The sequence below is a fragment of the Panicum virgatum genome, chromosome 8K (genome assembly GCF_016808335.1).
Source record: "Panicum virgatum strain AP13 chromosome 8K, P.virgatum_v5, whole genome shotgun sequence".
In the NCBI taxonomy this organism is placed as follows: domain Eukaryota; kingdom Viridiplantae; phylum Streptophyta; class Magnoliopsida; order Poales; family Poaceae; genus Panicum; species Panicum virgatum.
This window is the reverse complement of record NC_053143.1, coordinates 40339509-40408037: the sequence shown is the minus strand read 5'-3', so window position 1 is coordinate 40408037 and position 68529 is coordinate 40339509. Positions and strand designations below refer to the sequence as shown.

At 44.7% G+C, this 68529-nt stretch overlaps 4 protein-coding genes, 1 long non-coding RNA gene and 2 pseudogenes across 14 annotated transcripts in view; 6 read left to right on the top strand and 1 right to left on the bottom strand.

Moving 5' to 3' along the window:
* The window catches only part of LOC120644661, a 4194-nt gene extending 2428 nt beyond the window's left edge, over positions 1-1766 (top strand). Inside the window, exons 5-8 of one of the 2 annotated variants that reach the window (XM_039921343.1) lie at positions 54-144; positions 239-300; positions 374-572; positions 1180-1766. In XM_039921343.1, the coding sequence (XP_039777277.1) occupies positions 54-144; positions 239-300; positions 374-572; positions 1180-1289 (462 nt within the window). In that variant the 3' untranslated portion in view covers positions 1290-1766. The remainder of the gene's footprint in view (positions 1-53; positions 145-238; positions 301-373; positions 573-1179) is intronic. The other variant, XM_039921344.1, reaches the window with a different exon arrangement.
* A 332-nt stretch (positions 1767-2098) lies between these two features.
* LOC120644660 (50S ribosomal protein 6, chloroplastic-like) lies at positions 2099-2710 on the top strand. The gene has a single exon (XM_039921342.1). It carries the CDS (start codon positions 2160-2162, stop codon positions 2517-2519), a length of 360 nt encoding a protein of 119 aa, XP_039777276.1. The 5' UTR covers positions 2099-2159; the 3' UTR covers positions 2520-2710.
* Positions 2711-8502: 5792 nt separating this feature from the next.
* On the top strand, positions 8503-14510 carry LOC120645724 (annotated as a pseudogene).
* A 6229-nt stretch (positions 14511-20739) lies between these two features.
* LOC120644659 lies at positions 20740-23120 on the bottom strand. Of its 8 annotated transcripts, XR_005663882.1 has the most exons (8): positions 22803-23120; positions 22514-22589; positions 22354-22416; positions 22206-22287; positions 21398-22123; positions 21257-21312; positions 21086-21187; positions 20740-21006 (listed from the first exon to the last, which is right to left on the bottom strand). It is a non-coding gene; the product is annotated as an uncharacterized LOC120644659 (long non-coding RNA). The 8 variants fall into 8 exon arrangements; XR_005663878.1 differs by having other exon boundaries at positions 22514-23118; XR_005663881.1 differs by lacking the exon at positions 22354-22416 and having other exon boundaries at positions 22803-23118.
* A 13665-nt stretch (positions 23121-36785) lies between these two features.
* Positions 36786-40908, top strand: LOC120645723 (annotated as a pseudogene).
* A 4636-nt stretch (positions 40909-45544) lies between these two features.
* LOC120644658 lies at positions 45545-53435 on the top strand. Of its 2 annotated transcripts, XM_039921339.1 has the most exons (8): positions 45545-45786; positions 45958-46079; positions 46725-46836; positions 46949-46998; positions 47488-47578; positions 47675-47736; positions 47810-48008; positions 52755-53435. In XM_039921339.1, the coding sequence occupies exons 1-8, from the start codon at positions 45726-45728 to the stop codon at positions 52862-52864; spliced, it is 807 nt and encodes a 268-aa protein (XP_039777273.1). In that variant the 5' UTR covers positions 45545-45725; the 3' UTR covers positions 52865-53435. The 2 variants fall into 2 exon arrangements, with proteins under 2 accessions (XP_039777273.1, XP_039777274.1); XM_039921340.1 differs by lacking the exons at positions 46949-46998; positions 47488-47578 and having other exon boundaries at positions 45576-45786.
* A 2776-nt stretch (positions 53436-56211) lies between these two features.
* On the top strand, positions 56212-56824 carry LOC120644657 (50S ribosomal protein 6, chloroplastic-like). The gene has a single exon (XM_039921338.1). It carries the CDS (start codon positions 56286-56288, stop codon positions 56646-56648), a length of 363 nt encoding a protein of 120 aa, XP_039777272.1. The 5' UTR covers positions 56212-56285; the 3' UTR covers positions 56649-56824.
* The last annotated feature ends 11705 nt before the right edge of the window (positions 56825-68529 follow it).

Here is a 68529-nt window from a genome sequence, read left to right as displayed (position 1 = left end):
GTTTTCTTCTGTGTTAAAAAATGTACTTAACATAATTTATAATGATCATGCAGCCAGAAGAATTTCGTCATGAAATTCGAAGTATAATTCGTGAAGAAATTGAAAGCTTCTGTAGAACACGACCTGATTCCACTCAAAACTTCGGTAAATATAATGTCTCTTTCTTTAATTAAATATAAATTATTTCTTTCTGACCGTTGCCAGTACTTGAATAATTGGATCTGCACAAATATTTCAGCAAGCACAACTGATGTTAGAAAAGTTGATGTGGCTGATGACCATATGTCACTTAAATCCAAGGTGTGATTATATCATCTCTTCATTTTCTATGCAAGTGCTGGTTTACCAATTCACCGCTTGTTTGCTCATGTAGGACATGAAAATTGCTGGTACAGGATTGACAAATCTACACAGCCAAGCAATGACGTATGCAAGGCTATCAGAGGCCCCAGGACTTACGGCGGACTCTTCCTTGAGTGGAAACTATCAAGAACAACTCCAGGAAAACAATGGATTGCTGAATGTACTGCCAATATCTGCTGAAAGTGCTGGATTACTTCCAAACCGCTCAGGTATATAGCCAATCATGCATGTCTTAAATCTGAACTCTTTAAGTCTTAACTCTGAAGAGTTCAGATTTTGCTAGAAATACTGGAATGTTGTGATGTGGAGAGGTGGGCAGGACTGTCCGGTGCCTGTGGTGGATACATAATAAAAAATATTGTTCATAACTTCTACATTCTAACCTTTTCCTTTTGGTAATGCTACTCACTGTATGTGTTAATCTTCTGCGAGTTGTTTCCATGAATGCTAAACTAGCTTGTTTAATTAACTCTACTTGGTGGAGTGTCCTGTTTTCTATCCAGTTATCTTTCATACACATTTCTATTAATATTTCTGCCGATGTATAATAAATGTAGTCTATAAAAATTGTATCAAAGATTGTTAACAGAAGTATGTATATCAGTGATAGTGCTCAGTAGGTTGATTGTAGTCTTCGAACACCAGGAGTGCAAAATTGAATATATAACTAAAGTTCTGCAGAAATACACCAGGGTTTCCTAGTTTATCTTTAATTTTTATATCACATCACATTATCTTATTGAAATTATTAAGACACTGCAAATACTTAATATCAGTACATACCCAATTCCATGTCCCTTTGTTTTATCTTGACAGGTGGACCAACAAGCTCAGACCTAGTCCTTGAAGCTGTGCTTGAAGCAGAGGTCGCTGAGAATGCCAAATTTTTCGTCTCGCACCCACATGATCAGTTGCCTAAGGAGTGATGGTGATGATGTGCTTGAATTGGAAGTTGCAAACAGCACTAAACTCTCTGGCACTTATGTACTATGTAACACTTAGGTGGAACACTGAGTTGTTGACCAGTATAGATGGTTCAACACTCTAATGGTAGGTCAAACCACATGGACCCGCTTCAGAAACAGGGCAAATATGACGCCTTGTTGTTCAGCTCAAAGCCTTACCTTGGACGGTGGAATTAAGTGTAGTTACTGCGCCGAAGTGGATGAACTGGAATGTTTTGGCTTCACCTGCAGCTCATTTCTTCTGTCATTGTAGATATTGTTGCTCAAGTTGACACTGTTTTGCTTTGTGTAGTGGTTCATTTTTGTTTGATCACTTCAGCAGCGCCAAATAGTACACCTGGCGACATATGACTACGGGATGTTAAATTTATTGTAATCTGCACAAATGGTTATAGTACAAGTAATGCTGCTCTTGGTTGGTTGCTTGTTTCATGATCATCATTTTGTTCATGAGCCGTGAACAGTAATCGTAATTGCAGCAGTGGCCGACTAGTTGAATCCCACTGTATTTTGATACTGGAACTGAATTGTTTGACACCATATTCTTGCAGAATTACAGTTGCCCATAACTTTGTAACTCTGACAAATTGTTCATGTCGACAGAAATCGTTAGTTTGGATTGTTTTTTGGAAATCAGCAAGACCTTTTCTCTTGAATTGCAAAAAACAGAAAAGGCTCACTCGATGAACGAACGGTCGGATCTCAGCTCTTTCGGACGAACGGGCCAGATTTGCTCAGCACAGCAAGCCCACAACACAAAACAAACCCAATCCAACCTCTCGTCTTATCCCAAACGAAACACTCCCCACTCTCCCCCGAGAAGCAGCGAGCATGTCGCCGGTCACCGCGCTCCTGGCGGGCACGGCCGCGCCGCCGGCCCCGGCGCCGGCGCGGCACGCCCGGCCGCGCGTAGGCTTCCCCACGCTCCCCGGCGGCGGGCGCGCGGCGCTGGCGGTGGAGTGCTCGTCGCGGCCGCAGAAGAAGGCGACCAAGCACCACATGAAGACGCGGCCCAAGAAGACGCAGCCGTGGGACATCAAGCGCCGCCCCGCGCAGTACCCGCCGCTGCCGCCGCTCCCACCGGACTGGACGCTCGTCGCCGCCAGCGCCACGGTTGACGCGGAGGAGGCGCCGGCGCCGGCCCCCGCCCTCGAGCTGGCCGCGGCCGCCGCACCCGCCGCGGCGGACTGAGTGGGCCGCGACGCCGGCCGCGGCTCCTGCGTTATGTTCCCTTGAACAACTCCATTTGTACGGTTTCTTTTGGGATTAACAACAATTGCTCCGCTTGCTCGTGATTATGAATTTAGAATCTGCAGTGCAAGTCCGACGAATGTCCAATACATGGCTGTTGCTGCTTCTCAGTTCAGTGCATTTCTTGATGATTTCTTGGTTGCTTGCTCTGCAATGAAATTCTGCATGCCTAGTCGATTACGGTTTAGCACGCGTTGCTACCAATGGTGGTATAGAAAGTTTGGCTGATCGATAGGTTGTTCATAGATGATAGATTGAACATCAGAAAGCATTGCTCAGCGAAGATTTTGATGGACAATGGATGGATTACTGGAGTACGGTTTTCAGGAACAAGCTGTCTGACAGGACATCTCTCAGGAGTTGCCCAAGCACTGGTTTTGTTTGACTTCAGTAGGTGGCCTTGTTTGTGTGCACAATTGCCAGACATCAGGGGAGATTCCGTGAATTCAGCTTCCATGGCACCAACATTGCCAGACGTCAGGGGAGATTCAGTGAATTCAGCCTCCATGGCATCAACAGCCAATGAACGCGAGGATTTCGTACAAGTTTTAGGAATCAGTTTTTGTAGTGTGAGATGAACATTCCTGCTCTGATAATGAATTTCATATGGCAGCTTATTACTTGCTACTAGGAGCTCCTTCCTGACCTGTACCATTCTGATCAAGAGGAGCATGGTTGTGTGTGTGAAGTGCAATAGCCACACAAGTGCATCTGGCTGCAGCTTCGTTCTCCATTTTAACCTCCTTAAGTGGGAGGAAGCAGAAGGTCGTAAATCTTCCCTATTGGTGCTCTTTGCAGAACCATGATGTTCTGTTGGTAGGTCTGCAGGTAGGTAACCTCAAGAAGTGGCAATGTCCATCAGCTGCAGTGCTGACAATTTCCGGTGAGCATGGTGTCTGACGCTCATCACCTGAACTTTGGCTGCTACGCTGGACGGAAGCAGGGTCACCCAACATTTGTTTGCCTACTTGAGTGGAGTGACCTGTTGAGTTATCTCTTGCTCCACTCCTGCACTACATCCATATTTGATTTGTTCACTAGAGAATGAAATTTGCTGACAGATCGACTAGGTAGGCTACAATTGTTATGTTTTCCAGTGGAAATGAAAATTTTGTTGATGGAATGCACTGATACAGAGAAACATAGCCATAGAAGACTACTTATTTGGCCTCCTGAGTTTAGCTGCTCCCTGCTTTGCTACATCACTGTGAAGCACAATCCTTGGTGTGTGAGTACTGTTGGTTTACTCTTTAGCTGGCTGATCATGAGCAAACTGTTTGCGGCCTCTGTCTCAAGTATAGACAAAGAAAACATGGGCACCCTTTAGCTATCCTGCAAAAATATGAACATACATATTTATTACTGTAAATAAACATTATTGTTCCTTTTGGTACTAATACAATCTATGGATTACAAAAATGACGGCTGAATAAGCAAAAAATGATTGCACTATATTAATCACATGTGGTATATTTTCAGAAGGGAGGCAATGGCATACCGGGCCATGGAGGAGGATGAACAATGAGGCGCTTTCACAAAAGAAAAAAAAAAGTTTGAGGCGCCTAAGCATTCTAAGGGGTCTCTATGGTCGGTGATGAAGGTGGGGAGCCAGAAATTTGCAATTGAGTATTCCCAATTCTCCAAAAAGAAAATGTCCTGCCCGAACTAAAAAATTCCATCATAGGAACAGAGATGACTTAGGCTCCTATTGTTAAAGATGTTAATTAACCAAACTTGCTGCATGCACCTTATGAACCAAACTTTAAAAAGCGAAATAAAATAAAGCAATTACAAATGCACTTTTTGTAGGACATGTTCGGGCACTTGTCTTGCGAGTGCAAACCCCTTGACAGCACATCTCTTATTTGTTAGGGAGGTTACTTCCTGTGGAGGCTGCAACTCAGAAAGCAGTCAGCATAAATACCAATAAGCCCACGTTGGAATTGCACTGATAAAGGTTACCGCACTGCTCCGTACTCCGGTAAGCACATGTTCAACTAATGACCTTAGGAGTCGTTGCTTGCTAGCCTTCACTTTCTTTACTTGCGTGCAGAGGACCAAAGAAGGGCACAACAAGGTCGTATGTCCCCGCCCAACTTCTGACTTTTAGTACATTATTTGGGCCTATTTTGCTGAGACTGCGGAGGCCCGGTCAAGAGGACCCTCGCTCAATTTGGGCCTTTTTCAATTAATTTAAGACTAGTCTATCAACCCATACTCCGCACGGACTAACTAGAATTAATATAAAATAAGACTTATAGCTAATTATTATAATTATCTATCTCACTTAATTTTTTATCTTTTAAATATTTGAACACATACTCCAAAATATATATTTGTTGTTACCTAGTTGCAGTAGATTTTATTGTGCATCACACCGCCATGTGTGTTTGATAAATATTTAATTGAAGCATTTATTTGTGAATTGAAATTTTTATCTCTTCCGTCATACATGAATATGTGACACATATCATGGGTAGTATTTTTATGTAAACAATAACATAAATAATATATTAATAATGATATAAATACTTATTTAGAATTTTATATTGGTGCATTTTAATATTTTGTTATAATTATATAATTTAGATTCAGATTTAGGGGTTACTTTAGCTTTTAATAGTGAAATAATTGGATAATTTCTATGCAAACTTAGTGGGTTAGTTGCGTCATTTTTATAATGGCATAGGTGAATAATTTACACGAAGATTAGGGGTTACTTTAGTTTTTTTAAATGACAGATGTGGATAATTTAGGTACATATTTAGAGGTTTACTTTAGTTTATTTTTTTAATGGTAGATGTGGGTAATTTAGTAGAAAAGATAACAGATCCAATTACTATTATGATTAGATCGAGTTATAAGATTAATGAGTAGATGTTTCGAATTTTTGTGAGAATTTCTAAGATTTTTCTATTTTTAGACTGTCAATTTAAGATTCTAGGTGGCTTCATGTGATGCTTAAAAGAAGCCTCCAATTATAGCTAGTAAGATTGGGAGGTACTAATCCCCTCCAATCTCGTTGGAGAGGATATTAACCGAAGAAGGTTTTGTAGGGTTCGGTTTGGACGCTACAACTTGTTAGTTGAATTTAATCCTACAAGAACTGCAGGCCAACAGAAACTATTTTTCTTAGTAACGCATGGTTGATATGTCTGAAAGGATTAAAAATCTGGTGATAGTGAGAGTTGTATTTGGTTGTCTCTTAATGCAGGCCATAACAGTTCCTCTAAGAAGTTAAGTGGCTAAACCTTCAGCATCTTCGTTATATTAGTTGTTTTTTTATCTATTTATTTATTTTTGCACCGAGTCACCGCCTGAACGAATCACACGCATTAATGTGCACGTCGACGTCGTTAGGCCTCCTCCAGTGGGACGGGCGACGTCGCCAGCGTCGTGGAGGAGAGAGAGTGCCGGTACAGTATCGGGGCGCGTGCATGTGAGGAGGAAATGTTTACCGCTAGGCGATGCATGCCTCGCTAGCCAAGGACAGTTATCCACTGTTTACTGATTAAAAAATTGATTAAACCGATGACATCAATAGTCATTGGAGAAGGCCTTATAGAGCGCAGGTGCATGGATCACGGAGGTGTGCATGGATCAAGGGAGACTTGACTTCAGGATAATTAATCTGGCTCATTAACTTAGGCCATCATGAGTATAGATCTTTGACTTCAAGCATAATTATTAGCTCATCATGTGCGTAGATGTGATTGTTATGATAGGAGCAACTGATGCTTAGGCTTATCTCGATTGTTTTGTATCATGCCACGTTATCTTAATTCGCCATGTTACATGAGACTATAGATGATACAACTACCCCAATGCACAGTATTTTGCAATGGTTGTTAGGTCCTATAAAATAATAAATTAGTCTTCAAGGCATACCTTCCGCTAGGGATGAAAATGGTTGGAAAGAAAAACTCCTTAATCATTTCTGCAACCATATTTTTTTGTCGGGAACGGGAACAGGAACAAAAAAGTCGGATGAAAAATAAATTAATCGATATTATGAGATATCGGAAATAGAATATTTCAATCGGGAATATGCCGATTACGATAGGGAATCGAGAACTTGGAACGGAACGCCGCAATAAATGGCCACTTCAAATGTTTCCTAAATGACAATGATATATGTAAATAGCTCAAATTTTTCTTAAATAAATTGGCAAGTAAAAGAAAGAAAATACAAGTTGAAAACGTGAAAGAAAGCCGCTGCTCACGTCTAGATGCAGCAAACTTGCTCCCTCCATCGTTGTGGGCCAACACAGAACCATTAAATGGGCTGAACTACAAAGCAAGCAGGCGAGTAGGCCTACAGGCGAGCACAACGCCTTTGGCTGCAGACTGCTGGTCCCATATCGCCAAGCCAACAGCGGCAAGAGGCATAGAGTTAGTCGCAAAAATCGGGGTCGAGGGTACAGTTCCTCGACTTGAAAACACCGATCCCGTCCTGGAAACCCGTGGACATTTCGTCTCCGCTGGTAAAAACCTCTCACAAGGACCGTATCTCGTTCCTCGACCCCAAATCTCAGTGACTATGACACAGACACTATATATAACAAGACTCCGGGGCTGTTGCTTGTTAACGGTTGTTGGCTAGCAAAAATGGGAAAACAGGGTAAAAAATATGGGAAATTCTCGACAAAATACAGGATCCGACTAAACTGTTGGGAAAATAGCTTACTTGTTTTCGTTCCTGTTCCTGACTGTTTTCTTGTATTTTTTTTTGTTTTTGTTTTTTACAGTTAGTATATACGGGATACAGTGTCGGTTGGTATGTGATCTTTTTATTCCTGCTTTCATCGGGGCCTTCTGCTCCCTCTATCCTAAATTATTAGTCGTTTTGACTTTTATACATATATATATATAGATTTTACTATGCATCTAGACATAACGGTTCTCTCTGGGGAGGAAGGTGGCTAGTGGTGGATCATGCGACGAGAGGAGCAGCTGGAGACAATGGAGGAAGATGGGGGCAAGGTTGAGGGCGCCTAATGAAACGGTTCGCCGTGACGGAAATGGATTCTTTTGGATGAGAGCTGAGTTGCACAGTTGACAGTCCTCAGAGCTTTTGGGAGGTGCTACATCATGAATCGAGTTGGATGCAGCGGAGGATGGAGCGGTAGTGTTTGGGTACAGAAGGTCTGAAACCTCCAATCCTAGATCAAACCTTGACAAATATAATTCAGATGCTTTTGGGTGAAAAACACTCGAGTGTTGGCTAGACGTGCCCGATATTAAACATGGTTTTGCAATGGCCAATGTGTTTGTTTATGGAGTTTTCCATTACTTTTCTGAACTAAGTTACATACAGCCAAGTTTGGCTCACATGCATCTGCAGAGATGCGTTTATTGATAATCAATGCACAACACGAGGATCGTTATTAATTGCATATGAGATCCTTTTGACTTGAGCACTGGTCGATCAAGCTTGCAGGGTATACACCATGAGATCAGATATGTTGTCCATATTCACGGCTTCTAATGTAGACACCGTGTTATCCCATAAGACAAGGTATTTATGTCAGTTCGATCTGTTAGGAAAAGTATCAAAATTTGAGCACAACAAAAATTATACATAATGTGTTCATTGTTTTTTTTTGGAATTTCTATGAAATGGATTTTGTAAACTACTGAATCAGTTGCTATCTGAGCGTTGCTCAATTGACTAAGTTTCTTCTGGTGGAAGGCCAAGTCTCGGACTCAGCAGGATGCTTGTATTGATTGCTTCTTGTTGTTTTTGTGGTAGACAACATGTTAATCGACAACCAGATGCCTACGGTGATTTTGTCAATCACAACTTCACAAGATCTACTGGCTTAGTAGACAGCTTTTAGCTATTTCATTGGCCATCTGCATCCAGCTCATGCCATGATGAGATGTATCTTTATTGTTTCTGGTGGTCGTAGTGGACGCGCACATGAGTTCACGTGCAAAAGATTTGTTTGTTGACATTGCATTTATGGCTGTATGTGAGCAACAATGTTAGGCTGCCAGCGTGCCGATGAGATGCTTCTGAAATTTGAGTTTTTTTTTATTGAATGTTAGTTGGAACCATATCATACTAAAGAGAAACCACGCAGAGAAGGCGTCTTCCCCACATCGCATATCGCCTTCCACTACTGCCTACCAAGAACCTAATCACACCACAACAACCACTGAGAGCTAGCATGGCTTCCATTCAATCATGACTGGCGCGATGAGCACCCTCCTGTCCAAGCTGGGGAACCTGCTCACGGATGAGTACAAGCTGCAGAAGAGCGTCAGGGGTGAGATTATGTTCCTCCAAGCAGAGTTTTTGAGCATGCAGGCTGCTCTGGATCGACAAGGTCTCTGAGGCTCCTATTGATCAGCAACCTGACATCCAAGTCAAGCTTTGGGCAAGAGAGGTCAGGCAACTGTCCTATGACGTCGAGGATAAGGTTGATATTTTCATGGTGCGCATAGACCGTGGGCTTAAGGAGTTGCATGGTCTCAGGGGCTTCATCGATAGAAGCATGGATCTCTTGACCAAGGCCAAGATCCGCCACAAATTAGGCACTGAGATTAAAGATCTAAAAAGAAGCATCAAGGAGGTGAGCGAGCGTCGTGATAGGTACATGGTTCATGTTGCTGCCAAGCCTACGGATGTACCTGTTGAGAACCTTCGTATTTCAGCTATGTACAAAAGGGTAGCAGAGCTCATTGGCACTGAAGATAAGAGCAATGAGCTTATTGATAAGCTAATGAAGTGGGATGAGTCATCGAAGAAACAGCCGAAGAAAGTCTCTATTGTTGGTTTCGGTGGATTAGGCAAGACGACACTTGCTAAGGTGGTGTATGACAAACTTAAAAAGCAATTTGACTGTGCAGCTTTTGTTTCGGTGTCTCTCAATCCTAATCTAGAGAGGATTTTCATTGACATGCTCTGTCAATTAGGGAATAATAAAAATGTCATAACCTGTGGCACACAACGACTTATCAATGAAGCAAGAGATTTTCTTCAAGACAAGAGGTATGTTTGAGCCTATCTCTATGTATATGTGTATATTGATTTAATCTAATTTTCCATCACTTTTTCTAGCCTAGTGTTCTAACTTGACCAGCATATTCTTTAATTTCAAATAATCAATTAATTTAAGAATAACGAATTGTAAAAGTGTTCAGGGAGATGATTATATCCAGTCATGTAGTATACCATAAACGAACGTTTCCTTTGAATAAGAATAGATGTGAAATCTCCAGTTTTAACTACTTAAAGATACCATACAGAGACATAATAGAATATATTTTATAATTTTTTTAGATATACTCGATGTATACAGCATGTAGTATAGGGGCCCTCTATATTTGTGTACACATATACCTTTAAAACAACACATTCCAAATGCCTACAAAACAACACATTCCAAATGCCTCGTCACGGCCGGGTCCAAAATGGAACTGGCGGTGATAGATGCCATCACCGTTGGATCGTATTAGGGCATTACCGCCTGTTTGTAAACACGACTATCACCACCAGCGTGATGCAATGTCACCATAATATATTTTCTTCACTATCTTACTATCCTCTCCCATCTATTTCTTCTCCCTCTCCCTGCCACTCCCTCCCCTTCCCCACAGCCATCTTCCTCCCGCCACACATCCTCTGCTTCACGCTCCCCCTCTTCCACTCCCCCGCCGCCATCTTCCCATAGCTGCCCATCCACTCCACCTGGATCCTGCTTTCCCTCTGCTCCTCCCTACCCTGTAGCCCATCCGCTCCTCCCAGCCGCGTAATCTCCCTCGCCCAGGAGCCGCAGTGGGGGTGGGCAGGTGACCCTATGCTACAACGGCGGCCGGGGATCGGTGGGAGGGCGTCCACCTCCTCTATGTGGCGGTGTGGCACGGCGGCGGGTGCGTTGGGCTGGGCGGGAAAGCGCGAGGTGTGGCCACGCTGACAAGCACGTGGGCCATCGCGGGCGAGCGTGTGGGGTGGCACATTGGCGGGCATGCAGGGCCAGGCGAGCAGGCACGCGGTGTGGCCGCGCAGGCAAATGCATGGTGCGGCGCGTCGGCTGGTGAACAGGGCTACACGGCGCGGCGCTGCCATGCAGGTCACGACGTGGTGTGGGCTGCTTGTTTTTTATTTTTGGAAAAATTTTCTCTTGGACATCGTTAAATCGTGGCCTTTGCCACAAGCCCCTACAAAATTATGTCTTTGCCATAGACCATTATAATTCTATGTACATTTGCTTAAAGACATCATGGCTCATATAATATCATTTCCTTCTCAAACTGGTCACAAAACACATGAATCTGAACGGAAATACCCTGGAGTCTCCTCCTGCGGAAAAATCTCGCTCAGGTACCTTGGAGTGTCCATGTTTCTTCCCTGGTTGCCAGGGTTGGCCGCGGGGAGGAGCTGCTGGCAGAGCAGGGCTCACTAGTGCAGAACATGGCTTTAGTCCTGGGCTGCAACTACCTTTAGTCCTGTTTTTTGAACCGGGATTGGCAGTCCGGGACTAAAGGTCCCCGATCTTTGGTCCCGGGTCAAATAACCGGGACCAAAGGGTCATGTGGCAAAGTAAAAAATATTCTGCGCAACCTAGGACTCGAACCTGAAACATCTCGGCTCACGCGTAGCTTCTTTATCACCCCACCTACACAGCGCATGTGAGCTTGGATGGAATGCTTTCCCTTTATACTAACACATGAAGACACCTTTGGTCCGGGTTGGAGCCACCAACCGGGACCAAAGACCCCTTTGATCCGGGTTGAAACCACCAACCGGGGCCAAAGGGGTACCCTTTGGTCCGGGTTGGTGGTACCACCCGGGACTAAAGGCCCCTTTGGTCCCGGTTGGTGGCTCCAACTGGGATTAAAGACCCATTTCGTCCCCTAGCGTTGGAACCGGGACTGAAAACCCCTTTAGTCCCGGGTCCAATACCAGTCGGGACAAATGTGAAAGACCAAAGACCATTTCTGTAGTAGTGGCTGCCACCAGCTGTCGAAGCCGCCGGGGATGCGCATAGGAAGGGCTGATGGAGGAGGAGGCCTGCTTCCGGCCGGGGATGCGCATGGAGAGGACCTCTAGAAGAGAAGGGCCGGCGGCGGCCGTCTGAGTCTCCAAATAGGAAGCATCGCGAGCCTCCCAGGCCCCTTGATGTGTCGTGTGTGAGGGGGAGAGAGAGACGTGGGGAGGGGATAAGGCAAGAAGTGTAGACTCATTATTTCATGTTGCTCTCCAATTAAATTCAATAGTATAATAGGTGTGGTGTCTTCCAGCAAAGAGGTATGATTTTGTAATGTCCCTCAGCAAAGACTCACTTTTGTAGTGGCCTGTGGCAAAGGCTGTTGGACCATATCTTCATCGCAAAAAAGGAGAGGTAAAAAGCATATTGGAGCTGATGCTTCATTGATCACATTCTCTCAGGCGCAGGGGAATTCTTTAGTAATGCCGTTAGATTAGATCACAAACAAGGGCGCACCATATATAATATTCAATCTCCCCAAGTCAGTAGTTTTGAACTTTTGATCCTAATGTTCCCACCTGTATAGATGCCCAGACTACATTCTGAGTTCTGAGTTGGATAGTTAAGAAAATTTCCCTCCAACATATGCCATTAAGGATTTAAGGACCTTGTTTTGTACTCAAATATAATTATATTGACTGTGCATTCTTGGCAACTTTCCCCCAATAGACCTATCACAATGAATAGGATCGAAAATGAATGTGGGGAAGTAATTCATATGAATAGTATTTTATGGACAATTGAATGTTGAATACAAAAGGTACATTTAGTATCCGCAATATTGAAAATTCTCTACAACATGTTGTTAGTTATATCTCATTTCACTATTTTTTATCTCATGATAATATTCTTGCATGCTTGGAAGTTATCTTGAAATTTTTGTGACTACCTCTTGTACATGTATACATTTTATATTCCATAGCTCAATCATTCTCCGACAAACAAACCAAATGTCAAGCTTCTACTAATATATGGTCTCTTTGGCACACCCTTATAGGTATCTGATTGTTATTGATGACATATGGAACACTTCTGTGTGGAAGATAATCCAATGTGCTTTCATTGACAATGAATGTGGAAGTATCGTAATTTCAACAACTCGTAATCTTGATGTTGCTGAAAATATCGGTGGTGTCAATCAACTACAGCCTCTTTCCCTTGGTGACTCTAGCTAGAAAGCTATTCAACCTCAGAATATCCGACACTGAAGAAGATCAATGTCTTTCGAATAAATTTTACTGAAGTATCTACAAAGATTTTATGGAAATGTGGAGGTGTACCTCTAGCTATCATTACGATAGCCGGTATGCTGGCCAGTAAAAAGGGAATGCAAAACATACATCACTGGTCCAAGGTGTGCAAATCTCTGGGTTCTGGGCTGGAAGATAGTCCTGATATAGAGAATATGAGAAGAATACTATCAATTAGTTATTATGACCTGCCTCCACATCTTAAAAATTGCATGTTGTTTTTAAGTTCATATCCAGAAGATTATAAGATAAGGACAAAAGAATTGATATACAAATGGATGGGTGAAGGGTTCATCCTCAAAGAACAGGGGATATCCTTTTATGAGGTAGGTGAGGATTATATCAATGAGCTAATCAACAGAAGTATGATTCAAGGATCAGATTATGACCATGAGAGCAAGGCAGTTGCGTGTCGAGTACATGATATGGTACTTGATCTCATCACACGCTTGGCAAATGAGGATGGTTTCCTGGCAACAATACATGAACAACAGCCCGGGTGTCAACAAGAAAGGATACATCGATTGTCCATCCAAACCAGCAATGAAGAGGATGTCAAGCACTTATCAGCTGGAAACTTGTGCAATGTGAGGTCACTTATTGCTGATGTGTGTCCTGATGACGCCTTTCATTGTTTGCGAACCGTTTCAACCTTTCCACTCTTACGTGTACTATGTTTAAGTGGCTGTTGGGGAGTGTGCAATATGTGCTTCAAGGAAATCTGCAATTTGATTCACCTTAGGTATTTGGGACTAAGGAATACATTTATCACTGAGATTCCAAAAGAGATCCAGAAGCTACAGCTTTTACAGGTGCTGGACATAAGTGGTACTGGAATACACGAGCTGCCATCAACCTTTGGTCTACTAAGAAAATTGTTATGCTTGCGTGGTGACACTCTGAAAAGAGTGCCGCCTGGGTTCGGAAACCTCAAGTTATTGCAACAGTTGGATGCTTCTGAAATCTACATGGAGTCCCCGTCCATGCTGAATAACTCCTCTGGGCTGACTGAACTGAGGCGTGTGATATTCAGGTTCAACAACTGGGACGACAGCTACGTCAAGCCTTTCCTCCAGTGTCTATCCAGCTTGGTCAGTCTCAAGTATCTAAAAATAACTGGTCCTGAAGTAGTATGTGACTTCAGTTGTTCCCCATGTGACAGGCAAATAATTCTTACGGGACCTCAACAGCTTCAGGAAATAGATATGAGTGACATCACCATGCACACAGTGCCAAAATGGATGTCCGCACTCTCTGCCTTGACCATCCTACAAATCTGCTTATCAACGCTGGGAGAGGAGGGACCTCATGTCCTTGGGAGCATACCATTACTTTCTGATCTTGTCATATATTTGCACAGAGGCGAAGAGTTGGTCATCAACAGTGCTTATCCATTCCCGTCTCTGAGAAATTTTCGAATCGGGTACATCACAAGAGTGGTGTTTGCGAAAGGAGCAATGCCAAGGATTCAAACCCTGGGCTTAGATTTTGGAAGCATGGAGTCAATGGGTCAATCGAGTGACATTGTTGTTGGTCTTGAGAACCTTTCTTCACTTGTGGACGTTACTGTTTCTTTATATGGTTTGGAAGCTAGGCCCGAGGAGCTGAAGGCTGCGAAGGCTACAATTCAAAACGGAGTCAGAATGAATAACAACAAACCCTCATTGTACATACACCACCTCTAGAAAATGGGCCCTTAGTAGCTGTTGGAAACCGGCTTTGGTCCCGATTATCCAACCAATACTAGGGAACCGAGACTGAAGGTCTTGGTCTAGGACACCGGGTATTTTACTCAGTGCCTAAGGCCACCTTTGGTACCAGTAGGAAAGATCAACCGGTACCAAAGGAGCCGCCACGCTGATGCAAAGCCCCTTTGGTACGAACAACTGGTACCAAAGGATATTCCCCCTTTTTCCTAAATCATATTTTATTTTAACTATTTATTAGTGTTTATTCTTCCAGAATTGATATGTACACTACTGTACACCTATTGGCCGTGTCCGAGTTAAAATAATGTATGAAAATAACTAAAAGCTTGCAGGGTATCCACCATGACATCTGATATGTTGTCCATGCATATTCACGGCTTCTAATGGAGACATCGTGTTATTCCATAAGACAAGGTATTTATGTTAGTTCGATCTGTTAGGAAAGGTATCAAAATTTAAGCACAACAAAAATTATAACTTTTTATTTTTGAAATATCTACAGAACGGATTTTGTAAACTAGTGAATCAGTTTTTATCTGAGCGTTCCTCAGTCTGGTGGAAGGTTAAGTCTCGGACTTAGCAGGATGCTTGCATTGATTGCTTCTTGTTTTTAATTTGTGGTAGACAACATGTTAATAATCGACAGCCAGATGCCTAGATGATTTCATCAATCATCACAACTTCACAAGATCTACTGGCTTTGTAGACAACTTTTAGCTATTTCAATGGCTATCTACTTCCAGCTCATGCCGTGATAAGATGTACCTTTATTGTTCCTGGTAGTCGCAGTGGACGCGCACATTCATGAGTTCACGTGCAAAAGATTTGTCTGTTGGCATTGCATTTATGTCTGTGAGCAGTAATGTTAGGCTGCCGGCGTGCCGAGTGCTGCTGACATTTGAGTTTTTTATTGAATGTTAGTTTTTTTACATCATGAAAAAGGTTCCGGCTTCAATCCCCTCTAGAGAGAGACATCAGTCCGCAACTATTACAATCACGCACTCAAAATTTAAACTATACTAAGTGTAAAAGACCAATACATAAAATGAAGGGTCATCTATGGAACGCGAAGAACTGCAAAGCTGAAGATTCTAGAAGCTGGCATGCTTCGACTTGCCGCTTTCTTTGGTCATCAATGTGTTGCCATGAAGCCCACGACTGGAGTCAATCACTACGGGAGCCGGCCAGTTTGCCGTGTGCCAGAAGCCTTTGCCGTGTGTTGCACACGATAAACGACACATGACAAACAGGCGTCGGCAAGCAAACGACACACGACAAACAGGCGTCGGCAAAGAGGTCCTTTACCGTGTGCTATTTAGAGTTTGCCGTGTGCTAAAAAACACTCGGCAAAGAAGTTCTCAGAAAACTAATTTTAAAAATAGGAAACAAAAAAGATTTAATTCGGAGAGGACCCCACCAGCCCGCCACACACCCGCTTCGCCGAAGTTGCAAGTTGCGGCATTTTTTGCGCACTACGTGGCCGTTGAGATTCAAACCCACGACCTCTCTCTCACGTGTAACCTTCTCTACCACTGCACCACACAATCACTTGTGTTTATACTCTATTTCTTTCCCCACATATTATACTAAATTGAGTGTAAGTTGTTTGTTTGAGGCCTTAAACAAATTCAAATTAAAAAGTTATCAGCTACAAAGTTTCATAACTTTCGAGATCTACGACTTTCATTTTGATAGTTTCTCCATCTAAGGTCGTTTATGAAATTTGAATTTACTTTGTCGTGTGCCCTATCACGACAAAGCATGGTTGTTTGCCGTGTGCCTTGATCTGGCACACGGCAAACCCTTGCTTTGCCGTGTGTCCTTTATCTGGCACACGGTAAAGCGTGTTTGAAATAATTTTTTTACCTTCAATTTTTGTACCATTCAATTTGTTCCACTATTTATGTTTGCATAATTTTGTCACAATTTTTACCTTGCCAAAGTGACTCAACTATTCATGTTTGATGATTCTATGTGAAAAAAACTATTATTTCATGTGTTTCAATCTCGAATTCAAATTATATTGTTTAATTGCAAAAAAATTAAAATTATCAAATGGCTCCAAAAAATAACCAAAATTTTACATGAAACAATTTAAATTGTCTATTGGCTATAGGAAAAAATTCGAAGTCAAACCCAAATTCAATCGTAACTTTCACTCCAAACCTAACCATATCCTTCTCAACTCTCTGATTCTTCGCAGATGTTTCCATTTATAAGCATCGTACGTGACAAAATTACGAAATCCACTCAAATTTTTACCATAGCCTCCACATATGATATCATGAGATATTGGCAAATCTCATAATTTTTAGACTTCATTTGCTTTTTTAGAATTTTAAATTCATTCGGACACACGTTCATGGTCGTGTTTCGCACAGGATGTTCGAAATTTCTTTTCATTTGATGGGTAAGGCCTCAAACTAGGTTAAATAATATGAGTATTATTTTTCACTCATTTTATTCTATGAATCACTTGTGGTTCAAATTAGACTTGATTCAAAAATTGCTTGAAATGCAATTAATTAGTTCAATATAACAAATAAATACAAAAATGTACTAAATTTTAACATGGAGTACCACATGTTGTATGTGAAGAGTAGAAAAAATTTTAAGGTGATAAGACAAAAAAATTTATTACTTTGTTGTGTGCCAAAATAAAACACACGGTAAACTATTTCTTTGCTGTATGCAAAAAAAAAGCACACGGCAAAACATGTCTCCACCATGTGTTATATTTTTGCTGTGTGTACACACGGCAAAGAGGTTCTAACTGGTAACTGAGCATCTCAAATCGACATATCTAGTGTAGGAGCTGTTCAATGCAAGAGAGAGAGAGAGAGAGAGGGTACACAGCGGCGGTGAGCCGGAGAACAGAGGAGCGAGCCGGAGAGTGGGAGGGAGGGGGGAGAGACGGGGCGGAGAGAGAGAGGGGAGAGAGACCTCAGATCTGGATCCAGCAAGAAGAGAGAGGGAAGGAGGGAGACAGAGGGATTTGCGGAGAGAGAGGGGGTGAGCAACCGGAGAAGGATCTTCTATTTATCTGTAAATCTTTCCTGTCCCTATGTACAAACTTCTGAAATCATGCTGGTGATTACTTTTTTAGTGGAAGCTACATGAAATTTAGCAATGCCATTCTGCTTGGAGTCGCCGGCGAAGAAGTGAACGAGAAAAGAAATAAAGTGAATTTGAAAAGAAAGAGAAAGAGAAATAGAAGCAAAGAAAAATATAATATAAATGAATGGGTATCAATAATTTTCTTTAATATAAATGAATGGGTATCAATAATTTTCTTTCTCATATTACCCTTATACTATATATACTACATAAGTATACTACCCCATAATACTGATCAATGTTTTAGTGGTATAGATAAATCTCAATGTCCGATGTTTATATACGAGTCCTTCTCGGATGGTAGTATATGGTCATATTGTGCACCGTAAAAGTCCTCACATACAATACATGGGTTAGTTGTTGCAACAGTCTACTGATATTAATATAATTGTTAGAAAAAAGAGATTACAATTCAGAAGTCCCAGCATATGTTGGGGGCCAGAACAGAGCAGGTAATAATGTGAGCGAAGAACAGAGCATTCAGGTTAATTTCCCTGCAACAAGCAGTTGTAACATAACAAGCAAGTAGCAATCTTGAAAACAAGTCTACTCCCTCTGTTTCAAAGCAAGTATTTCTTTTTTGTTTTACCCTAAGTCACACTACGACAAAAATCTTAATCGAGGTAGGCAAAAAGCATTAGTCATCGCCTCGGTTAATGTTGTATTAACCGAGGTGGTTTGTTGCCCACCTCGGTTAATCAAATAAAAAAATTTAAAAAAAACGACAAGCCCGCCAAGCCCATCATGGGCCTGCCATGCCCAACGCTGCTGCCGGATCCGCTTGCCACATCCACTGCCCTCCCGAGCCCCCGCTCGCGCGAACTCCGCTTCTACTGCCGGATCCGCTTGGCACGGCCACGCCGCCGCCGGATCCGCCTACCATGGCCGTGCCGCTGCCGGATCCATGGCCTCAGACGCGTCACCGCCGGATCCGCAAGCCTTGGACGCACCGCCGCGAACGGGAGGAGCTCGTCGCCCCCCGCGCTCACCGGCCCCCGCACACTGAGGCTGGCCGGCCCCGGCGCGCCGTCCTATGCTCACCAGCCCTCGTGCTCGTTGTCTCGGGGTGGATCTCGCTAGGGGCGCGCGGGGCTCCTGCTCCGCCGCGCCGCCACGAGGCCCACCACCGGACCGAGACCGAGGCAAGGAGGGAGGGCGGCGGGGGAGCAGAGGGTGAGGAGAAGTTGGAGGAGAGGGTGTGACGCGGAGACGGCGCCGTAGAGGCGGGCGTGAGGAGAGAGGGAGAGAGATTGAGAGGGGAGAGTGATAGTGAAAGTGAAATCCTACAAGACCCCTATGTATACTGAAGAGATTTAGATAGGCTGAGTGGGTTGTGGGCTGGACCTGATTTTTTGGAGGCGGACTGCCTCGGTAAATAAGAAAACCGCCTCGGTTAATCTATTTTGCGAGGCGGTTTTTTTAACCACCTCCGTTGACCGTCTCGGTTAATGCCGGGCATTAACCGAGGCGGTTAAAAGTTGTGCTCGCCTCTGAGGCTATTTTTAAAGGTCACGGTTAATGTTTTTTTAGTAGTGTCAATCAATTTCAATTTGACCAATTTTATCCAAGAAAAACTACCTATACTTATGATACCAAATAAGTGTTATTTGATTCATCATGAGACATATTTTCGTACTATATCTATTTTTCATAAAGATTGATACCTTTTCATATAAATTTTGCGAAACATAAGATACTTTGACTTAACACAAATTTAAAAGAACATTTTTTGAACAAAGAGATTAAAGAAGTGTTCCTAGTGGGGCGTAAAGCAGAGGATATTACCAAGTCACCGACAGTCGACATAGCGAATAGAACAAGTCTTTCTTGCATGCTTTAGTGCGCACGTCGTTGTACAGCAGGTACACGGATCATGGAGGCTGAGCTGGTATCCTTGGTTGATGGATTAAGGGAGATTTGACTTCAGAATAATTATATTGGGTCATTAATTTAGGTTATCATGTGTATAGATCTGTCCCTGTAGTGACGCAGGGGCGGTGATACAGATAGATACTATGCGATGTGTTTCTAGGAGACCAAATCAATGTTGATAAGATCTGTACCCATGCATATGAGTTACTAGGTGAATTCCCCGCGCGTTGCTGCGGGATGATTTGTGTAATTTGTAAATACTATTATTGGATGATGTTGGGGAAGAGTTTAGGTTTGGTTCATTTGTTTAAACAAAGTTGAATTATTGTATAAATGTGATTCAGTTTTATTGAATAGATAAGTGCGGACGATACATTTGGAGATATTTATGTAAAGGGAATTGAAATTATTTAGGAAATAACATAAAATTTTGGAGAAAAGTAACTAATTTGTATTTGCACTCGTGGACTCCTCTTCAGTTAAAATAGCTTGCAGGTATGGTTGTCCCTTTTTTGTGTATTGAGCAATGATCATCTGGTTGTTAGTTGGAAGGTGCTTGGTTATGTCTTTGGTTTGAGAATGGCTGGTGAGAGTAACACACATTTTTGGGCTTGTATCATCCTTGAGTTTACTGATTGCTTCGACATATTTGTCATGCATCTTGTTTGGAGAACTGAATAAATAGTGAAGGAAAGGTGAATATAAGGGTATGAAAAATACAATTTTGGTTGATTTAAAATAGAAAGCAATGGACAAATATGATTACATTTCAAAGATAGAAAAATAGTAATTTGCGTTAAGAGAAAACCTTTTGAAGTGTTGTTGGTGCGCCATTGGTTTTGAGTATGAGAAGATGAAGAATTCACAGAGACAGGATGGAAGGTATAAAGTGTGGGGAGCAAGGAGTTGGGATTGTGAATTATATAGTAGAAAAATGGAAGGGGCAATTTAATATGTAGCAATTGTTGGAGTGATGAGAGAATTATTGTATTATAAATCTGTATTATTGTATGATAAATAATTTTTATGAGGTAATAATAAAAGCAAATGAAGGAAGGTAATTATATCATTAAAAATAATGATACTATTAGGGGACAGTGTTAGGCATGTCAGAGAAGCAAGATGTCCAGAAGCAGTTTGAATCGTCTTTGCTCCATCGAGCCAATAATAAAAGCAGTGAAGGAAGGGAATTATAGCACTTGAATGTTTGGAATAATACTGAAATATGCATCCCACGGTCACTCTTCAACTTTTAGAATGTTCAGATTCAGAAATAGATACACAAAAATACAGTACTTGTATGAAGTTCAGTTTTGACATAAATAAGAGATTTAGAGTGCCGCAGACGTGAAAGTTTATTGAAGTATTATTGTAAAAGCACTATAAGGAAAAGTAGTCAAGCATCAGAGACACAGATGCCTATATATATGGTAATGTGACGCTGAACAAAGAGCTTGTACCAAGTGTTCCGCCGTGTTGTTATCTGCAAGTACATTTGAAACAAATATTATAAAAGTATATTTTAAAAAAAATGAATGTAGATGTGTTGAAGAGAGTAGTACTCTGGTCTTTGACGTTTAGAAAGAGTTTGGGAGGTAGGCGTTTGACCTTTTGCCTTGCATTCTGTGTTATCTTTGGAATCTAATGATCTCTTTACGTTTGAGCTGGGAATGAAGGGGGAAAATGTCATAATTTTAGGGACTTAGAAGTTGATTTGGGAGTGGGTGTATTACCTTTCAGATCTTGTGTTTGGAGGTGGAGAAGATAGTGCTGTCATGATAGGTGTTGCCTAAAAAGGAAATAGCATTTGTTATATAAGACATATGGTATATATAAACTTTGAATACAAAATGAATAATAAATAAGAAGATAACCTGTGCAGATGGTTCCTTTGAACGTTAACTTGAATTCTCTATTTGAAAACTCTTCCTCAAGACATATTTGATGGAAAAAGTGGAGGACGAATTAGTGCTCATTCCTATGTAAAAGAGTCTAATTTTTCCAATTGCTTTATCTAAAGCAGCTACATGTTCTGTTGCGTCAATTTTCATGTTTTGAGAAGCATGATATGCAATACGTTCTACCAAGCCTTCAGCTATGAAAGAGAAAGCTATTATGTCTATGCTTCCAGTATCATCTGTAATGGTAATAGGAAGTTTGTACCTGTAGCAATTATGAAATGTTAATTGCGTAGGAAATATGGTGGATGAATTTAATAAATATTTACTATATAATAGTAAGGTAGAAGGAAGTTTTTTTTACATTGGCTGCACAATCACATCTTGGTTCTTCCAAAATGCTTCCATATCCCACTTTTCAATTTCGACATGCTTTGTAGTACCATTTTGTGCCTGTAGCACCTCCCTTTTATTTGTGGAGAAAACAAAATTGTGAGAAGCGTTTGGAGTATATGTTGGCATATAGAGTGTGCAGAATTGAATATATTTTTAATGGAATGTAAGCAGATTGTTGCCTGGAAAGATGTTGCTGGTAGTTCAATTATTTTGTCAAGTGTGTATATTTGGCCAACTCCTTGGATTGGAGATAACTGAAGTACTTGAGGTGCATGCTGTTGCAGAGATGGAGCTTCCCATTTGTAGCTGTAAGAAATATTAGATATAAGTTGTTTGCTGCAAAAGTAGACAGAAAACAAAGGTAATATGTAATTATATTGAAGGGAACCTTGTACGGAATTCAGCAATTTGAGGAATGTCTAAGTCAACTAATATTTGTGTTGCAGAATTTGATGATGTCTGTGTTACTCCTGAAAAGTTGAATGAGGACAATTGGAGATTTAGGAATAATAATAAAGATGGATCACAGTTGTTACCTAAATTTGTCAAGAAGGCTAATGTTGCTGCTACATCTAGAAGCAAAATCAATTTATGTGAACCTATAGAGAGAAAATCCGGAACAGTTTATGCAAGAGTTCATAAGAGGAAATATGTCAAACAGGTTTGGTGCATCAAACCATGGGCAAGTTTACTCACTTTTTGTTTTGATCAGGACGCTGTGCCCTCCCTCTACACGGACTCCATGAATTTGGTGCACCAGCAGCGGGGAGATCTAAGCCAAAGCAACAATGTAGTGACCACCAGTCGAGGAAAGGAAAAGAAAAAAAAACAACATTTGGTCCTTCGGGATATAGGCTTGGGGAAGGAATAGTAGAATGGCTAATGGGGGTGGAGTTTATGTGCATGCTGCAAATGAATGCCAAGAACGGCTCCACCATGGCAAGAACGGTAGCATTCATTGGCAGAGGCAGTTGAGGAGGCGTACAATGAGGTGCCAAGATGCGGCGGTTGAGTGGGTTGGCCGAGTAGCGGGACTACGGAAGGCGCTGCGCCGGCAGACGTGGTGCGATGGGAACGGCAGGCATTGACGGGAGGTGGAGCGGCGGGCGCAGCAAGTGGCGCGTAGCCGAGGTGCGGCGATTCAGTGCCCTCTGCGCCAGCAAGCGTGGCTGGGCGGTGAGACTGCGTGATGCTAAGGCAAACTCGCGAGGCGAACAGGGGAGGAGCGTGGCCAGCGAGCCTGTACGCCGAGTAGGCCTTGCACACGTGGGCCGTCAAGCGCCGGTGGCCAGGCCACCAGCGAGCCTTTTTTTTTGGATCAACACTAGCGAGCCTTTGTGGGAAGGAGGTCCACGGGCGGCTGTCCGGGCAGGTGGACGGACGGAACAACGGAGATGTGCTGAGAGTTACTGTGCCGTTGGATCACAGATCGGTTGGTCAAAAATTATTTAGGTGATGTGGCTACACCACATGTCAAAGAAATAGCCATCAATGATGTGTAGTGGGGATCATCTTTATAAGAGTTATAGATTACCAGTGACAGGGCCGGTAGGGGTTCTGATAGGGGCCGGGCCATGGCCCTCCTAGCTCGTGGCTATATTTTTCTTTCACGCATTAATGTGCACGTCGTTGTACAGGAGGTACGTACACAGATCACAGAGGTGTGCTGACAGCTAGCCGAGCTGGCATCCTTAGTTAATAATGGATTAAGGGAGACATGACTTCAGAATAATTAATCTGGCTCACTAACTTAGGCTATCAGGCGTACTATAGATCTGTTCTTTCACTTCAAGCACATACTTAGCTCATCATGTGTGAACATGAGATTGTTATGATTGGAGCAACAGATGCTTAAGCTTACCACGATTCTTTTGTAGTATCATGCATGTCACATTATCTTAAGCTCTTATCTTAGTTATATTTGCCATGCTAATACAATTATCCCAATGCATAATGTTTCTGAGGTCCCACAAAATAATTAGGCTTTAAGCTAAGGCATACCTTCTAGCTTTTGCATCGGCTTCGCAACCATCGGACGGTGTATAGCTACGGATGCAGCGGAGGATGGAGCGAAAAAGAAAAAAAAAGTGGGTACTAGTGTTTTATTGGGTACAGAAGATCTGAAACCTCTAATAATCCTAGATCTAACCTTCACAAATATGATTCAGATGCTTTCGGGTGAAAAATACTCGAGTGTGGGTCTGTTCTAAATTTGAGCACAACAAAAATTATACATAATAGGTTGATTGTCTTTTTATTTTTGATATTTCTATAAAATGGATTTTGTAAACTGGTGAATCAGTTGTTATCTGAGCATTCCTCAGTTGATCAAGTTTCTTCTGGTGGAAGGCTAAAATGGATTGCTTCTTCTTGTTTTCGTGGTAGATCTCTCGTTAGTAACGGTCGGGAACCCCTGGTTTGTACCGGTTTCCCGACCGGTACCGCTCCTCCGGTACTAAGTGCACGCGCACTTAGTACCGGTCAGCTGGCCCGGTACTAAACGGCCCGTTTAGTACCGGTTGGTAACACCAACCGGTACTAAACTGCTGGCCACGCCAGCAGCTAGGCCGAGCAGTTTAGTACCGGTTGGTAATACTAACGGTACTAAATGATTTTTTTTATGCTTTATATTTGTTCTCTTTTCCTTTCAATTCCAATTAATTAGTATTAGTAGTCGTACTCGCAGCGGTTTGTGTATTCGTACTCGTACTCGTATCTAGAATTCGTATTTGTATATGGAGCAAAGCAAATAAAAAAAATTATATACATATACATACATGGATAAAAGAAATGTTAGAAATTATATACATACATGGATAAAAGACAATAATATTTACAAGTATTAATTCTCATAAGTTTTTTCCGACAAATTCTTCAATAATTCTAATCATCTGCATCGTCATCGGCATCCTTCTTGCGGCGTTTGTTGAGTTTGTCAGCTCGAGCCACACTTATCATTGGATCAGAATAAAATTCACCTTTTGGATTTATCACCTCATCCAACAGGAATCCACAGAGTGCTTCTTGAATTGCCCTGATTCTTTCTGGTTCGATGAGGTTCTCTTTCAGTCTCCAAATCTGTCAACAACAAATAAACACCAATAGTTTAATTTAGTATCTGCATGGAATTAGATACAAGAAATTGTTACTAATGTTATACGTACTTCGAAGTTTTCTTGTGTCACCCTCATGGTTTCTCTGCAAAAAAAAGTGCATGTGCTCACATACATAGTATCCGCAGAGGTTGGTTCCTTGTTGCTGTCTCAAACACTATATACATATATACATATATACATGTTATGAAATATTCATGCTGTTTGAATAAATGAAAGTAGATGTGCGATATTCGTACCGGCTTGTTATAGTTGAATTCAAGCTCAGTCGGTGTTGACGCGACTCCTAATTGTGTTTTGAGGAACTGAGACCATGCCCTTTGCATGATGTCTACGAGATTTTGATATAATTCTGGTGGCTTATTCAAGGAGTCCCACACAGTAACTCGGGACCGATCGATTTCAATCACAAGTAGGATCCAGTGGAAACTGTTGATACATACATATGGATACAAGAAATGTTAGATATATACACTTATTGGCTAGTTGAAGTGACTCAAAAAGTGAAAGGACTCACTTGAAGTTGTACGGCAAGAGAATGAATGTGCCATCGTGCTGCCCTTCCAAGGACATGACTAAATTATTCTCGGTCCGATTAATATATTTGCGTACACACTCCTCATGTATAACATTCGGATCTATGAAGCCAACATTGTAAATCCCGCTCTTCCGGCATTCTTGCATTTTCATCCTGCACGAATACAAATAAAAGGAGGGAATGAGAAATCTAAACGACTTAGTAGAGCTAGAGTATACAATTGACAGAAAACACTTACATAGACCATACACTAACGAGGGACTTGTCTAGGGCGTCTTGATGGAATAGAAAAAAAATGGTCAAAATCAATCCAAATGTCATCCATTCCCCGATAGAAATGGGTATGTTTAATTCGAGCAGCTAGCATTATATACCCCTCTGCACATACTTTCAAGTACCACTGATGTAACTCACGCATTCTTGTTGGTAGGGTGTCAATCAACTCTGGCCACATCAGAGGTTCCCCCAGTACAAATGGCTTTCTTCCTGCCCCTTGGTGAACCGGGATTTTTTTCTGACCTAGGAGCTGAGCTTTTGTGAGGTTTGTTTCCTTGACAAACTCAGCAGCAGCTTCATCCTCTTTTGAAAGCACTACTAGAGGGGGTACGCTTTGTTTGGGTTGTTCGCCGAGCTGGGGGACTTGGTTGTACCTCTGATTACTCTTCTTCTCCCATGATTTTGTAATCGAACGGTCGTAGTCCGACATCTGTGGAGGCTTTGGTTGGCACATCATGGATAGATAGAATTTCTTCGCTGCCGGATCCACTGGTTCCTTTGGCGGAGGCTTCTTTGGCTTCAACTGCTTGCGCACATCTTTTTGCACCCAAGCATCCAATTCCTCTGGAGTCATTTCGTAACCTGACTTCTCTGGCACGGGCTTCTCTTTCTTCTTTCGTTCTTGGGTCTTCTTATATCTTGGAGGTGGCGGTGGCGTCACCCAAGTAGATTTCTTCTTCTTTGCGGGGCGAGGAGATGGCGGAGGCGGACTAACACTAGGCTCCCCGGAAGTGGCCAGTGACGGCGATGGACTAACGCTGGGGTCCTAGGCTGCGGGCGGTGATGGTGGATCCACACTGGGCCTCGGAGACCCTTGAGCAGCTGGCGGTGACCTCGGAGACGGGCTAGGATCCCTTCCTGCAATTTTTATGTACTATTTTTTCCAACAGATCCAAGTGTGGAGGGCCTGTCCTAGTTCATCTTCTCTATCGCCTCCAGGGATCTCGAGGTCGAGGTCTTCCCATCCTTTCTCGACACGGTCAACCATGACTCTAGCATATCCTTCTGGAATCGTCATGCCATGGATTGTCCCGCCTTGAACAGGGACTTCAACAACCCCGTGAGCGACTACTTTCAGTTTTTTCCTTAGCGGAAATAGACGCTCACAGGGGGTCCTCACGGCGATGTCGTCCACGGGGTAATGTTCCGCAACCGTTTCCTCTCGATCTGCGGTTGGGTGTTCCATTGAAGCGACGCTGCTACGACGCTGCGAGCCGACGGGGCTAGTCTCTAGCTGAGCCGTTGATCTGGCTTCTGGTGGCTGCTATTGGCTAGCTGTAAGTGCACCTTCGATCGAAGCAACCCATTCTTCTAGGGCACGCACCTTCTCTGCTACTTCAACCTTTCTTCTCTGTCGGCTTCGATACGTCTCTATGTCGCCACTGAAGCCATGCTTCCATGGAACTACGCCCATGCCTCGCACACGTCCTGTGTGTTCTAGTGTGCCAAGAGCGTACGTCAGCTCGTCTTTCTCTCTGTCTGACTTGAAGCTGCCTTCGGACACTGCCTTTAGTGCCACATCGAGCCTGTCGGCCGCTTCCCTTATGGCATCACTAGTGACGAACGACCCATCTTCCATATTCAATGAGCCTCCATGAGCGTAGAAGTAATGTTTTGCTCGCAACGACCAGTTGAAAGTCGTCGGTACGATTCCTCTGGCAACGAGATCATCTTCCATCTTCTGCCATCGTCCTCGGCAGCATCCTCTTCACTGTGGTGTGTGCCCGTACCAATTATGTCCACAAGAAAGGCCTCGTCGTCATCACGGCGAAAGGGTTCCATTTCGTTTCCTATGTGAATCACATATGTTTGATATGCAATTTTATACTAATTAATAATGTATAAAAAAATTACAAGTGCACCTTCGATAAAGCCGCACAACGCATACATGGACAAAATTTCTAAAATTTACATCATATACATCTTATATACAATGTGCCCTGGAATTTTATAAAATGTGCCCTGAATTTTCTAAGATTTTCTACTAATTACACCTGTTTATAGTATAGCAAACTAAAATTTACAAAGAAAATTAGAAGTTCAATAGATAAAGCTGTACAAGACAAAATTTACATCATATACATTTCATAACATACACAATTCAAAAATACCAAATAAAACAATAAATGTGAAGCTCGTAAAGACATGAAGTTTTCTACAATATATAATATTTTTGTACAATATTCATAATTACTACAAGATATAAAGACATACTTCTGTACAATATACCTAAGCAATAATTTTCCATACATTTTCCTTAATTTCTCATAATTTCTCTACATTTTCCATACATTTTTCATAATTTTACATACATTTTCCAAAATTTTCCATAATTTCTCTACATTTTCCATAATCTTTCATAATTCCTCTACATTTTCCATAATTTTCCATACATTTTCTACAAATTTACTACATTTTGAACAAATATCTATAATTTTCTACAAATTTCAACAAATTTGTACAATTTTCACTAGTGTGTATCAATTCCTAACATTTTCCTACTATTTTCATTATTTCTACGTATATATCTACCAATTTCTTACAAATTTTCAACAAATTTACTATAATTTGAAAAAATATCTATATTTTCTACAAATTTTCTAAATTTTCTACAACTTTTCTTTAATTTTTTACAAAATAGAATACTGCTTTAGAATAATTAAAAAAATAGCTGACGTCAGCACATAGTCGTGCTGACATCAGCCTGAGGCCTCACGTCGGGGAGGCGCGAGGCGGCGGCGCCGGTTCGGTGCGGCGGCGGGGACCAGGCAGGACGGAGGGAAGCGCGGGCGGAGGAGGCCGCTCGGCACCGGAGGAGGCATGGGCGGCAGCGCGGCGGGGGCACGGGTGGCAGCGCAACGCGGAGGAGGCCGGCGCCGGAGGGGACGAAGCGACGACGGGCGGCGGCGGCACGCACGCGAGGGCTCCGGAGGGGGCGGCGCGGGGCTGACGCGAGCAGTGCAGGGCGGCGTGGAGGAGGCCGGCGCGGAGGACCTCAGGTGCCACGCACGAAGGGGGCCGGACGGTGGTCGCGGCGACGGCGACGGGCGGCGGCGGTTGGGTGATCTCTCGCGTCGGGGGAGGGGTGGGGGGAATGGCGACGAATGCCAAGTCCCCCCGGTTATATAGAAGAGGCAGTTTAGAACGGGCCATGGCTGCTCCCGGTACTAAACTGTCTACTGCCACGTTTAGTACCGGGTCGTGGCACCAGCCGGTACTAAACGTCCCCAACAGGTGGGAAAATTTTGGGCGGCAGTTTAGTACCGGCTACAACCATTGCCCGGTACTAAACGCCCAAAATGATTCTATCTTTTTCACTTTTGTAATTGTTTTGTAATTATTTTGTAATTCTTCATAATATGTTTTATGTGCAATAAAATTTAATAAATGATTAAAAAATAGATATATGTACTATTTTCACCTTGCAAAATTATATTATTATTGTTAAACATACGTTAATCCTAATAGTATTAGTCTTTGCACTAAATTCAAAGTATTGACACTAAATTTCAAATTTCAATTCATTTAAACATGTTTTATGTGCAATAAATTCAATAAATGATTAAAAATTTAGTACCGGTCAAGGGCATCGCCCGGTACTAACCCGTCCCATCTGGCGGGAAAATTTTCACGTAGCTCTTTAGTACCGGGCTAAGATTCAGCCCGGTACTAAACAGCTAATTAGATAGCTTTTTTGTTTTCTTTTTGAGTGTTTTATATATTGTTTATTCATAATAAATTAATTATAAATACAAATATATGTTGTTTTCACCATGCAAAATTATATTTCTGTATTATAGGTCACTATGTTGGATATATTTAATGTGTATGCACTTAATTTATCATATTGAGTCCAAATTTTTTTATATTTGTTTCAATTGTGTTTTCTGTGCAAACTATTATATAAATGCATAAAAAATTTAAATCTCAGTTATTTCATACATGTTAATTAAATAGATTTTCTATTTTTTTGGGTGTTTTATCATATATGTGCATGCACTTAATTAAATAGATTTTCTGTTTTAATTATGTTTATCACATTGAGTATGCACTTAATTAATTTATCATATTGAGTCTAAATTTTTTTATATCTGTTTCAATTGTGTTTTCTGTGCAAACTATTATATAAATGCATAAAAATTAAAATATAAGTTATTTCATACACCATATATTACATCAATCACTTGGTTACATGAACATGAAAGTATAACATAATGATTACACATCATTGTTTAATGGAATGTTGACAACCTTTCTTTTTACGAATGTCCCTTGATCATTAATCGAGGCGTAAGTAAGGAGCGTCCTCTTTGGACAACAGGATGCTAGGGTCAACATCGACATAGAATAGAGGACGGTCGTAAAACTGATCAAAATCTTCTGACTTGTCCGAAATGTCTTCAACTCCAACGATTTTTCTTTTTCCTGGAAGAACTATGTGGCGTATTGGCTCGTCGTCGGACTTGCCTTGATTTTTCTTAGGTTTGCTTGCCATGTCCTTCACATAGAAAACCTGCGTCACATCCTTGGCGAGAACGAATGGTTCGTCTTTATATCCAATCTTTTTGTAGTCCACTATTATCATTCCATACCGGTCTATCGTTACACCGCCACCTGCTCGGTTCACCCATTGGCATCGAAAAAAAGGAATCTTCAAGGGGCCATAGTCAAGCTCCCATATTTCCTCTATGACACCAAAGTAGCTGTCCTTATTTCCATCATGGCCTATTTCATCAATACGCACACCACTATTTTGGTTCGTGCTCTTTTCATCTTGGGCTCTTGTGTAAAACGTAAATCCATTGATCTCGTATCCTTGGTATTGAATGATTGTGGCCGATGGTCCCCTAGCAAGCCATTGTAGTTGTACATCAATCGTGCTGTCACCTATGAGTTTTCTTCTCAGCCAAACCGCAAAGCTATCTATGTGATGACGTGTAATCCATGCCTCAGACTTCCCTATGTTTTCATATCGGACAATATTGATGTGCTCATCCATATATGGGGCCACGAGGGATGAATTCTGTAGAACGGTGAAATTTGCTTTGCGGATTTCATTTTCAGGGATGTGCATATTAGATTTCTTACCTAGTGTGCCCTTTCCTTCCAATCGCCCATCATAGCGTGACATGGGGACCCCAATCGGACTAAGTTCATCAATGAAATCAACACAAAACTCAATGACCTCCTCTGTTCCATAGCCCTTGGCGATACATCCTTCTGTCCAAGAACGATTGCGAACGTACTTCTTTAAGACTGCCATGTATCTCTCCAAAGGGAACATATTGTGTAGGAATACTGGGTCTAAAATGTTTATCTCTTTCACAATATGAACCAGGAGGTGGGTCATAATATTAAAGAACGAAGGTGGAAAGACCATCTCAAAACTGACAAGACATTGGACCACATCATTTTGTAGCCTTGTAAGCTTATTTGGATCGATTGCCTTCTGCGAAATTTCATTAAGAAAGGCACATAGCTTCACCACTGCTAATCTTACATTTTCTGGTAGAATACCCCTCAACGCGACTGGAAGCAATTGGGTCATCAAAACGTGGCAATCATGAGACTTTAGGTTTGTGAACTTTTTCTCTTTCATATTAATTCTTCCCTGCATATTCGAGGAGTAACCGGACGGTACCTTCATACTGTTCAAGCAATCAAACATGCTTTCCTTCTCCTCTTTGCTGAGAGTGTAGCTAGCAAGACGTAAGTAGTGCTGTCCATTTTCTCTCTTCTCAGGACGTAGGTCTTCTCGTTGTTTTGTTTCTTTCAAATCATGTCTTGCTTCTAGTGTATCTTTTGACTGCCCATACGTACCAAGGAATCCTAGCAGGTTCACACAAAGATTCTTCGTCAAGTGCATCACATCGATTGCTTTGCGGACCTCCAGGACATCCCAATATGGGATCTCCCATAGTATGGACTTCTTCTTCCACATTGGGGCATGGCCGTTTTCATCATTCGGAACTTGTTTGCTTCCACGGCCCTTTCCAAACACGACATGGACATCCTTCACCATCGAGAAAACACGCTTCCCGTTTCGGAATATAGGCTTAGCACGAGTTTCTGGTTCCCCTTTGAAATGTTTTCCTTTTCTTCTTAAGGGATGGTTGATGGGAAGGAATCGACGATGACCCATGTACACGACCTTCCTACAATTTTTTAGATACAAGCTGTTGGTTTCTTCTAGACAATGAGTGCATGCCTGGTGTCCCTTATTCGACTGTTCGGACAGATTGCTAAGTGCAGGCCAATCGTTGATGGTAACAAAAAGCAATGCTCGCAGGTCAAAATTCTCCTGTTTGTACTCGTCCCAAACACGTACACCTTCCTCCTTCCACAGCAGCAAAAGTTCATCAACCAACGGTCTTAGGTACACGTCAATATCATTGTCCGTTTGTTTTGGGCCTTGGATAAGCACTGGCATCATCATGTACTTCCGCTTCATGCATAGCCAAGAAGGAAGATTGAACATACAGAGGGTCACAGGCCATGTACTGTGACTACTGCCCCACTCGCCGAATGGATTCATTCCGTCCGTACTTAAACCGAACCTTATGTTCCTTGGGTCGTTATCAAAATCTGGGAAATCTCTATCCACGTTTCTCCACTGGGACTCATTTGCAGGGTGTCTCAGCATCTGATCTTGCTTACGCTCTTCTTTGTGCCACCGCATCAATTTAGCATTGGATTTATTTCTGAAAAAGCGCTTCAAACATGGTATTACTAGGAAATACCACATCACCTTAGCGGGAACTTTTTTCTTGACGGGCTCCCCGTCGACCTCACCAGGATCATTTTGCCTGATCTTGTACCGTTTTGCATCACAGACAGGACAAGCATCCAGTTTCTCATATTCTTCGCCTCGATAGAGAATACAATCGTTAGGACATGCGTGAATTTTCTGTACCTCCAATCCAAGAGGGCAAACAACCTTCTTTGCTTCGTATGTTGTAGAGGGCAGTTCATTTCCCTCTGGAAGCATGTTCTTTACGATTCCAAGTAGCTCCTCAAATCCCTTATCGGTGACACCATTAGCGGCCTTCCACTGCAGCATTTCAAGTGTGGTACCCATCTTTTTAAGCCCCTACTTGCAATCTGGATACAATAATTTTTTGTGATCCTCCAACATCTTCTCAAACTTCTTTGACTCCTTTAAAGTTTCACAGTCTCTTTGTGAATCCACTAGAACCAGACCTAATTCATCAGGTGGTTGGTCTTCTGCTGCCTTTTCTCCAGCCTCGTCCATTTCTTCAGCATCGTCCATAGGTTCATCTTCAAAGGCTCCCGCTTCATATAGATGAGCACAGTCTGCAATATTATGATCATCATCTTCTTCACCATCTTGCATCACAACTCCAGGTTCACCGTGCTTGGTCCAAAGAGTATAGTTATCCATGAAACCCTTTTCATAAATGTGGGCGTGTAGAGTGCTCCTCTTAGAGTATTCCTTTTTTATTTTGGCAAACGCGGCACGGACAACACATAAAACCTTTCGATGACTTGTGGGCCTCCGCTGCATTGAGAAAAGACTTTAGACCATTAATCCACGCCATGGTGCACCGGTCGCCGTACATCCATTGTCGGTCCATCGATCTACATTTTTGAATTAAGTAACAACATTATTTTACTTGTATTCATATCATTTAAATTGGCACATAACATAATGAAATACAAAAGCCATTTTTGCGAATTTAACATTGAAATACAAAATTAATAGAAGTCCAAATTAACAGATACATTACACTACATGCTTAAATTATAGAACATGATAAATAGAAGTCCAAATTAATATATACATTACACTACATGCTAGCTACCTAATACAAACTACTCATCATGAGATCTTTGGACCAATGCCTCGTGAACTGCCTCGCGAAGTCTTGACACGGAGCGGTCATATTCCGCCAGCCTCGACTCTTCATGTCTTGCATTATATAGAGCCATCAATTCATGATCATCATCAGTACCATGCAACTCGACATTAAATTTACGACAAAATTTACGGCTTTCTTTGTCAAGGGAGAATATATAAAAAGCTTTCTTAATCAAACGACGAATACGACCGCTAACAAGACGAACACGCTCTGCAGGGTGGAACTCAAGCTTTCTTAAAATGAAAACATAAATTGTAAACCATAATTATTTTGACACTCTTCAGTTCAATGCGAACACATCGTTCCACGCCATAAGGGATGCGCAATCAATGTTCGCGGCTTTGTTTCAGGCTCACTTTCTCTAAAACCATCGAAAAGAAAAAATGTTTGTTTCGAAACATGTCTATGTCGTTAACCTTGACCCTGCGGTGATGACACTGACATTCGGGGCTAGTATTGACATCCACGACACAGTGCGGTACAATAGGACCCGATGAAGGATTTTATTATTGGGACCAAGACCGTACTCCTTCATCGCGTCCTCATATATACCGCACCGCATCGTGGATATCGATGCTAGCCCCAAATAGCAGAGTTTTCACCGAAGGATTAAGGTTAACGACATATTCATGATCCGAAACATATATTTTTTAAACTTCTCGATGGTTTCAATATGAGCCCCAATAAATACATCATTAGAGTGACAAAATAATGCAACTAAATGCATAACAAATACCAAACTAATTAACCATGCCACTTGAAAAAATTGAAAAAAATATGAACAAATTATTAGAATTAAAATGAAAACATAAATTATAAACTATAATTATTTTGACACTCTTCAGTTCAACGCGAACACGTCGTTCCACGCCATAAGGGATGCGCAATCAATGTTCGCGACTTTGTTTCAGGCTCACTTTCTCTAAAACCATCGAGCAGAAAAAATATTTGTTTTGAAACATGTCTATGTCGTCAACCTTGACCCTTCAGTGATAACACTGACATTCGGGGCTACTTTTGACATCCACGACACAGTGCGGTACAATGGGACCAGATGAAGGAGTACGGCCTTGGTCCGGATAATTTCATTCTTAACTGGCTCAAAAGGTGTGGATTTCATAATTGAGACCAAGACCGTAATCCTTCATCGCGTCCTCATATATACCGCACCGTATCATGGATATCGATGCTAGCCCCGAATAGCAGTGTTTTCACTACAGGATCAAGGTTAACGACATATTCATGATCCAAAACATATATTTTTTAAACTTCTCGATGGTTTCCATATGAGCCCGAATAAATACATCATTAGAGTGCCAAAATAATGCAACTAAATACATAACAAATACCAAACTAGTTAACCATGCCACTTGAAAAAAATTATTTTGACACCCTTCAGTTCCAGGAGAACACTCTTTTCAATATCCAGAAACTATCTAGAAGAAAAAAAACTTTATTTCGGAAAATGTATATGTCGGTAACCTCGACCCTGCGGTGATGACAATGCCTTTCGGGGGGACACGGTGCGGTACAAGGATGTCACCAATCGGCTAGTCGCAGCACCAATATTTCCGGTTAATAAGAACACAGCACTAGGCACAGGCAGTGTGCTCGTTGATATGCTCTCAGTGCACCAACGGCCCCGCTGACTGCGTCAAATGCTGTCTTCGTATCAATCAGAAGTGCTGGTGATGCGACCAACCGATTCGCGACGTCCATATAGCGAATAGTGTTTCCCCGAAAGGTAGTGTCATCACTATTGGATGGAGATTAACGACGTATACTTGTTTCGAAATAAAGATTTTTTTAGCTTATAGATAGTTTCAATGTGAGCCTGAATAAATACATCACTAGAGTGTCAAAATAATCAATTCATAATAAAAAAATCTATTATAATTCTTTCATTAGTTCATTATAAAAAAATTAATTATCCACATTATGGTTATATCTACTACAATCACATGTTTTGTCTACACTCATTCTAAAAATTTCTACTATCCACATGCTCATCTGAATCTAAAAATAAAAAATGTGCTACGGTCATTTGTAATATATAGAAAATGATTGAAAAATATGTCTATAAATTTTTCATATTCAACCTAGCCAATAAACCTACTCCCACATTCAAGTCATCGGTTCTATATATCTCAAATCATTGCATAAATCAAAGAAATCATACTCATCCTCACTATTTCTAAAAGTCACAAATTTCTCTGACTATAGAGCATAAAACGAAGAATAAAGACTATCAATGAAGAGAGGATGAAGTTGCAAACCTTTGGCGCATTTGAATGAGTCCAAATCACACAAAAAATGGATCAAATAATGGCAGCGCAACTCTAATATGAGAGAAGAAACCGAGCTCGAGCTAGCTCTCTGGTGAAATGGGCGCTGGCTCGGCTCGGGGAGGAAGAAGCCCCAATTTATAGTGGGAGCATTAGTACCGGGTGGTGGCTACAGCCGGTACTAAAGCTCTCCATTTAGTACCGGCTGGAGCCACCAGCCGGTACTAAGTTTCCTGGCGCCAATTTAGTACCGGCTGGTGGCTCCAGCCGGTACTAAATTGTCACTAGCCGTTGCAGGCGGCTGTCGGGGGCTGTCGGTGGCGCACTTTAGTGCCGGCTGGAGCCACCAGCCGGTACTAATCGGCTCCCATGGGCACTGTTTCTTTGACCCGGTACTAAATTTGCACGTTAGTACCGGTCGAAACCGTGACCAGTACTAACGGCCGCGGACGAATGTGCGTTTTTCTAGCAGTGACAACATGTTAATGGACAGCCAGATGCCTATGGTGGTTTCATCAATCACATCTTCACAAGATCTACATCCAGCTCATGCCATGACATGGAGATGTATCTTTATTGTTCCTGACGTAGTGGACAGGGGAACGTGATCTTAAGTGCAAAAGAATTTGTTCGTTGACATTTCATTTATAGGCTGTGTGCAGTAATGTTAGGCTGCCAGCGTGCCGATGAGATGCTGCTGACATTTGAATTTTTTTATAGAAGGAATGTAGGAGTGCATAGACCTTGCACTCCTTGAATGTTAGTTGGAATCATATCATACTAAAGAGCAACCACGCAGAGAAGGCATCTTCCACACAGCACATATCGCCATCCACTGCTGCCTACCAACAACCTAATCACCACACAGCAGAGAGCATGGCTTCAATGGTGAGTGGCGAGATGAGCACCCTCCTGTCCAAGCTGGGGAACCTGCTCACGGATGAATACAAGCTGTAGAAGAGCGTCAGGGGTGAGATTATGTTCCTCAAAGCAGAGTTTGAGAGCATGCAGGCTGCCCTGCTCATGGTCTCTGAGGTGCCTATTGATTAGCCACCTGACATCCAAGTCAAGCTTTGGGCAAGGGAGGTCAGGCAACTGTCCTACGATGTCGAGGATAAGGTTGATACTTTCATGGTGTGCATAGATCGTGAGCCAAAGGAGCTGCATGGTCTCCGGGGCTTCATCGACAGAAGCCTCGACCTCTTGACCAAGGCAAAGATCCGCCACAAATTAGGCACCGAGATCAAAGATCTCCGAAGAAGCATCAAGGAGGTGAGTGAGCGCCATGATAGGTACAAGGTTTCACATGTTGCTGCCAAGCCTGCGGAAGTACCTGTTCACAACCTTCGTCTATCAGCTATGTACAAAAAGGCAGCTGAGCTCATTGGCACCGAAGAGAAGAGCAATGAGCTTATTGGTAGGATAATGGTTGGGGATGAGCCATCCAAGAAACAGCTGAAGAAAGTCTCTATTGTTGGTTTCGGGGGATTAGGCAAGACGACACTTGCTAAGGTGGTGTATGACAAGCTTAAAGAGCAATTTGATTGCGCAGCGTTTGTTTCAGTGTCTCTAAATCCTAATCTAGAGAGGATTTTCGTTAACATGCTCTGCCAATTAAGGCATCATAAAAATGTAGTAACCTGTGACACAGAACAACTTATCAATGAAGCAAGAGATTTTCTTCAAGACAAGAGGTATGTTTGAGCCTATCTCTATGTGTATATATATAATTTTCCATCACTTCTGCTAGCTTTAATGGTCTAACTTGACCAGCATATTCTTTAATTTCAAATAACGAATTAATTTAAGAATAATGAATTGCAAAAGTGTTTAAGGAGATGATCATTATATCCAGTCTTGTCATGTACCATGAACATTTCCTTTGAATCAGAGTCGCTATCAAATCTCCAGTTTTACCTATTTAAAGATACCAAAATGAGACATCATAGACTATATTACATGATTGTTTTTACTTTAGATATATATGTATATCTCAATGTATATAGCCTGCGGTATTGGAGCCCTCTGTATTTGTGTACACATTTTTTTTTGCGATGAGAAGAGAATTTTATTACTCAGAAAGTTCAGTACATTCCTAAGCGAAAAGTTGCTCCACAAACAATGGAGCAACAAGGGCGCACCATATTTGCAGTCTCCCCAAAATCAGTAGTTTTGATCCTCTGTTCCCACTTGTATAGATGCCCATTAGGCCTACATTCTGATTTCTGAGTTTGGAAAGTTAACAAAATTTCCCTCCAACCTATGTCATTAAGGACCTTGTTTTGTTCTCAAATGTAACGACAATTATTCTATTGACTGTTCATTCTTGGCAATTTTTCCCAAATAGACCCCATCAAAATGGAAACGAAAATGAATGTGGTGGACTAGATGCCATTAATTAATTGGAGGGGAATTGAATCATTGAAATAGTTATTTACTGGCATCTTGAATGTTCAATGCAATAATTACATTTAATATCCACAATATTGAAAAATTGCCAGAAAACATTGATAGTCATATCTCATTTCACTATTTTTATGTCATGATAATATTCCTGAATGCTTGGAAGTTATCTTTGAGTGTTGAAGTTCACTAAATACTATCGATATCGCCACCTTGAAATTGTTGTTGCCACTCTTGTACATGTATACATTTTCTTTTTGATAGCTCAATCATTCTTGGTAAAACAAACCTTATGTCAGGGTTCTACTAATATATGGTCTATTTGGAACCCCCTAATAGGTATCTGATTGTTATTGATGATATATGGAAAATTTCAGTGTGGAAGACAATCCAATATGCTTTAGTTGACAATGAATGTGGAAGTGTCATAATTTCAACAACTCGCAATCTTGATGTTGCCAATAAAATCGGTGGTGTCTATCAACTACAACCTCTTTCTCCTGCTGACTCTAGGAAGTTATTCAACCTCAGAATATTTGGCACTGAAGATAAATGTCTTTCAAATAAATTGGCTGAAGTATCTACAGAGATTTTACGAAAATGTGGAGGTGTACCCCTAGCTATCATTACGATCGCCAGTACGCTGGCTAGTAAAGAGGGAATGGAAAATATACATCAATACTGGTCCAAGGTGTGCAAAACTCTGGGTTCTGGACTGGAAGATAGTCCTGATGTAGAGGATATGAGAAGAATACTATCAATTAGTTACTATGACCTGCCTCCACATCTAAAACATTGCATGTTGTATTTAAGTTCATATCCAGAAGATTATGAGATAAGGACAGAAGAATTGATATGGAAATGGATGGGTGAAGGGTTTATCCTCAAAGAACAGGGGAGGTCCTTTTATGATGTAGGTGAGGATTATATCAGTGAGCTAATCAACAGAAGTATGATTCAACCATCAAGTATCAGCCGTAAGAGCAAGAAGGCAGTTGTGTGTCGAGTACATGATATGATACTTAGATCTCATCACATGCATGGCAAATGAGGATGGTTTCCTGGCAACAGCACATAACCAAGAGACCAAGTGTCAGCAAGAAAGGATACATCGATTGTGCCTCCAAACCAGCAATTTAGAGGATGTCAAGCATTTATCAGCTGCAAACTTGTGCCATGTGAGGTCACTTATTGCTGATGAGTGTCCTATCAAATTTAATTGTTTGCCACCCCTATCAACCTTTCCAGTCTTACGTGTACTGTGTTTAAGTGGCTGTGAGCAAGTGGACAATAGCTGCTTCAAGGAAATCTGCAATTTGATTCACCTTAGGTACTTGGGACTAAGAAAAACAGGCATCACTGAGATTCCAAAAGAGATCCAGAAGCTACAGCTTCTACAGGTGCTAGACATAAGGGGTATTTTAATACACGAGCTGCCATCAACCTTTGTTCTACTAAGAAAATTGGTGTGCTTGTGTATTAACATTCTGGATAGAGTACCGGCTGGGTTCGGGAACCTCAAGTTACTTCAACAGTTGCATGTTCATGCTATCTGTGTGGAGTCCCCGTCCATACTGACTAACTTCTCTGGGCTGAGCGAACTGAGGCGTGTGAAATTCTCGTTCACCAAATGGGACGAGAGCTACATTAAGGCTTTCCTCCAGTGTCTATCCAGCTTGGTCAGTCTCGAGTATCTAGAAATAATTGGTACCAAAGTATATGACCTCGGTTCGGGAAACGGGTCCTTTGCTGTGTGCCTACCCACGGCAAACCTTTTGCCGTGTGTTGCACATGGCAAAAGACACACGGCAAATAGGCATCGGCAAATAGGACATTTGCCGTAGTTTGCCTAGTGTCAAAAAAAACACACGGCATAAATGTTTTCAGAAAACTGATTTTAAAAATAGAAAATAAAAAAAAATTCGAAGAGGACCCCACCGGTCAACCACAGCCCATTCCACCAAAGTCACAACTCGCAACCAATTTTCGTGCACAACGCGGTCGATGGGTTTCGAACCCGCGACCTCCCCCTCACATCTAACCTTCTCTACCACTACACCACACACAGCCCATTCCACCAAAGTCACAACTCGCAACCAATTTTCGTGCACAACGCGGTAGATGGGTTTCGAACCCGTGACCTCCCCCTCACATCTAACATTCTCTACCACTACACCACACACTCAGCTGTGTCTATACTTTATTTTTTTTCCCCATATACTATACTAAACCGAGTCTAAATTGCTTGTTTGAGACCCTAAACGAATTCAAATTAAAAAGTTGTCAACTACAAAGTTTCATAACTTTTCGAGATCTAGAACTTTCGTTTTGGAAGTTTCTTCATCCGAGATTGTTTACGAAATTTGAAGTTTACTTTGCCGTGTGCCAGATCTGGGGCACATGGCAGTGCCTTGATCTAGCACACGGCAAACCTTTTTTTATTTTTTTGTTTCCTTCTATTTTTGTTCTTTTTTTCCTTCTTCTTTTATTCTTCCAAATTGATTACCATGCACTTTGAATATACTTATCAAATTCACTCAACTATATATATTTAATTCTTTTGCTCATATTATTGCATTATCTTATGCAGTTATAGATCAAAATTAAATTTATATAAATTCTATAATTGCACTTGATACATTAAAATTATCAAGTGGTTCCAAAAAATTACCAAAATTTTACACGAAACAATATATATTGTCTATTGGCTATAGAAAATTTTTTGAAGTCAAACCCAAATTTGATCGTCACATCCACTCCAAACCTAACCGCATCCTTCTCAATTCTCTGATTCTTCTTCGTAGATGTTTCCAATTGTAAGCATCATACGTGATAAAATTGCGAAACCCACTCAAATTTTTACCGCAACCTCCACATATGATATCATGAGATATTGACAAATCTCATAATTTTCAGACTTCAATTGATTTTTTTAGAATTTTAAAATCATTCAAGCACAATTTGTGATCGTATTTTCTGGACAAGATGTTTGCAATTTCTTTTCATTTGATAGGTAAGGCCTCAAACTATGTAAAATAACATGAATATCATTTTTTTAATTATTTTATTCTATTATTTGAATCACTTACGGTTCAAATTTGACTTGATTCAAAAAATTGCTTGAAATGTAATTAATTGGTTAAATATAACAAATAAATACAAAAATGTATCAAATTTTAACATGGAGTACCACATGTTGTATGTGAAGTGTAGAAAAAGTTTCGAGGTGAGAAGACAAAATTTTTTTATTACTTTACCGTGTGCCAAAATAAAACACACGGCAAAGTTTAGCTTTGCCGTGTGTCACAAAAAAGCACACAGCAAAATATTCTTTGCCGTGTGCCAAAAAAAAGCACACGGCAAAGCATGACTTTGCCGTGTGCTTTAATTTTACCGTGTGTTTTCTTGATCACACTTGGCAAAATTTATGTTTGCCGTGTGCCCGTGAGTTTGCACTCGGCAAACCTTGGCGCACACGGCAAAAACGAGGTTTCCGGTAGTGAATGCCAGGACCTCAACAGCTTGGAGAAATAGATATGATGAGTAGAATCACCGTGCACACAGTGCCAGAATGGATGTCCGCACTCTCTGGCTTGACAATCCTACGTATCCGCTTATTAACGTTGGGAGAGGAGGGACTTAATGTCCTTGGGAGCATACCATCCCTTTCTGATCTTGTTATATATATAGAAAGGGGCGAAGAGTTGGTCATCAACAATGCTTATCCATTCTTGTCTCTGAGAAACTTCGAAATCGGGTTCATCGAAAGAGTGGTGTTTGCGCAAGGAGCAATGCCAAAGCTTGAAACCCTGTGGCTAGGATTTAGCATTCTATCAGGTGACCTTGCTATTGGTTTTGAGAACCTTTCTTCGCTTTTTTGGGCGTCCGTGTTTGTTTAGATTGTCTCCCTCCCTGGCGCAGCTAGGGTTCGGAGGGTTCTCTTGATCCGGTGAAACCGGTTGCTTCCTCTTAATGAAAAAAGGTTGGGCCGTTGTACCCTACCAGTTGAGTTTTTTTAGGCAAACTAGCCTGGATCTGTGCTACAGTACAACCAGCATGGGCACTTGATCTCCCCCTCGTGAAAAGTGAAATCAACCTTTTTCTACTCTTTGGTTGCATTACAGATAAGATCAGAAGGATATTGCTATTATCAGCTCAGGGTTGTTTTATCATTTTCTAGTCTCTAGCTAGATCCATGTTCCTGAGTTAGTCAGTCAAAGGGGCGTGTTATATTTTTAGGGAAACAAGTATAACTTCTGGCCTCTCCAACATATAGGGGTCCGATGGAAAATTTCTCATCGGATGCTTCGTAACTCCATCATAACATGAAAAAGCAACGTCTCTGAGGCTCGTCCTCGGCCTTGGCCACTTCAACATTCCACTCTTGTGCTGCCGCAGCCGCACAAGAGTGGAATCAGGCAGCACTGGGAGTGGGTAGTAGATGTGCTTAGAGAGATGAATCGTGGGGAATAAAACAGTGGATAGATACACTTATGTGAAAAACTTGTGGAGCATTGTGAGGCCACCTCCTCAATGAAAAACTTATGTGAAAAACTATTAAATTCATAGACACCATATGCCTACAACTCTAATATCAGCACACCATGTGCTGCAACAGAAAAAGTGACATATATAGAGAGAGAAAAAGTAAAAGAATAGCAGATAAAATTGTAGGTCATCTATTCAGCATGTCTTATGTTATTTTTTTTTGAAAGGTGTCTTACGTTATTTTGTTAACCCGTGTCCTGTGTTTCTCCCAAATCTTAGATTTCTGTGCTGAAAATGCCAATTGACCATGAGGACCGTGCGGAAGACATCAGGTGGCTCATTCAATGTATGGAAGGTAATGAATAAATTTAGCTTGAACATGTTCCAGCTGCTGCAGCAGTTTTCATGCGCCTAGGTTAGGATCAAGCAGTTTTAGAAGTCTTTAGGTACTGATGCACCAGGAAGTAGTGGTTTTAGTAAGTTCATGTTAGGCATGGCAATGATCTGGATGGTAGGTCTGTGTTGTAGTATTGACAAGTGCTGGATCTGTTAGTATGTGTTGGATCTATGCTGGAACCTGTTAGTATGTGTTGTTTGGTAACTTCTTTTGTGGATCGTGTAATGGCACCATGTGGCCTCTCTGAACTGTCCCGATGGAATTGAAATGGTGGAACGCAACTAGATTGTGCTGGAAGCAAAGTTGTCATTGTGTGATGTTGTGTATGTTGTTGAGCCAGTGTTGAAAAAATGTTCATGTCATGTCTTTGAAAAGCACAACCAATGCACATAATAACATAGTGCCATACGCTTTGGCATATAAAACACAAGACCATAGTGTTTGCCATATAAAACACAAACACAAGACCATAGTGTGTGCTCATCTTTAAATGTGGCAACTTGCCAGCTTGTTGTCCTTGAGTTCCTAAAACACAAACACACCCAAGGACAATGAGCCTAGTCACATTTAGCTTTGACTCTAGTTGGCTCATCCTTGATGAATTTTATAACTTTTCTTTCGTGCAAACAGTACCTTATGATAGCCTCTTTGAATTCTTTATTACTACTGAATTTCATCCCCAGCTCAAATTTTGGGACATCATCACTTGACTTGAACCTCCTATCGTGCTCCTTCTTCTGCCTTAACTCTCCATCACTGCCTAGCTCATCAACTGAGTCTTCATCATTTGATTCTAAATATGGAGTACCATATCCTTCACTTTCAACCTCTTCTTGAGCTCCCTTTGAAGCTTGACTGCCCAGAAGCACATCATCAAGTGTAGCCATTTCACCATTCCTCAACTTCTTGAAAGCTCTGAATTTTCTCAAGATATCAGCAGCTTCATCATCTTCTTCTGAGGAATAATCATCACCAGGCATATAATCACTATCTTCTGACTCAACAGACACATCATCTTTGTTGGATGGCATTGCAACAATGACTTCCTTTCCTTTCTTGCTGGGACTCCTATAAAATTCTTGCAGCCGCTTAATTTGCTTCTCAACTTCTTCCCTACTTTGCTGTCTTCTCCTGCTCGGGTTCTCCTCTGTCATTACTTCAACACAGTCATCTTTAGACATTTTCTCTTACATATCTACAAGCTCATCCTCAAAATCACTGACATTCCTCTCTCTATCTGAATCATTACCAGAACCATTTTCCACTGGAGCATCCTCAACAAAAATATCAGCAACCCCTAGTTCAACAATGCTGTCTGACATAAATTGACAAGCCCTGTCATCAACCAAAACACACAGGCCATTATGCAGTTCCATTCCAGGAAACAACCAATGCAGCAGAACTCCTTCAGAGACATTCAAGTGGTCGCGCAAGTGCCCTACTACCTCTGGTAAAGATACCTTGTCCCTATCAATATAGGACAATGCTTCTCTGCCTCTAATATACTCCCTCTTATTCCCATGGTTGACAAAATGACCTCCAAAATGGAACCTCACTGCCAGCATATCTAGAAGATCCATGACTCCAACCGAATAGTCACTACCTACATGCAATTAACAACAACGACATGCTCAGTATCACACACCACTAATCAAGACCGACTCAAGATTTTAATATTGCCAACTCAAGGTTAAAATACACCTCCACCCAAGCCTCCCATTAAACATCTACAACAAATATCCTCGGATCTAGCGAAAAGGTGCCTACATTAGTGGATCCACTACGTAGATCCAAAATAGGAGCATTTCTTATTCCTAATCCGTCGCTGGGAACATGCATCGAGGACTCACCGTTTCAATCGCCGCCGGTTACTTTCCCCACCGATGGCGACGCCTTTACCCACCACCCACGTCCCTGCAGATCCACCCGTCGAGGATTCGTGCACGCCGCCGTCGAGAGACGCACCACCCGACGGGATGTCGCTGGGGGATGATGCGGCTCGCTAGGGTTCCTAGGGTTTGGGAAAGAAAGGGGAATGGGGAATCGGATAGGCAGTGGACGGCGGCGGGGGGTGTTGGTGCGGTGGCACCTGACATGTGGGCCTGTGCCACGTAATAAAGGCCGCGTGGCGTCGATGTGGCGCCAGATGGGATGAAACAACCTTCAAACCCGGCCAGGGAGGTAAGTTACCCAGTATCAAGACTCGAAGGACCCAGTTCGGACGGTTTTTGAGTCCAGAGAGGAAACTCGGACTCGGCCATAAGTCCAGGGGGGTAAATAGAGCTTTTTCCTAAAAAAAAAATGAAGCTTTTCCATCAGGCCATCCGAAAAAAGCCCTCTCGACGGCACTGGGCCGAAGCCCACTGGTTCGTCGCCTCCCCGTCTTGCCCGCCGCGCCTCGCACGGCCGCCGCCGCCGCAGCCGCATCGGGATCTCCCTCCGGCCAACTCCCGCCACAGCCGCCGCCGCTCCCTTCCTCCCCTCCTTCCCTCCAACCCCGCGCGGAGGCCGCTTCTGTCCTCGCGAAGATGCTGGGGTTCTCGACCGGCCAGCTGCTGGTCATCCTCGGGGCCTGCCCCGTCATGATGAGTAAGCGATCCGCCCTCCCGCCACCGCATCCCGATCTCCCTCCGGCCAGCCGGCGGCGACTGGCGCTGAAGGGGGCACCGATGAGGAGATGGTTCATTTTGGGGGGCGGATTGGCGAGTTTCGGGAACTGATGATGTTCCGGTCTGATCCGATTCCTTCGCTCTTGTTCAGAGCCCAGCGACATGGTGAAGATCGCGAGGACGGCCGGGAGGATGACCGGGAGGGCGGTCGGGCGGCTCATCGTGGCGCGCCGGCAGCTGGACGAGATCCTGGGGCAGTCTGCAGCCACCCAGGTATCTTTTCACTGCACCCCCTTTTGAAGCGCTTAATGCGAAGGCTGTGAATTCGTGTTGAGGTTGAGGAGATGGTGAATTTCACCGAGGTTTAACTGACCTTCTGGTATACATGTTCCTTTGCCACTCTGGGAAGCTACTGAATTTTAAGCTGAAAATTGGAAATTGATGCTTTTGTATCCATTTCTGTAAGTTTGCTGAGTGACTGGCAAGTGGCAATGGAAGATACCGGTAGGTGAAATACTTTTGTTTTGTCCGAGAAAGGACAGATCACTCAATCAGCCACATAGTTGAAAGCTCTTTCATATCCAGCTTGTTTAACAGTTGATTCCATTTTTTTTTCAATGATGTAATGAGGTTCTTGGTGTATAGAAGAATAGAAGGTTATCCAGGATGGGCTCCCTTCATGAGCATAGCATTCTGGTTTCTTGAAACAACTTGGTTGATGCATCTTTGCCATACCCTAATAGAATTAGGCATCATGCTCGTTGGCCAGTGCCACAAAACAGGTGACAAACCTGTATAGAACAATACAATGATTTATGGATGTTTTACATGCTTATACTTCGTGATGTTCAATATACGTGTAAAGCCCATGTGATAGGATTTGTCGTTATGCGTCATTAATATCTCTCTTTTATTCAGGTTCATAAGGAGCTTAAAGATGCGATGACCCAGCTGGACTCAATTCGTTATGAAGTTCAGAACCTGTCTAGATTAACTCCTGGTCACTTCAACATGAGACTGCATAACACTGGTAATTATAACCTTGCTTTCCAATAAGGTCGCATTTTCTGTGGTTACTATCTCCTAGTGCATTATTTAACTTCAAAAACATCGGCTAAGTAAATATTTACACATTGGAGCAGGCATGGCTGAAGCAGGGAAATCTGATGCCTCTGATGTTTCTGTAACTAAGGTATCATGGTTCTGTAAATTGTGTTGTCTGGTTTGGATTTGAATAGATTGAAAGCGGTTTGAGCTGCCTAGAAGTTCATTAATTGTTCTCATTTCAAAATAGTGTGCTATACTGTTTTAGCAGACAAGAGATAGCAGCCTGCCGTGTCTACTAATGGATAGTCTGTACCATTGCTTCAGTACAAATTTAGGTTGATATGATCCCATTTTTTGCGTATTATAGCCCTGTTCCATTTTGTTCCCAGGCTTAGGGCATGCACATCATGAAGAAATAATTGAAAGAATACATTATTTTGGTTTAATTATGAGTTTGCTTAATGTTTACAGTAAATAGAGGCATAGAGCTTAGCATACCATGGCCACTACATACTGAAAACTTTTCTTGCAATGCTTCCACTATGGTATTTAGAACATTGATTCATTCTGCTTAATATTTCTGTTTTCTTCTGTGTTAGAAATGTACTTAACATAATTTATAATGATTATGCAGCCAGAAGAATTTCGTCATGAAATTCGAAGTATAATTCGTGAAGAAATTGAAAGCTTTTGTAGAACACGACCTGATTCCACTCAGAACTTCGGTAGATATAATGTCTCTTTCTTTAATTAAATATCAGTTTATTTCTTTCTGACCGTTTGCCAGTATTTGACTAATTGGATCTTCACAAATATTTCAGCAAGCAGAACTGATGCTAGAAAAGTTGATGTGGCTGATGACCATATGTCACTTAAATCCAAGGTGTGATTATATCATCTCTTCATTTTCTATGCAAGTGCTGGTTTACTAATTCACCGCTTGTTTGCTCGTGTAGGACATGAAAATGGCTGATACAGGATTGACAAATCTACACAGCCAAGCAATGACGTATGCAAGGCTATCTGAAGCCCCAGGACTTAAGGCGTACCCTTCCTTGAGTGGGAACTATCAAGAACAACTCAAGGAAAACAATGGGTTGCTACATGTACTGCCAATATCAGCTGAAAGTGCTGGATTACTTCCTAACCGCTCAGGTATATAGCCAATCATGCATGTCTTAGATCTTAACTCTGAAGTAACTCTGAAGACTATTATGTGCTTCTAGTGGATATATAGTGAAAAATATTGTTCATAACTTCTAAGTTCTAATCTTTTCCTTTTGGTAATGCTACTCACTGTATGTGTTAGTTTCTTTCAATAAATGATAAACTAGCTTGGTGCATTAAAAATTTCATTAACCCTACTTGGTGGAATGTCTTGTTTTTCTTTTCCAGTTATCTTTCATATATGTTTCTATTAATATTTCTGCCAATGTATAATAAATCTAGTCTGTCAAAATTGTATGTAAGACCCGAACAGAAGTGTCGGTACCCCAGGACTGGGGTACCCCCTCTTGCTGTGTCTAGGCAAGAGCCTTGTAGTTATCCTTAACTACGTCTAGCAGCCGGACCCCTGCGGTCCGGAGCCTTGCTCACCCGACAGCGGTCCCGGACCCATCCCCTGGTTGGGAAGGGTCCGGGAGCACCACGTGTTCCGGGAAAAGCTGGCGCTCAGCCCGAACGGCCGGAAGCTCCGGACCTCCCGAAGAGGTCCGGATCCCCAGGGAACCCCGGACCCCTCATGGGGTCCGGGACCCCCTGTATAGTAACCGGACCCCTCTCCAAGGGAAGGAATCAACACCCCGCCTCGGGGTGGTTCGGGGCCGCCACATGTCAGCAGGCCCAGACACGTATATAAGGCCGCTTGGTCTCCATATTAAGGCTCACCTACCACTGCATTCATTGCGATAGGAAGACGTCCGCATTGATGTAGCAGAAGCCGAGGCGATTCTTTGACCAGGGGGCACTATTGATCGCGTATTACCAAGATAGTGGAGCTGCTGGCGCCGCCCACGCCGCGCCTGCCAGTCTGCCATAACAGATGGATATGACGGCTCGGCTTCACTCATTATGACGCCTACATAATAGCCTCCATAGGTCACGCCGCAAGTTACGTTCCCCCAACGGGCACCTTGCTGACACGACAAGAGAAGACCTCCCTTCGTCAGAGGGTGTGCAGGGCATGGAAGCATATCGGAGGAAAGATTCGCAACCACTGTAGCTGTTTAATTACTCTGCGCAGTACGCTGCACAGTCGCGTTGGGCCCACCTGTCGGGGCATCAACGCCCTATGTATCCGCACCCCTTGGTCTATAAAAGGGGGGCGTCCGCTAGAAGGAGGCCGGGGCTGGGGAAAAAGCGAAGACCCGGCTGAGGATAGGTTCATACACAACCAAGATCAAAACCTCTCCCAGTGGATGTAGGGTATTACGCTCAGTCGGCCCGAACCACTCTAGATCGTGTGTTCTTGTGCACCTGACTCAGAGCTAGATTAGCCCAATCGCCTAGTACCTTCTCGAGTACTCCCTCTCAGGGAATAGGCGGGTGCGTTCCGCCACCCGGCTGTGGGTACCCTAGAAATCCCACGATATTTGGCGCCCACCGTGGGGCGGTCAGGCGCGGGCTGGATCTTCAGGCTTCTGGGGGCTGTGTTCATCCTCTGCAAACGGCGAACGAGAAGATGAATGAAGGCAGGGCGTCACCCACGCCACATGCCGTGGCACTGGGGCGCCAACGCCCGCAGTACGGCGGTGCACGGCAGCGGCGTTTGTTGTGCGTCGCCACTGCGACACCTCAGAGCCGGCGCGGCAACGCACAGCGGAGGCGCCGCTGGGCGCTGCCGCCCCTACGTCGGCTCAAGGTTTTCTCTCAAGCAACGGCCACGCTTCCTCTGCGGCGGCATGACGTCGGCTCAAGGATTCCTCTCAACATGGAGCCTGGAGCCGACGGCCATCCCGGAGGAAGTTGGCCGAGTCGTCGTGTCGTCTCCGGCGCCACCCGGGGTGCTTGGTGCTGCTACAGACAGGACCCCGCCGCTAGGCGCGGGGGCCTCTGGCGCGAGCACCAAGGACAAGCCGGCGAACGACCGCCCTTCTCCACGCTCCGTGCTCGTCCATACGAGCACACATTCTCCCGCTGCGCCAGGGCGGAAAGCCAGCTCCTGCCGCAGCGAGTGGCAGGCGGCTGGCTCCCGGTGGCGGACGGCGGCGGCAGGGGGCCTCTTCCATTCAAAGCCAAAGAATTTGTCTCATGCTACCTAAGCATATGACAGCTCTTAGGCAAGGAGTGGCCCCCCGGGCTCCCGAGGTGATGCTAGATGATGCAGTTCAGGCACATCTAGAGCGCCTTCGCCTCCGACGACTATGAAGAATTCAGGAGTGGCCGTGCCACTTCCAACCGGAGAAGAACACGTTGTATAGCATGCAGCCGTAGGTTGCTCCTAAGAAAAAGAAAATTCCTCCTTTGTAATAGCGTGGCGCCTACGTGTGAGTCCAGAGCGGTCAAGGTCCGACCTTGTAAACCCGACCTCTGGCCCTATCACACAAACAGGCAAGAAACGGTCCGAAGCGGTGGAGGTCCGACCTCGTAATCCCGACCTCTGATGTATACCATGACAACCACAATAATAAAGGAGATTTTCTTTCTCAGTTTTATCTAGGCTCCACCTTGATTACATTTATTCGCCTTGGATTAACTATTCTTTCCTTTAAAACGGAATCCTCCTTTTTGTTACTAACAATCCGAGTTAAGTTGCTGCCTTGTGGCCAGGTGGAGACACCCCTTCTAGCTGGAAGACAGTTCGGACCCCTAAGGACCTGCTCTGGAGAAGTGGTACTCGTATCCTGGGGTAGAGAAGCTCCGCGTAGCTTATCCTGGTAATGTACCCTAAGTTTACGTACTTCACTACCCCGTTACAAGTACTCTAGTATCCGAGGCTGCTGTCTTTAGAGGTCCCGAGCTCCCTTCTAGTATAAGGCTTGGTTTCTTGCACCTTACTATGAGGTCCGGTGACATATTTCATCGGATCGTCAGCAGCGCCTCAAGTCCACTCCGGTGGCCCGCTCCGGCGGAGACCGCTCGCCACGGTCGCCTCAAGTCCACTCCGGTGGCCCGCTCCGGTGGAGACCGCTCGCCACGGTCGCCAAGAGCCTGGTCTGGGAAGTGGTGCTTGCTCCCTAAGCGATCCGAGGTCTGTGTAGCCGCTTAGCTTGGTTCCGCACCCTAAGCCTACACCTTCGTCGCCCTGTGGAGAGCGCTCTAGAGCCTGAACCTGGCAACCGGTGTACCGGCCTCAGGGGTCCGGAGCACCCGCTCTTTGCATGAGCACACCGACGCAATCAAGTTTGTGTGGAAACACATCTCGTTAGTGGCCCCACCCGCGGGTTCGTGCCTCTCCCGAGGTGGGCCCGGGGGCCACTGTCGGTATCCCAGGACTGGGGTACCCCCTCTTGCTGTGTCTAGGCAAGAGCCTTGTAGTTATTCTTAACTACGTCTAGCAGCCGGACCCCTACGGTCCGGAGCCTTGCTCACCCGACAGCGGTCCCGGACCCATCCCCTGGTTGGGAAGGGTCCGGGAGCACCACGTGTTCCGGGAAAAGCTGGCGCTCAGCCCGAACGGCCGGAAACTCCGGACCTCCCGAAGAGGTCCGGATCCCCAGGGAACCCCGGACCCCTCATGGGGTCCGGGACCCCCTGTATAGTAACCGGACCCCTCTCCAAGGGAAGGAATCGACACCCCGCCTCGGAGTGGTCCGGGGCCGCCACGTGTCAGCAGGCCCAAACACGTATATAAGGCCGCTTGGTCTCCATATTAAGGCTCACCTACCACTGCATTCATTGCGACAGGAGGACGTCCGCATTGATGTAGCAGAAGCCGAGGCGATTCTTTGACCAGGGGGCACTATTGATCGCGTATCACCAAGATAGTGGAGCTGCTGGCGCCGCCCACGCCGCGCCTGCCAGTCTGCCATAACAGATGGATACGACGGCTCGGCTTCACCCATTATGACGCCTACATAATAGCCTCCACAGGTCACGCCGCAAGCTACGTTCCCCCAACGGGCACCTTGCTGACACGATAAGAGAAGACCTCCCTTCGTCAGAGGGTGTACAAGGCATGGAAGCATATCGGAGGAAAGATTCGCAACCACTGTAGCTGTTTAATTACTCTGCGCAGTACGCTGCACAGTCGCGTTGGGCCCACCGGTCGGGGCATCAACGCCCTATGTATCCGCACCCCTTGGTCTATAAAAGGGGGGCGTCCGCTAGAAGAAGGCCGGGGCTGGGGAAAAAAGCGAAGACCCGGCTGAGGATAGGTTCATACACAACCAAGATCAAAACCTCTCCCAGTGGATGTAGGGTATTACGCTCAGGCGGCCCGAACCACTCTAGATCGTGTGTTCTTGTGCATCTGACTCAGAGCTAGATTAGCCCAATCGCCTAGTACCTTCCCGAGTACTCCCTCTCAGGGAATAGGCGGGTGCGTTCCGCCACCCGGCTGTGGGTACCCTAGAAATCCCACGATATTTGTGGTGCCGACTGTGGGGAGGTCAGGCGCGGGCTGGATCTTCAGGCTTCTGGTCGCCTAGTACCTTCCCGAGTACTCCCTCTCAGGGAATAGGCGGGTGTGTTCCGCCACCCGGCTGTGGGTACCCTAGAAATCCCACGATAAGAAGTATGTATATCAGTGATAATCTTCAGTAGGTTGATTGTTGTTTTACAATACCAAAAGTGCAAAATGAATATATAACTAAAGTTCTGCAGAAATACACCGGGACTTTCCTAATTGCCCTTTAATTTTTGTATCGCATCACATTATCTTATTGAAATTATTAAGACACTGCAAATACTTCATATCAGTACATACTCAATTCCATCTCACTTTTTTTTTAATCTCCGCAGGTGGATCAACAGGCTCAGATCTAGTGCTTGAAGCTGTGCTTGAAGCAGAGGTTTCTGAGAATGCCAAATTTTTCATCTCGCAGCCCCATGATCAATTGCCCAAGGAGTGATGCTGAATTGCTGACGATGTGCTCGAATAGGAAGTTGCAAACAGCAGCAAACTTTCCGACACTCATGTACTCTGTAAACCTTAGTTGAGATGGTGGAAAATTGAGTTGTTGACCAGTATAGGTGGTTCAATACTCTAATGTTAGATCAAACCAGAAGGCCCTGCTTCAGAAACTAGGCAACCGTGAACCCTTCTTATTCAGCTTGAACGCTGTCTTGGATGGTTACTTAAGTTTTCTGGCATTCGACAGGACTGGTTCAAATCAGTATAGTTGCCGTGCTGAAGTTGATAGATTGGAATGCTTCGGCTTCAGTTGCAGCTCTTTTCTGCTGTCATTGTAGATATAGCTGCTTAGTGTTTTGCTGTAGCAATTCTTCTTTGTTTGATTGTTTTAGCAATTGCTTAATAGTTGATCTGGCGACATATGACTGAGGATTTTATACTGGGTTATCTGATGTTATGTATCAGAAATTAGAAATTTATTAGTCCTCTTTAAAAATAATTTACACTATTTGGGGGCTAATTATTCTGTGCCATAATACTAGCAATACCTTACTTGGTTGCTTGTTGCCTCTGTCATTATTGTGTATGTGAACAGAAGTTGCCACTGCAATAGTGGTTGAGTAGTTGTATTTCGATAATAGAACTGAATTGTCTGATACCATTATATTTCAGATGAACAAAATTTGGTTACACTGGTAAATACATCATCTTGTGCCTTGTGTTTCACTGTATTTTGTTCCTTATTGCCACACATGCACTTCAAGATTCTTTTTTCTTACGGTGTGATCGCACAATGCTTGTGGCTAGCAATAAGGCTGCATTTATTGCTTAGGGTTGCTTAAGGTTTACTTCTCATGCAAATTGACATTGTGGCTACCCTAATCTGCCACTAAAGATTAGCTAATATCTCATTGATATCTTAGGCCTGCTTGATAATTCGAGTCTAGCCTACGCTGCCCATGATACACACATGTTGATGTGCCAAGGTCAGTAGAGACGTATGAAAGGCGAAGGGCGTTGACAGTGCGAAACGCTTCCATGCACTACCTTGTGTGGCATGCACTTGATAATAGTAGAGAAAAGCATGCTTCTTGATGTTGCATTATTGTTGCATCATACAAATCAGACGCCCCGGGCGGCCGCTTGTTCAAAAGGCTTAGTTACGCCCAATGTGGGCAGCAGCACTTGTGTGGAACATAATTATCTTCGCAGAAGGCGTCCTTGCAGTTCTTAATGCCGTGGGCTGCGCAAATACCTTTGCAATAATCTTTACCACATTTTCTTGTTACTGGAGCCTTGAAGCAGGGCCGCCGCCGTATCCGGACTGGTGGTGGAGGCAGCGGGCTCCGGCTGCAGGCAGAGCCGATACCTGCACACATGCAACTAATGTTAACCCAGTGCAAATCAAACAAATTTTTAATAACAACTACTCCGCGCAATTACTTACTGATACCGTTTTACTGAACGTGATTAAATAATACGGTAACTTAGTTCAGTAATTTTCTTGTCGGTTTGGAAAATAAGTCAACACAGAGTAAATACAAAGTAGATAATGGTATGTATGTATGTATGTATGCAATTTCCAGCTTGGCAGGGCGACGAGGTGCAGGACATGATCGCCAGGACCAAGAACAGAGCAGCCGTCAAGTACACGAGCCTCCTCGCCGTACTCATCCTAACTAGTAGCGCCATGAGGAAGAGGGCCGGGACAACTCGATCTCTATTTGCTATGTGTTGCGAGGACGAGTGGATCCAGTTCTACTTGTATCTGTTTTATTTAGGGTGTACTTGTTTCTTTATAGTGTTGACATATCATTAGAGATTAGACTGGGGTTTGATATCTTCTCAAACAATCAAATAAAGATATGAGTTAGTAATTCGATATCTTTGTGTTGGGTTTGATATCTTCCTAAGCGATGCAATAAATATGTGAGCATCTACCTTCCCAAAATAAATCACTGAAGTCCTTTCGTATCCAGCTCTGGTGTTTTAATATCTTTCTACTTGCTAGCGTTAATTTACCTTCTCATACTCTGGATAAATATTCGACTTTCCAGACCAATCTCAAGTACTGAAGTACAAATGCATGGGTTTTAGAACTCACGCCATCTGTTGTTCTACGCAACCCTTCCATTGTTCATCTGTTTTTTCTTTTATGTGAGAATTATACCTTGCATTTATTTTTCAGATAATAAAATAGAGGGAGGTTTTGCAAAAAAAAAGGCATAATCATTTTTTATTCCTTGTGCCTGCAACATTAATGCTCTCTAGCATCTACGATATTTTTTTAAAAAAAATCTTGTTTTTTTGGTGTATTAATATTAATAAAGAATATCTAGCAAAAGGTTGGAAAGCCTGGAGCGACTGCACATGCAATGTCTTGATGAAGTATATTTTTTGAAATAATTGATGAGGAATATTTTTGGTCTAATAAGCTACCATTTTCATAATTTACTCAGAGAATCTTGAAGTTATTTCAAAACTTTAAAATGCATTATGTTAAAGTACTTCAAAAATGTTCTCTACAATTTTGATATAAAGTAATTGTATAAATTACTTCATCCCACTATAGGAATATTAGGTATTTTAATATGATTTTTGGAAAGCATTTTGTGACTTAAAAATATAGATAATCATTAAAAGTAGGCTATTTCAATGAATTTTAATTAATGAGTTTGAAATGCTACATACGTTTTTTCTGAAAAATGGTTTCATGTCTAACTGTTATATTAGTATAAAAAATTTATGATTTTTGGAGGTGATTTGATGGCCGTTTTAGTTAAGAAAATAGAGTAGAATCCACATATTACGGTTCGCGCGAGTTAAGTAACAGAAAGGCTCAATGGATGGAAGTGTCAAATGCAGAATGAAAGTTCACGTGTGAAATAAGGATTTTGAAAATTTTTAGTGTCAAATAGGAAAGTTAAAATTTTTCCACCTCAACGAAGGAATTCAACTTTAAAAATTGTCAAATAGTAAAATTTATCAAAATTTATCATTATTGTGCTTATGCATTGTCAACAGAAGCTGTAGATGCAATAATAGTGGTCGACTAGTTTCATTTCACTGTATGTTGATACCGGTACTGAACTGTTTGACGCCAAATTTCTGCAGGATTGCAGTTGATCATGATTCGGTAACTCTGAAAACTGTTCATGTCGATATTTGCACCGTTCATTCGGTATGACGAGAAGATGTGGTTAAGAGTTTTGATTGCTTTTTGGAAATCAGCAAGACCTTTTCTCTTGAATAGGAAAAAACAGAAAAGGCTCACTCGATGAACGGACCGTCGGATCTAAGCTCTTCGGGACGAACGGGCCAGATTTCGCTCGGCACAGCAAGCCCACAACACAAAACAAACCCAATCCAAAGCCACCTCTCGTCGTCTTATCCCAAACACAACCCAAGAAGCAGCGAGCATGTCGCCGGTCACCGCACTCCTGGCGGGCACGGCCGCGCCGCCGGCCCCGGCGCCGTCGCGGAACGCCCGCCCGTGCGTCGGCTTCCCCACGCTCCCCGGCGGCGGGCGCGCGGCGCTGGCGGTGGAGTGCTCGTCGCGGCCGCAGAAGAAGGCGACCAAGCACCACATGAAGACGCGGCCCAAGAAGACGCAGCCGTGGGACATCAAGCGCCGCCCCGCGCAGTACCCGCCGCTGCCGCCGCTCCCGCCGGACTGGACGCTCGTCGCCGCCAGCGCCACGGTCGACGCGGAGGAGGCGCCGGCCCCCGCCGCCCCCGTCCTCGAGCTGGCCGCGGCCGCCGCACCCGCCGCGGCGGACTGAGTGGGCAGCGACGCCGGCCGCGTCTCCTGCGTTGTGTTCCCTTGAACAACTCCGTTTGTATGGTTTCTTTTGAGATTATCAACAATTGCTCCGCTTGCTTGTGATTATGAATTTAGAATCCGCAGTGCTAGTCCGAATGTCCAATACATGGCTGTTGCTGCTTTCAGTTCAGTGCATTTCTTGGTGATTGCTTGGTTGCTTGCTCTGCAATGAAATTCAGCTAGTTGATTCCGGTTTAGCATGCCTTGCTGCCAATGGAGGTCTATAAAGGTTGGCGGGTCGATAGGTTGTTCATAGATTGAACATTAGAAAGCATTGCTCAGCGAAGATTTTGATGGAGAACGGATGGATTACTGGAGTGCGGTTTTCAGGAACAAGCAGTCTGACAGGACATCTCTCAGGAGTTGCCCAAGCATTGGTTTTGTCTGACTTCAGGAGCTGGCCTAGTTTGCGTGTGCAATTGCCAGACATCAGGGGAGATTCAGTGAATTCAACTTCCAGGGCTGGGCATCAACAGCCATTGAACGCGAGGATTTCATTAAAGTTTTAGGAATCAGATTTTGTAGTGTGAGATGAACATTCCTGCTCTGATAAGGACTTTCTTATGGCAGCTTATTACATACTAGGAGCTCCTTCCTGACCTGTGCCATTTTGATCAAGAGGAGGAGCATGGTTGTGTGTGTGAAGTGCAGTAGCCAGACAAGTAGCTGTGGTTTGAAGTGCTGTAGCCAGAGTGCCAGACAAGTAACTGTGGTTTGAAGTGCTGTCTGTCCTCGCGCTTACACATTCCTGCACATTCCAGATTCCGTCATAGTGAAGGAAATAGCAATGTACATGGTCTATCTAGCTGCAGCTTCTTTCTCCATTTTCACCTCCTACTTAAGTGGAAGGAAGCTGAAGGGTCCTAATCTGCCCTATTGGTGCTCTTTGCAGAACCATGATGTTCTATTGGTAGGTCTGCAGGTAGGTGACCTCAAGAAGTGGCAATGCCCATCTGCTGCAGTGCTGACAATTTTCGGTTGAGAATTGGTGTCTCAAGCTTATCACCTGAACTTTTCGCTGCTGCGCTGGACGGAAGCAGGGTTACCCAACATTTGTTTGATTACCTGAGTGGAGTGACCTGTTGAGTTATCTTGTTCGACTCCTGCACTACATCCATATATTTTTTTTGTTCACTAGAGAATGAAGTTTGCTGACGAATTGACTAGGTAGGTTACAATTGTTATGTTTTCCAGTTGAAATGGAAGATTTGTTGATGGAATGTGCTGATACAGAGAAATCTAGTCATAGAAAACTACTTGATTGCCTTCCTGAGTTTAGGGTCTGTTTGGTTAGGTGACTAGTTCTACCCAGGCTAAAGAACTAACCTAGCGTTGTGGGTCTCGAGCTTGCCCACCACAGCTGTTGGTTGGTGACCCTCTCGCTGAACGCCATGACGACTGCGGACGGCGAGATATGGGGTATGGTGTTGCACACCTGGCTAAAACACTGGATATACTGACGTAGCGTTTCGCCCTGGCGCTGTCGGACGGCGAAGAGGTCTCCTCGCATCCCTGGTCGAGTGAACGACCCAGAAAAGTTGGTGACGAACTGCTGACACAACTCGCCCCACGAGCCGCCAATCCCGGCGGGAGGTTCATCAGCCAGGACCTAGCGGTGCCCTGGAGGACCACGTGGAAGTAGTTGGCCGTGACCTAGGGACCTCCCCAGCGGCCTAGATGGCCGTGGTGTAGATCTGGAGGAACTCCTCGGGGTCGATGGTGCCATCGTACTTATCGGGGAGATCCGGCCGGAACTTAGTGGGCCAGTTGACCCGCCTCAGGTCCGCGGTAAAGGCTCGACACCCGGCCCCGTAGGGCCCGATGTCGTGGTCGAGGGCCCCGGCGCTGTCGCTACCAGGGGCACCAGAGGAGGCATGCTCCTCCTTGGCCTCTCGCCGTTGCTCGCGCGTGCTGGAGGCCGGTTGGTGCGTCCCCACTAGCCTTCAGCTTCGAGCCGAGAGTGCAGGTCGCGAGGCGTGCTGGTGCGCGAGCCGCTCGGGCCAGACTGCCTTGGCGGCCTGCGGGAACCCTCGCGTGTGGGGCCTCTGGTGACGGTGCCGGAGCCCTGAGCCCCCGGCCTGGGACACGCCCTCCGGACTCGGACTTAGGGGCATCGGGCCGTGGTGGCGCCGTGACGAACGACGCCGGTGGGCGGCCAGCCGATGCGGGAGAGGGCAAGCCCCCTGCCCTCGCCCTGGGCGGTGCGCTTGCTGCTACTCTCGCCGTCGGATCGGTCGGAGTGGCTCGCCATGGCTTCTCCGGGAGCCTTTCCGCCATGAATCAAGGTCCTACGCCCTAACAACCCCTACATGGCGCGCCAGCTGACGGTGGGTAAGTATCGCGAGCAGGGATTCGTGGGAACCCCCGTTTAGAGATCCGACCAGGGGTGTAACACGCGGTAGATCCGATCGGCAGAAGAACAAAGGTGACACAGTGGTTTAGACAGGTTCAGGCCGCCCTGAGGCGTAATACCCTACGTCCTGTATCTTGTTTGGTTAAGATTCGTGGCTGTCTTCTCCCCTGAGCTCTTTGGGTCTCAAAGGATTTGATCCCTTTACATGTTCCTCTTCTATTCTATTTATAGCCTTTCTTAGCTCTAGGGGGAAGCCCCCCACTGATGGTGTGAACACGGTGCTCGTAGAATGGGCACCGCCCTGCAAGTGGCGCCTGTGGCCCTGCCGCAGTGTCAGTTCGGCGGGCCCGACCTGACACCTCCCGGGACGCTTCCCGAGGTATCCCAGGTGACCTCCGTGCTTACCCCGGGACTCACAGCTCTCAGAGGTCCTGTTTAGTTTCGCCCTGGGTCCATAGCTTTTAGCGTCCCGGGACCAGCGTGATGCGATATGCGCGGTGGTAGTGGTGGGTCCCACTCCACCATCCATCGTCAGTCGACGGGACGTGATCCAGGGGAGCATCCTGTGCCGTTTGCCGGCGCGGCTCCCCCGCAATCATGTTGCTTTTACAAGGAAGCCACACCGGCCTTGAGCTCCGTGCTGTGGCAACAGTGCGACGCACTAAAAGTCCCATGCCACGATAGAAGTGCGGCGCAGTAAAAACCCTTACCGGGCGGTTCCTTCTCGGCGAAGGGAACTCCCCCGCCCCCGACGGACGCGTGCCCTCTTGGCATTGGGCCGTCCCGGAGGAAGCCCCGTAACCAAGGTTCCAGCCCTCAGCCCACCAGTCATTGCTGGGCCCTGGTGGCCTTCTGAGCCCACCTAGCCCTTTTTGTCCAAGACTAAGGGTTTCCTGTACGCCGACAGAGTGGGTTTAGCCCAATTAAACAGCCAGACCACCGCACCGCACAGGTGCCTGCAGCATGGGGAGCTTCTATGTATTTTGTGGAAGATAGTTAATCTATATCTTTAAATCCACTAGTGGCCCAGCTTACGGCCCAATAATCGAGTTTCCTCTTCCGCTGCCAAAAACTGGCGCAGGCTTTTCTATTGGGTTATTTTGATCTGTGCCATTACAATTCTTCAAGTTTGGAGATCTGTCATTACTATTCATGTATTTGGACTCACGCCATTACAATTCTCCTTCTACTGAAGATATGCCACTGTGTACACATCCGATACACTCGGGCCCACGTGCAGCGTATGTATAGAAGCGTTGTCTCCGTATTTACAAAATTGCCACCCCGTCTCTCTCGCTTACAGCATGGGCCCATACGTCAGATTCTTCTTCTACCTCCTCCCTTCCTTGTCTGTGCACCGAGAGACACGGCCGCCGGGCGGCCAGTGCGGCCGGGCCCCTCCACCAGCGGCATGACGGTGCCCTCCCCCGGCGGCGCATGGCCTCCCCCAACCCCCGGCAGCGGCGACGCGCCCCGACGTCTGCCTGACCGCGATGGGGCCCTGACGTCGCGGAGGTGCGCGCCATGGCGTGTCGCGACGGCGGCGGCGTGCGACGGCCTCGGAGTGCGCGAGGGCAGCGAAGGCCTCGGAGCGGACGACGCGGCGCGCGCGGCTAGGCTACCCCACCTCCCCACGGCGCGGCGCCTGGGAGCGCGGCGGCGCCCCGGATCCCGGTGCACCGCCGCGGCCTCGCTGTCGACTCATCCCCGGCGGCGCTGCTGCTAGGCGGGCGCACGCGGACGTCGCCGCGGCTATGCTTCCCGGCGTCTGCGCGACAATGGACAAGCAGGTGGCCAAGTTCGGGTACCAGCACGAGCGTGGTATGGCCACGGCCGGGTGGTGTACTGCATCGACGACCGGCTGCCGCTGAGTGCGCCCGGCGAGGGCATCCTGGACTTCATCGGCTTCCGCGTCACCCTACGCTGGGCATCAAGGGCAACTGCCGCGCCGAGGACATCTTCTAGTGCGCCGGGCCGCCGGCAACGGCATCGGCAAGTGCGCGGCGTCGCGGCCGGGTACGGGCTGCGGCGGAGCGACGGAGCGTTCGCCGGGTACCCCGTGCTGGGGCCGCAGCATCGGCGGCCGCCCGGTCTCCACATCATCCACGCTCGGCGAATCCCGACCTCTCGGTGCACAGACAAGGAAGGGAGGAGGAAGAAGAAGAATCTGACGTATGGGCCCATGCTGTAAGCGAGAGAGATGGTGGTGGCATTTTTGTAAATACGGAGACAATGCTTCTATACATACGCTGCACGTGGGCCCGAGTGTATCGGATGTGTACACAGTGGCATATCTTCAGTGAAGGAGAATTGTAATGGCGTGAGTCCAAATACATGAATAGTAATGGCAGATCTCCAAACTTGAAGAATTGTAATGGCACGGATCAAAATAACCCTTTTCTATTCCTTAGTGCTGCAGGCAGCTATGTAGCACACGGCAGCACGGCCCCAACGCAAGAGCAGGGAGCCACTAGGAGCTGGGGGAGATCATTACACACGTAGATGTGTCTCTTTTTTTCTACCAGTCATGGAGTGTACTATAATTTAAAAGCACTTGGCAATTTCAATGTAATTCAAAGTTCCAGGAGAAAACACTGAGCTAATGTAGTCAACGTTTTAGTTCCACTAGCTCATTCGGATACTCAAGATTTGTACATCTATCATATTTCAACATTGAAAAAACTTGATTCTACAATCCATGAAAGCTAATTCAACATTTAGTGTGGAAAATGTTGAAGTACTAAGTTTAAAATGTTGGCCTAGTTCATCTAAAATGTCTACTTCTAAAAGCTAATAAAATATATTCATATTGGATCTCATTGTGTCCTATTAATTCTCAGCAGCACCGTAGTTCAAACGGATTGAAAAACGAGTTCTTAGTTTGAAAGAAAATACATTTTAAGATTTCAGCCCCACAAGCCAACGCCATGCAAGAAAAAATTGGAAACTGTTGAAGATGCTCCAAGGACAGGTAAAAACCCTCAAACGTACCTACTTGGCTAGCTGTCTCCTATTCCCGCCGCCTGTAGATGCTGCATTTTAATCGGACAGTGTATAATGTACGCACCAATCACAGATGTGTAAATTTTTGTCTTTCAAAAAATGTATAGGATTTCTGTGCAGCCTCGGCTACAGCGGCTGCTGCGCACTGAGCAGGCCGGCGCTCAGCTGGTGGCCTCCTCAGCAACCAGCGCTGGTGGCCGCTGCTGGCAGGCCGGTGCGGCACAGGCGAGCGGGGCGTGTGCAGCCCGAAGCAACAGGCGCCCGGCTCGCACGGCCCGTGAGGCCCAAGCGCAGGCACATGAGTGCACGCCTGCGCTCACTACCAGGGCTATGTGTAGTTTATGCTACAAATGTAGGATCCATGGTCTGAAGATAATTAGCGGGCGTGCGACTAATTTCAGCTCACAAACATACGCACGCAAGCGGACCCGGACCAGCGAAGCGAGAGCGCGGAGGAGGAAGCGAGACGGATAAATGGACCAGCGCGTGAAATCAGCTCATTAAAGTTTTGACAGATATGCTCAGGTGTCTGCATATAGTTCCTTAAAAGGCCCTGTTTAGATCCAAAAACCCCCACAAAAACCAAATTTTTCATCACATCTCCATCACATCGAAACATTAAATGTAGCAAATGACCCATGTATGGAGTACTAAATGTAGGTAAATAAAAAGACTAATTGCATAGTTTTGATGTACGTTGCAAGACGAATCTTTTGAGCCTAGTTAGGCCATGGTAGGACAATATCTATCACAAACAAACGAAAAGTGTTACAGTGTACTACATTATTTTTCTCCCAGCGCTACAATGTTTTTCGGGGGAACTAAACACAGCCTTGTCGCTCTGCGTTCCCGTGCCTAGCTGCAATGATTTGCCCACATGCGTGCTGCCATAAAGTTTTTTTCATTTTTCTATCCTTCTACTTTTTCAGCACCATGCATGCTGTGCTACATATAGCAATGACATGGTCCGAGGATATTTTTTCTTATGGTAATGCTAGGGATAGGATGTCCGACGGATCGGACGCCCTCTCCCCTCATCTGTGCAGCTCCTCCCCCACACCTGCGCGGCTCGCTTGCCTCTCGTTCCCTCCGGCATCCTCCTCCCCCACACCACCAGCTCCCTGACCCACTCTGGCGACCTCCTCCTCGGCGCTCGGCCGGGTGTGGGGCAGCCGGCGAGGGCACGGCCAGGCGGAGCTCATGCATTCGACGTAGGCGCGGGCAGAGCTCCTCCTTGGGGCGCGGCCGGCGCGGGCGCGACAGAGCTCCTACGTTCGGCGTGGGCGTGGGCGTGGGCGGAGCTCCTCCTCGAGGCGCGGCCGGGCGCGTCGGAGCTCGCCGCGGTGCATGCGCGGGCGGACCTCACCGGCGGCGCGGCCACAGGCCGCCGCTCCCCGCAGCTTCCCCCACGCAGGGGGGAAGTCCTCCTCAGGGCGCGGCCGAGCGCGGGCGCGGCGGAGCTCGCCGGCGGGGTGGCCGGGGGTCGTCGCTCGCCGCAGCTTCCCCATGCAGGCCGACGGAGGAGCTCCTGCGGCATCCATGGTGGGGGCAGTGGGTTTTGGTGCATTTGTTGCAAGCATATGTTTCAAGTATTTCGGATATTTCGCAAGAATATTGCAAGTGTTTCACGTAGATGTTGCAAGAGTAGATCTAGATATTGCGATGTTGCATATGTTTTGCACACATGGTGCAAGTATTTTATCTGGATGTTGTATCTTCAATGAGAGATTTTGAATGTTCCATGCAATATGAAACAGATGTTGCAGCGGGTTTTCCTCATCATCAACGGATGGCTGATAACTTTTTCCAATATTTTTTTGATGTTGCGAATGGTGGCTCTCTAGGTTGCAGGCGTTTTCCTTCTATGTTGCGAACGCTATTATTTGATGTTGCGATGGACCAACGGAGCGTCCGATGGGAAAACTCTCTATTGGTACTTTGTAACATCACGAATAGAAATCCGCAAGCGCACGGATGCCGCTGTAGTTTTCACCCAAGAGTATTCCAGGGTATCGTATCCATAGAGGAACATGAGTATACTATCTACGAATTCAGGCTCATCCAATGACACACACTTGTGTAGGATAGGAGGAATGAGAGGATTTCCTAAGGTTCAGAACCTAAGTCGAGTGAAGATCTAGCGTCGCCTCACTACTACAAAACGGGATTTTCCGAGGCGGTTGAAAAACAGCTCGGAGGCGGGCAGGCCGGGAGCCCACCTCCGTTAATGGTGGCAGGGCTGCCGGCCTCGCAACCGCCTCGGTTAATATATTAACCGAGGCGGTCAACTTAACTAAACCGCCTCAGTTTATGAAATATTAACCGAGGCGGTTGCATTAACATAACCACTTCGGTTATGTCATTAACCGAGGCGGTTTCATTAAGTTGACCGCCTCAGTTAAGTTCCCTATATAACAGCACAGCCCCCACCCTTCTTCCCCGCGGCTCCCACTCCATTTTTGTGTGTTTTGAGCTCAAAGCACCAAAATTGGCCATCTTAGAGGGGGTGGGGAGGTTTTGCCCTTGGATTTGGTGGAGGTGGCACTGCAAGAGGTTGATTTCTTACTCTCCTCATCTCTTTTTGGTTGATTTTGGTACTTTTGGTCCAGATCTAGATCTAGATCTGAATGGAGGAGAGAGAAAACTGGATCCGGTTCTAGATCTGCTTATCTGACTTTAGTTTCTCGCTTTGTGCAAGCTCTCGTCCATGGACATGTCAGAGTGGATGTACAAGATATCGAGGGCTAGCAACGATCTGACTTTTCTGCAATATGTGCGAAAATTTGTTGCCGCTGTGAAAAGCATCGTGAGAGTTTGGGTCGGGAGCGCACCATATGTCCATGCAATAGGTGCCATAACAAACTGGCCCAAGAAGATAGCGTGGTGCAATCTCACTTGATCCGATATGGTTTTGTCAAGGATTACACCATCTGAAAGTTTCACAATGAAGTAGATACGAGTGTCACAGGTGCATCTGAACGAAACTCGTCGACGACAACCTCGTCGGTGAATGAAAGAGGACAACAGCCCTCATCATCATCGGCAGCAACAGCGGGCGAGGATAGTGCTAATCGCGATTATGTCAACATTGACAAACTTCTCCAGGACATGGCGGGCAATGATGGTGATGGGGATATTGATGAGCAGGGTGATTTGCTGGGGCCCGAAGATGCTGAGATTTTCGAGAACATTGCTAATCGTATGGATCAAGACGATATTCTGTTTGGAAATCCGAAGTGGCTCGAGAATTTTAAGGAGATGAAGCAGGCGGCACTAGATCCGCTGTATAAGGACTGTCCGAAGCAATGGACGGCATTACATTTTAACCTCCAATTGCTGCAGCTAAAGTCTCGCCATGGGTGGTCCGACACTAGCTTCAATGACCTGTTACGTGTGCTAGCTGACACATACCCAGAGGGTAATAAGGTGCTCGCCAATACCTATCGAGTGAAGAAGATAATCAGGCCAGTGTCGATGAAGCTTAAAAAGTTCCATGCCTGCAGTAACCACTGTATCCTATATCGAGGCAAGTATGAGAACTTGCAGAGCTATCCGCACTGTGGCACGAGTCGGTACAAGGGGAATGCCGGTTGTCACGCCGATGTGGATGATGAGGGACCCAAGAGTAGGCAGAAGAAGAAGACGGCCAAGCAGATCCGGGTTCCTGAGGATGAGGAAGAAGAGGGCTACATGCAGAGGAAAAGTCCTGCCCTATCAGTGTGCTACCTCCCTGTGATTGATCGTTTGCGTGCGATATTCGGAAACCCAGAGGATGGCAAGCTGATGTCATGGCATGCATCGGCAGAATGCATGAAGGGCGATGGCAAGCTACGACACCCCTCCGATGGCAAGCAGTGGAAAAGTTTCAATGCCAAGTTCGCAAAGGAGTTTGGTGATGAGGCCAGGAATGTCAGGTTCGCAAGCAGTGGAAAAGTTTCAATGCCAAGTTCGCAAAGGAGTTTGGTGATGAGGCCAGGAATGTCAGGTTCGCACTTAGTACCGATGGGATGAATCCGTTCGGTGACCTCAGCAGCTCCCACAGCACTTGGCCGGTCATCCTGACCATCTACAACCTATCACCGTATCTATGCCTAAAGCGTAGGTATCTTTTATTAACCATGCTTATTTCTAGCCCGAAGTAGCCAGGCAATGATATAGATGTGTTCCTGGAGCCACTCATGGAGGACATGAAGATGCTATGGGAAGATGCGATCAAAATGATGGATGCGTCCGTAAAGAAGGAGTTCACTCTAAAAGCCATCATCTTTGTCACCATCACCGATTACCCTGGCCTTTTTGCACTGTCGGGATAGATCAAAGGCAAGTCAGGTTGTGTAGTTTGCATTGATGGTACTTGCTACACTTATCTTACTGGATCAAAGAAATTGGTCTACATGAGGCATAGGCGATTCCTCAGCAGAAACCACAGGTACCGGCAATCTTCGATGAATCAGTTCTTTGACAAAGAGGCCGAGCCTCAAACTGATGAGCCAGAGAAGGTGAGTTATGGGCAAAAGGTGTTTAAAATGGTGAATGGCATAAATGTAGAGTTCGGGAAGAAGAAGAAAGCTAAGGAAGACGGGACCATATAAAAGAAGAAGAAGAAGAGGAAGCGGGATCAGATGGAGGAGGAACAACCACCTGTCACCCCAGTTCCTTTCAAGAAGTAGTCGTGTTTCTTCAAGTACCTGTCATACTGGAAGGAGCTAAATACGCCCCATGCCGTCGACTGCATGCATCTTGAGAAGAATGTCTTTGAAAGCACTACCGGAATCCTGCTAGACATGAAGACTAAGACGAAGGATGGTCTACAGTCACGTCAGGATCTTGTGAACCAGGAGATTAGGCCCGAACTTCATCCGACCTCGGCGGCGCAGAATGGGAAAATGGACCTTCCGGGCGCGAGCTACAACCTCACCATAGATGAGAAGAGGGTCGTGTGCCAGTGGCTTAGGGCTGTCAAGGTGCCGACCGGTTTCTCTTTCAACATAAAGAGTCTGGTCTCGATGAAGGACCTCACACTAACCAGCTTCAACGCACATGACTGCCACGTCATGCTCACGGTGTTCCTCCCAATTGTCATCAGGGCAATCGGTCCAGAGTACGTGAAGATGGTCATCACATGCCTCGCCTACTTCTTCAACTGGATCACACAAAAGGTCATCGATGAAGCTGAGCTGCCAGAAATAAAACAATTCATCGCAAAGATGATTTGCCAGCTCGAGATGTGCTTCCCGCCCTCTTACTTCGATATCATACCACACCTGATGATGCACATGGTCGATCAGATACAGGACCTTGGGCCTGTGTACTTCCACCAGATGTGGACGTACGAGAGGTTCATGTCGACACTGAATAGATACGTCCATAACCGTGCTTACCCAGAGGGCTCTATGATCGAGGCATACACAACGGGGGAGGCCATTAACTGCTGCACCAAATACATCCGGGATGGAAATGCGATTAGGTTGCCCGTCCATCCGCACGAAGGCAGAACATCCGGGATGGGGTGCACGGGGAAGAAAGTACGCACCGATGTACTAGACGAAATGGTGCAAGAAGCTCATCACAACGCCCTTAATCAGTTAGTGGTCATGGAGATGTGGGTTGACAAGCATCTGGAGGAGATCCGCCGTGGTCGTGAAGGACGCATAGAGGCATGGGTACAGAGATAGCACAAGGTTAATTTTATGATGTGGATCAAACAACAGGGCATACCTCTCTATGGTGAATCTAATGAATCGAGGCTTGCGTCCGGGCCGTCCTCCCAAATCACCTCATGGCAAGGGTACGACATCAATGGATACAGGTTCCACACAAAAGAGAAGGACAAGAAGAGCGCAGCACAGAACAGCGGGGTTCGATATGAGGGCATCGACGAGGCCACTGGGAAGACCAAGACGTACTATGGCCAGATTGAAGAGATATGGAAACTTGACTATGGCGGTGAACTACAGATACCTATCTTCCGGTGCCAGTGGGTCAAGCCGAATGCCGTTGTTGTGGACGACAATGGGCTAACCACCGTGGAGCTTGGAAGTGTTATCTACAAAGATGATCAGTGGGTACTAGCAAACCGCGTAGCGCAGGTAGCCTACTACCCGAAGCCTAGAGAATCCAAGAAGCATGTGGTTGTGTCAGGAAAGCAGAGGATCGTGGGAGCTGATGGAGTGGAGAGCCCCGAGGAATACAACTACGCCGAGTTCTCACTCTTTACCGATCATCCACGCAAGATCAAGCAAGTCGAGAACCACGTCAATGAGACCAAAATGAAGCCTTGGTTCCGCCCCGACGGCGAGAAGAGGACAGTGGTAGCGTCAGCACCAAAATGATATGCATTTCACACAACATGTAATAATTAATGTACTGAGTTATTCAACTAGAGGTTCACGGTCATCGATTTTTGTAACTTATTTAATGGATGGTTTTAGAGTTAAGTAATCAATTCTGGAAATAATTAGACTCGAGGATGACATGTTTATTT

Coding starts and splice junctions, on each gene's coding strand:
- LOC120644658 (XM_039921339.1), top strand. CDS start 45,726: ATGCTGGGGTTCTCGACCGGCCAGCTGCTGGTCATCCTCGGGGCCTGC. Junction 47,737..47,809: donor ATATGTCACTTAAATCCAAG/GTGTGATTATAT, acceptor TTGCTCGTGTAG/GACATGAAAATGGCTGATAC. Junction 48,009..52,754: donor ATTACTTCCTAACCGCTCAG/GTATATAGCCAA, acceptor TAATCTCCGCAG/GTGGATCAACAGGCTCAGAT.
- LOC120644660 (XM_039921342.1), top strand. CDS start 2,160: ATGTCGCCGGTCACCGCGCTCCTGGCGGGCACGGCCGCGCCGCCGGCC.
- LOC120644657 (XM_039921338.1), top strand. CDS start 56,286: ATGTCGCCGGTCACCGCACTCCTGGCGGGCACGGCCGCGCCGCCGGCC.